The sequence below is a fragment of the Caenorhabditis remanei genome, chromosome IV (genome assembly GCF_010183535.1).
Source record: "Caenorhabditis remanei strain PX506 chromosome IV, whole genome shotgun sequence".
Lineage (NCBI taxonomy): Eukaryota > Metazoa > Nematoda > Chromadorea > Rhabditida > Rhabditidae > Caenorhabditis > Caenorhabditis remanei.
This window is the reverse complement of record NC_071331.1, coordinates 10,223,406-10,295,494: the sequence shown is the minus strand read 5'-3', so window position 1 is coordinate 10,295,494 and position 72,089 is coordinate 10,223,406. Positions and strand designations below refer to the sequence as shown.

At 36.3% G+C, this 72,089-nt stretch overlaps 5 protein-coding genes across 5 annotated transcripts in view; 2 read left to right on the top strand and 3 right to left on the bottom strand.

The window, feature by feature from the left end:
* The window catches only part of GCK72_013133 (uncharacterized protein), a gene marked incomplete at both ends in the record, with an annotated part of 3,978 nt that extends 3,079 nt beyond the window's left edge, over positions 1–899 (bottom strand). The window contains 2 exons of the mRNA XM_053729669.1: positions 567–748; positions 857–899. Coding sequence (XP_053584441.1) covers positions 567–748; positions 857–899 — 225 coding nt within the window. The remainder of the gene's footprint in view (positions 1–566; positions 749–856) is intronic.
* Positions 900–2,388: 1,489 nt separating this feature from the next.
* On the bottom strand, positions 2,389–6,588 carry GCK72_013132 (uncharacterized protein; the record flags this gene model as incomplete). The annotated part of the gene is made up of 9 exons (XM_053729668.1): positions 2,389–2,592; positions 2,919–3,119; positions 3,298–3,502; positions 4,105–4,445; positions 4,537–4,792; positions 5,018–5,121; positions 5,836–6,159; positions 6,334–6,482; positions 6,534–6,588. 9 exons carry the CDS (start codon positions 6,586–6,588, stop codon positions 2,389–2,391), a joined length of 1,839 nt encoding a protein of 612 aa, XP_053584440.1.
* Positions 6,589–21,851: 15,263 nt separating this feature from the next.
* GCK72_013131 (uncharacterized protein) lies at positions 21,852–24,677 on the top strand (the record flags this gene model as incomplete). Its single annotated transcript, XM_003090928.2, has 3 exons — positions 21,852–22,011; positions 24,380–24,537; positions 24,585–24,677. 3 exons carry the CDS (start codon positions 21,852–21,854, stop codon positions 24,675–24,677), a joined length of 411 nt encoding a protein of 136 aa, XP_003090976.2.
* Positions 24,678–26,455: 1,778 nt separating this feature from the next.
* On the top strand, positions 26,456–28,167 carry GCK72_013130 (uncharacterized protein; the record flags this gene model as incomplete). Its single annotated transcript, XM_003087519.2, has 5 exons — positions 26,456–26,605; positions 26,651–26,755; positions 26,813–26,880; positions 26,933–27,138; positions 28,073–28,167. The coding sequence occupies 5 exons, from the start codon at positions 26,456–26,458 to the stop codon at positions 28,165–28,167; spliced, it is 624 nt and encodes a 207-aa protein (XP_003087567.2).
* A 26,654-nt stretch (positions 28,168–54,821) lies between these two features.
* GCK72_013129 (uncharacterized protein) lies at positions 54,822–59,502 on the bottom strand (the record flags this gene model as incomplete). Its single annotated transcript, XM_003094128.2, has 6 exons — positions 54,822–55,000; positions 55,767–56,223; positions 56,327–56,737; positions 56,789–56,936; positions 57,083–57,623; positions 59,364–59,502. 6 exons carry the CDS (start codon positions 59,500–59,502, stop codon positions 54,822–54,824), a joined length of 1,875 nt encoding a protein of 624 aa, XP_003094176.2.
* Between the last annotated feature and the right edge of the window lie 12,587 nt (positions 59,503–72,089).

Sequence of the window (72,089 nt, the reverse complement as noted above, 5' to 3'; positions counted from 1 at the left end):
CTAAACTCCTCGTCTCAAACTAGCAACGTAACAATTTATCGGATAGTCTTCAAGAAATTGCCAAACAGTACAATTATAACTGTTTCAGCTACAAAATAAGGTTTAGTACTCTTGAGAACTTGAATAATTCTTTCATCGGATTACAACAGGTACAACTTTGCTTTCTTTAGCAAGCACTGTACTATCAAACGGAACTTTGAAAGCAGTTCGCAAGAAACTGGAAAACATCAACACTGAGTTATTGCTTCCGAAAAATACATAACTCACATCGATTCACACAACTCCAATATTTCGAAAACTAAAAAACTGTTTTACGAGTTACGTGAAACAGCAAGAAGTACAAAAACTTTCGATTGGATTGCTTCTATTAGTACGGCACGCTTCTTCCAACTTCGCTCCACCGAAATTCCCTTGAAAAATGTCTCATTTTCTCTGAGTCTCTCAATTTCGCACACAATTTTCTTCGGTTTCGGTAGAGCGCGGTTGTAAGAAGCGTGCCCTGTTAATAATAGGGGAATATATACCTCACATTATTCGAACCCTCTCCACCCAAATACGTCACTTACCGCTGGTTTCACAGTCGCTTGTGACGTCGCTTTGACCGTCTTATCCGTCGCTTCTTGTCCCGAAATATCCGCTTCGACCGAGTAGTCCAAAATCGATTTGACTCCATAATTTCTGAGTTTTCCAACCACTGGACGCACTTCTTCTCGGTATCTAATGGAAATTCGGGGAAGGACTGGTGCACCTACAGATCGGATTTTAAAAAAACTTGAAAATATGATTGGTTTTGTAAACTTTATGAAAAAGAACAATTTTGAAGTTTGAAAAATAGAAAAGTGTGTTTCAGGGGCACCATTTATATCAACTTTGATGTCAACCCGTATTACGAAGTTCATCCTCAAATGACAGAAACTGGAACAGAAGGATGAAATCAGTTATTCAGAAACCTTTCTTCTGTTTTAAGAAGATAATGGATTCGTTAAACTGGGTTTTTTGATTAGTTTAAACAAAACGTTCAACAAAAACAGGTCTTACGGTTCAAAATTGGTAAGTGAAATTCTGTGCTCGCATTTACGAACGCAGTAAAACCTTTTTTTTAATTTCGGTTTCAGTGGAATCAGAAAACTCTTTTTTCAAGAATTCTGTCAAGGAGTGAGACTTAAAAAACAGCTTCTCGAAGCTTCAGTGCATATACATAGCACTATTTGTTGACACGAGTCAGTGACGGAGTCACAACAACAAGAATATTCATGAATATCGAGAAAACGAAAATTTTCAAGAACTGGTGTACCTAAGAAGAGCACATGAATCGAACAAGAACTTGAAAATATGATTGATTTTGAAAGAAATATGAAAATGTGAAATTTTTGAAGTTTGAAAAAAGTGTGTTTGAGGTGCAGTATTTATATAAACAATGAAATTTCTAATTGTTATAGTGAGTGAAGTGTATGTAATACAGAACAGAGATATTAAATCAGTTTTTGAAGAAGGCTATAATTTCAGAGAAATCTTTTCGCAATTGTGCTTAAGTCTGTCTTTATTGTAGTCAATGTTTTGTGGCTACAATAATAGAAGTTCTATTAGATGCAAAGACTGTGCGATATTTTAGTTTAGAGGAATCGTTTCATGCTGGATTGACTTGAAAACCGAAAAGTTTCTGCTATTATCTCTGTTTCACGATGTTCTAATTTTTACACAGTCCTAACAGGCATCAAACGCATATTATCATTTTTTTCATGATCAGAAAGAAGCTTTTATGCCGTTCAGTTGAGCATACTCAACATCTATTTTTCAGTAATGTTTTCTAATAAAACTGTCAAACTTTCAGTTGAATACAAAACTGTTTTTTTTTCAAAGTTGATGATCATGAAATGCTCTCTGACAGGTGGTCAGAGAAACAGTTCTCAAAAACACCTATTATCAACGCAAGTTTTTCAGCGCAATAGAAGTTCACCATGCTTCTTGCGGTTGCCACGCCCACTCGAATTTCAGCGCGGTGTTTCGTTTTCAACACTGCCGCGGAAAATGGAGCGATTTGGTAGGAGAAAACGAAGCAGAAAGAGGAGGAAGCTAAGAAACTCAATATTCGAAATCCGTACGAGTTCATTATGATTAATGATTGAAACATTTCTTTTTTGATTGACTCATCTTCTGTTAAAAAGTTCAGTGTTTCAGGGCATTCATATAGAGTTCAGAGTTTTAAAGGCGAAGATCTTCATTGTAATTGGCTGATTTGTTGGCAGACAAAATTCGAATAAAAAGTAGAGAAGAAAAGACGCGATTTGATATGAAAACACAGAAAAAACAAACAGGGAAAAAGCAAGAAAATGAGGTCCTACGTACCGTTTGAACGAGTTTAAATCAAACTTTTAAAATGAGAATAATCTAATTATGCTTGGCCTTGAATTCGCCATTTGAGATTCGTCGTTTAAGCTCTTTCCACAAGAGATCACGCTCCTTATTTGCCTTTTTCAACACACTTCCGTTTTCGAGGGCACGTCGACTGAGATACGGTAAGACTTCTTCAACTGGTCCATATGGTAGATACTTGTATACTGAGAAACCGGCTTGTCCGAGGGAGAATGACACCTGGAATTGGAATGGTTTCTAGTGGACACAGGATTAGATATGACGGGTGAAAAGATCTTATAACAGAAATTCGGAACCGAACTTTTTTAAGCAAATGTCTGTATTTGGTCATGTGCGCTCTAATGAGAAATTGTTGCGGCTAAACACTGACCAATGCAAGTGCGCCCTGTTGAGATTCTAGTTTATCAGTAGAGCGCACTTGTCTTGGATTTTTTAAAAGGGTGTAGTCACAATTTGTGCGTCTTTCTCATTTTGGAATAGGTTTTACCAACTCATTATAAACTTTGAAAATCTTCCACTTGCAATTTTGATGTCCTCTCTCGTACCTGATCACACATTCCATACAACTGTGCCATACACATGACTCGTTCCGACGGTGCAATACATCTCTCCTTCATCAAGTTCACCGCGAATCGTACCGTATCCTCATTGTGACTCGCAACCATCACCGACACGTTCGTCCTGCCACGTCGATCCACCTCATCGGCGATACGTGTCAGACATGATTCGTACATCTTTGTGGTGGCCTGAAAATCGTTTTCTAATAGTAAGAGAGTCACTGAAAAAAGCAAAACGTAGTTGATTTATAAAAGTTGTGAAACAGTTCACTTCAATAAAAAGTGACAGTTTCATGACCTCGATCTAAAACTTCAAAACTTTCCACCATTTGTTTATTGTTACTCGAACTTGTGAATGTCAACCTACCTGGAAATCCACATTAACCGGATCGTCATAACCAATCGCTTGGGCACGTGCTCTCTCCTGCTCCATGTATGCTCCTCTGACAAGTTTCGCTCCGAAATGCCATCCCTCTCGTCGTGCCACTTGCATATCAGCTTCCATGTTTTGAAGGGTAGCCTTCAGGTATGCTTGGTAGGTGTTGAAGACGTTTCCACGATCCTTGTTGTATCTGGAAATATGAGAGGAATTGGAGGAGACTGTTTCAGTGAGATGAGAAATGTGGGGTGATGTGTAAGTATATTGATCTGCCTGTGGAAAAAACAACTGTTTAAAATTTTCTCCAGAACAGAAGTATCTTTGATTGCTCAATGCAGTCCGATTACCCAGAAATAGATTCCTTTTCAGTTTTTTATTTGTGCAAAGTTGTAAAATTTCGGGTCGAACTGAGATTTTGCTCTGCTCGGCCTGGCTTCAATAAACAAGAAAGGCACTTTTTTAACCAACTCCGGGCCCCGGGCCGGCGGGCCAAGAAAAACTCTGATTTCGACCCGGTTTGCAGGAGTGGAACTCCCATTTCCGTATAAAAAAATGTTTGTGAAAATATTTCTGCTTCAAAAAACTTTCAACTTTGGACAGTCTTTCTATTTTCAATGGAAGCAGAATCATGTAAATTGACTCGAAACTGTGAAATAAGATGGATTTGGAGCGCCAATTTACAATATCCCAGTTTCGAAACGTCTTGATCTCAAAAACTGACGGTTTCACAATGTCTCCTAATGCTATAGAGGTTCCCATAATTCAATAATCCAGCATTTTAATGTTAGAACTCACTTCTTCATCATTTCAATCGTAATCTTCGAAATCGCGGGTTGCAAGTACGTCTGCTCCGCATCGACCATAATCCTGACACCCTTCGAAATCGCGTACTCTGCCACATCCAACGTTCTCCTCACCATGTTTCGAAACTCCTGCTCCTCCTCATTCGACAGATTCTGGATAAGTGGTTCGAGTGCTCCAGTCTTGATATTCAACACTTGGAACAGTTGTCCCAGTTTGACATGATCATCGAGAATATGATTCCATCCGTGGAGATCGACGATTCCGTCAGAGTCAAAGTCAACGTCATTGAAGAACTTTTTCACGGATTCCGAATCGGTTTTCACACCTAGTTCCTGGAAACAAAAATATTTTCTGTTATAGTTAAATGTGACATTTCAGAACTTTTCCAATAGACAATACCGTTTTAGAATTTTAAAAACTCACATGCAATCTCTTCGTGAACTTCTGTGACGTCAGTCTGCCCTCCTGAAGTGTCATTCCACCGGTCAACGCCTTGAAAAAGTTCTGAGTCTGAACGATAGCCTCAGAAAGTTTCAGCAAGAGTTGAGGTCTTCCGAGTGCCGTAACCTTCACAGCGACAAATCCCTCATTCCCTGTAGCCGAGGCGACGGCGTTAATGGAGTCTTTGAAGATGTCACGATTCTTGTCACATTGCTCCTCGCCTTCGTAGAAATATGTTCTGAAATTGAAACAAGTAGGAATTCAAAAGATAAAAGAATAAGTGATGAGATCGAAACGGTAGGGATGATTTCAGGTTTGAAACTACAATTCTTGAAATGTGTGACATTGTATGGATTTTGGTGACACTGTTAGTTGCATGCATTCTTTTAAAAACAACTAAATTTGGTTAGAAGCCCGAAATAACTGAAAAAGCGAATAGAACTAATCCATACAAGTCACGAACCTTGCACTAGCCACACCCTGCCGCCGATCTCCGAACTCTTGATGTACAGTGTACCGTTCCCGTGTCGTTTCGAGCGTTTTCGCGTCGACCACTGGTGTCATCGCCTGTAAATTTTTGGAATGAGAATCGAGAGATGTTTGGAGTGAGATTTTCATAAAATAAAGAGGGTTCGGTTTCACTTAGAAACTATTAGGTGGTAATATGTATTCCATGAGTTGGGTCATGAGAATAAAGGTTTTATAACTGTTTTAAGTTATAAATCGACCTTCCAGACTATTCCCCATACTATCAGCTTTCTGTTCGGTTCCACGGACTGCCTCAGTTCCTATAACCTAGACTAGTTAGATGCACCAAGATCTCACTCTTCTGAAGTTCTCAACTTTTCTTACGCGTTTGTTTTTAGGATTGTGAAAAATCGGGTTATCCCTCCCCTTCAGATGACAACAACTGGGGGTCATACAGAAAACAGAAAGCTTTGGAAATATCACATGTCGTTTCTGGACACATATATTAATGTAAATTCAAAATAATCGGACAAAACAGAGCCTAGCGAAACAGTGTTATGTATTTGGAAATTGTAGTAACTTTAGTAATGTGCTGAGGCCACGGATTTACTTAAACATTTTAACAACTTTTTTACGAGTAACATGAAACAGCAAGAAGTGAACAACATTCAATTCTTATCTACAGGAGCTCGAATTGTAGAACTTAAATATATGTTTCAGTAGTACTATAAAACACTGTTTTCATGGAAACCACGTTCCGTACGCGGTAAAACCACATTTTCGAACCCCTTCTCCTCAAAAAACATCACGTACCGCTGGTTTCACAGTCGCTTGTGACGTCCCTTTGACCGTCTTATCCGTCGCCTCTTGTCCCGAAATATCCGCTTCGACCGAGTAGTCCAAAATCGATTTGACTCCATAATTTCTGAGTTTTCCAACCACTGGACGCACTTCTTCTTCGGTTTCTCCAGCGACGAAGTGACCGTAAAATGTGTTTTTCAGCGTTTTCTTGAAAAGATTTTTCCCGAGGACTCGTCTCATTGTGGCCAGAATCATTTGATTCTGGTTGACAAGAGTTTGGACTCCGCATAGTCGGAGGACGACAAGAGCACGGACAAGTTCCGTGTTCGATTTGCTCTGAAAGTGAAAAAGATTTTTATTCTGATTTTTATAGCTCTGAATCAGTACAGTAACCTCAACAAATTAAAAATAACTAGCTATAGAAACAGGAAATTATCCGTTTCCAACAGATTCTTCTCCTTTAAAACTTTTTTGCCGAGTACTCGAAACCGAAAAAAAACAAAAATCTACCTTAAAAGCCTCTTTCGTATTTTCAAAAGATAAATCGAGTCGATTGTAGCATTCTTCGAGCTCCTTTTTGTGTTCTGCAGACGTACATTCGTACTTTTTCACATCATTGGAATAGCATCTCGTTGCAGAGGAAGTACTGGTTAGAACGCCTGAAAAATAAAAGGGTTAAAACGGAATTCTGAGGTTTTTCTGGTGAATACCCGACAAAAACCGTCGTTGCAATGGAAAGTTGAGTCCGATAAGTGCAGATTGCATTAGAACTGAAATTGGGAAGATGAATACGTGGGAAGAAATGAGAAATGAGAAATGAGAAGAAATGATCGGGAAACGGAAAAATTGAAAAAGGTAATGTTTCAAGGGGAGGTTAGAAACGTGAAAGTGGGAAATAGTTTATTAGACTTCGGCCGGGATATCTTACAAGTGATAACGGGTTTTAAATTCGGGTACTAAAATAAGTCGATAAATGTCCCGGAAATTTTCTTTCTGTTAAAATTGGATCCCAACTTACTAAGATACAATTAAAATCAATACGAGATGAAAGGGGTGTGAAACAGCAGTTGCACAATTCGACTTAATTGTTTAGTTCTACATAAAAAGGAAATTTAATTTTTCAACTGAAAAGAATCTTATCCTACTGTTTCGAAAAGGTGTTTTCTGTTTAGTTCAGTTCATGAAATAATAATAAGACAAATAGATGATGAATTAGTGAGAAGCATGTGTTCATTTTTTACAAAAGCACTGAAACACTCCCAAATATTGAAAAAACCAGACTTGTCACGGGCCGGGCCGGGCCGGGCCGGGCCGGGCCAAAATCAGGAAAAATCTCGGCCCGGCCCGGCCCAGCCCGGCCCGGCCCGGCCCGGCCCGGCCCGCTCGGCCCGTTTTGAAACATTTTTTCAAAAAATTTCTTGTTTTTTTTTTGGAAATTTTTTGGAAATTTTTTGAACTTTTTTGAAAAAAGTATAGTTTTTGAATAAACATTTAAAATTGAATCAAAATGTGAATATGTATGATAATTAAAGCATTTTTACTCTTTTTTTTCGAAAAATTTCAAAAAAAAATTGGTAAAAATGGGTACCCATTTTTGAATCCGGGCCGACCGGGCCGGGCCGGGCCAAGAGAAATTTCGGCCCGGCCCGGCCCGGCCCGGCCCGGTCAAGAAAAATCTCGGCCCGGCCCGGCCCGATTTTTGACAAGTCTGGAAAAAACGGAAATTCTGGAAAGAACTGGGCGACTTTAAAGAATGATATTGACAAAACAAGAATTTCAAAATATGAGTGATTTTGTAAACTTTATGAAAATGAAAAAATTTCGAAACTTCAAATGTGTTTCGGGAGTCATCATTCATATAAACATTGGTATTGCTCTTTGATATCACCTCGTACTACTTGAGAAAAATAATAACTTCATCCTCAAATGACAGAAATTAGAATAAATGGATGAAATCAGTTATTCTGGAACCGTAATTAAAGACAAAGAAAAGATTCCCAAATAACAAAAATTAATACCACTTGAAAGAAGTGTGAAACAGCAGTTCCACAAATCGAACTAATAGTTCAGTTCTACAAAAAAACTAAATTCAACTTTTTCAACTGGTAAAAATCGAATGCTACTGTTTCGAGAAGTTAATGAATTTCAGTCAAATTGCTTGTTTTTATTAGTTTCTAAGGACAAATTGGTAATTGAAAACCTGTGCTCATATTTACAAACACAGTGAAACACGTGTTTTTTTTAAATCGCGGTTTTCAGCTAGTCTTATCAGAAAACTCTTTATTCAGAATTCTGTCAAGGAGTGAGACTTAAAAAACAGCTTCTCGAATCTTCAGTGCATCTAGATTTTCCTATTTGTTGACACCAATTCAGTGACGGAGTCACAACAACAAGAATATTCATGAATATTAAGAAGACAGAAATTTTCAAGAACTGGTGTACCAAAAAAGAAAGTACCAATCAAGCAAGAAAAAATATGAGTGATTTTGAAAGTAATATGAAAATGTGAAATTTTTGAAGTTTTGAGAAAAAAAGTGTGTTTCAGGTGCATTATTTATATAAACATTGGTATTTCTATTTGATCACAATTCAACATCAAGGTATATATTATAATGAAGAATACAAAACAGAGATATGAAATCAGTTTTTGAAGAAGGCTATAATTTCAGAAAAATCTTTTCGCTATTGCAATCCACCGATAGTTTTTAAAAACTCAGTATGGTGAATGTAAATCGTGAAAGCATTAGCAAAGGGAATCATGGAATACAGATCGGAGCAAGATTGGGTATACAAATAAATTTACTGTTTTTTGAATGCTGTTGAAACATTTTTTTAAAGTAGAAATAGTTTGAAGAAGAATCTACTAGACCACTTTTTGGAAAATCACTTTCTCAAAGTCGGGATAACCAAAAAAAATGTTTCCAATAGAACAAGACACAAAAGACACAAAAAATATTTTCGTCGCGAAAAGAAACAAGTGCTCCCGTCGTTCTCAAAGTAATGGCTGTAGGTAAAGGCAACACAGAAATGAGCAGTCAGTTGGTGGCCACTTTTGTGTGTGTCACACTTACGAAAAACGCACATAGACAGCAAAAAATAGAAGAGAAGAGAGGATCAGACAGAGAGGAAAAAAAGAGTCCTCTTCTCTCAAAAACGAAAGGAAACCCATTGAGTTTGGCTTGGCAGAGGGCGCAGAGAATATGGCACAATGACGCGGGGATGGGGAGAAAGAGGAGGAGGAGGAGAGAGGGCAGAGATGGATTTTTATATTGGTTTCTTCTTTTTTTTTCTTCACCCTTTTTTCTTGCAGGTTCCTGCAAAATGGACGGATGGAAATGGGAAATGAGATGAGAGGGGACACGTGGGAGATGAATGGTGTAACGTCTGTTCAGAAGCTTGGGAACAGATGTCTTTTGGATTTAGGCATGAGATTGGAATTGCGTTTTATATAGAGATGAGACTTAGATGGTTGTGATGAAACAGTTGAAAATTAGAGAAAGATAGCATTCAGCCGTTGAATATCGCTATGATAAGTTGAAGTCTTTTTGGGGGTAAGGTGAATCTAAGGTTTTTTGAAATCATGACCAAATTCAAAGTAAATCAGAGTTCACTTATCCGAAAAGCCATTTTAAGAAGCCCATTGGTTTCTACTCCAATGACTTTTGGCTCCGAGTTTTTTTGAATGGCATGTCTCATGAAGAATGAGAGAACGGCTACCGTTCTGTAGAGATTTTAATCTCCCGACTCCCGTCATTCGCTTTTTGAAAATTTTCTTTCGTGCAGAGAACCATAATTTTCTGACTTCTTATCGTTCATACTTAAACACACATTGGTTTTTAAACGCTTTGAAACTTCTCATATTTTCAAATTCGTCAGACTCCTTGCCAACTGTTCCTCCCAACAGACTGTGGAAAAGATGAAGCTAATCTACAGCAAAACGAACATCATTCAAATTTGTTGAAAGTCAACTAGATGGCGATATTGAAACAGTTTTTTTTTCAATTCAATGTCAGTTAGATTTTATACCTACTTCACTATGAACTGCAGACTCACAAAAACCCGATAGGAGTGTTTTAAGTTATGGAAAAATCTGAAACTGTCATGCTCCTGAAACTCTCCAAGGTACGGGAAAGTTGAAACAGAACTTTACTACAGTAGTAATAAGAGAGTGTATTTGAAACAGGTTTTGAAATAGGAGCAACCAGAGATGCTTACTATTAGAGTGTGAAATCAAAATTTTTCTAGCCTTTTTCAAATATAATATTTTGTTACCTCTTCAGATAATTATGCTAATGTTTCTGTCCTAGAAATTGATTGACTCGCCAGTTCATTGTTATGTAAAACAAGTGAAACAGTAACTGTTACAACCGTTACCATAATTCAGAGCTCAACACAATTTTTCTGGTTTCAGTCAGTACAAAAATGATTCAAGTTTATTTTTGTACTGGTGCGATGCCGTTGCTCTACCAAAATTCCATCCCTTTTCATGTAATTTCGACACAGAAAAAAACAACTTGAAACAGAAATAAAGCACTTTGATGAGTCAGGCATCTTTTAAACTCGAGGTAATTCACGGATACATACATAAATTATTTATTAGAAATCAATTAGCATGAGAGATCTTACATTTGAGCAAGAATTCTTCATCGGACTCACAAAAAAAACTCACTCTTTCAATAAAGTGATTAAAAAACTTTGGAAAAAACCGCTGATAAATCGGAGAATCTCGAAGTTTTACTAGAAGTTGTATAACTTATGGTAATCATGTACTTACCTATCGAAATTGAGAATGTTATTTCTAAAGACAGTCGATGTTACGGGGAGGAAGAAACAGTAACAATAATAAAATACCATTTCCCAGTAAATTTGGCCATAGTACAGTCGGAAAATAAGTTTTCAGAAGAAGACCACTGTCTAAGTATGGACTTATAAATGATTGTCTTTGATGAAAGTTGTGAGTGATTGTGTAAAATCTACTTGAATAATACAACACCTACTGACTGCACACATACTGCTCAACTATTCAGCTAAAAAAATATTTCATATTTTTGAAACAGAAAATATGTAGTCTAGTTTCTCTCCAGTTTCCCATTGGCCAAATGGTGATGAACGTGGTGCCAAATTAACTTCTTGACTTCTTGACTAGTTAAAACAGGAAAAAGTAAGCAAGTTCAGATATGGATAATTTCAGTTTTGACACTAGCATTGGCACGGTGCTGTCCCGGAAGTTTTGACAAGTGATCAGTCTCGAGACGGCAAATCTCGGGACTACGGGATCCCGGGAATTCCCGGGACTTTATCTAACCCTGTGGTTTCAGTCTCTGGGCAGCACACTGATCAAAGGTGAGGAAGAATGTGATTATATCAAGAATTTGTCTTACAATTACATTAATTTGTGGTGAATTCATTTTTTGCCGTTTCCTAGCCTACATTTTCTTTACAATTTCATACTTGAATTAGCGTTAGCCCTGTTTTAAATTAATAGCACAGCAACAATGACAATGAAAGCTTATGATAATCACCAAGAGAAATGAAGTTTTTGGCAATTCGCACTGCTCAACTATTCAGATAAAAATTATTACATACATTCAGAAACCGGAAAACATGTGCTTCTGTTCAGTCTACCACGTCTTGGCAGGATCAAATCAGGAATCTTATTGGTTATGAAATAATTTTTGAGAGTCGTTAAAACAGGAAATGATGAGCACGTTTAGGTTCTGATTTGACATGGTCGTAAGTACAAAAGAGAGAAAATTCGATGATAGGACGATTAAGTCATTTATCTTACATTAAGTTACGTTAAAAATTTTTTAGCCGTTTCCTAGCCTACATTTTTAAAAGTCACATCTCCACTGACTACTGAGAAATTTGTATAATTCGTAATACAATTTCATACTACTTAAACTAGTGTTCGTCCTCTTTTGTATTGATAGCACTGTAAAACTCCGTGAAAACTTAAGGTAGTTATCAAGAGTTCACGAATACTACTACCTATAAAACATCGAATAAAAGCAAAACCAAAAAGCAGCTATACTCGTCCACTCTTTGAAACTGAAAAAAAAAACTCAAAAAAATGGAAAAAAGTAAAAGAATGAGAAATCTAATATTGGTTTTTTTCTGTTTTTGCAAGTAGCAAAATGGAAGGAAGAAATGAAAGGCATGTTTAAATGATAGAGAAAGAGGAATCGAGATTAAAACGCGGGAAGCCTTTGAAGATTGAAGAAAATTGAATTTCTAAATGAAAAAGTTTGCACTTTAAGAAATGGATAACTGAAATTGTAGGTGAGGTGCAAAATAATGTTTCACTGATTCAAGTATTTCATCAGCATGTTTGAGAATACATCCTCAGTAGTTTCTGAATGAAATCAGGTGGAAAACTACAAGTTTAGACGAATGAAAATTTGCGTTTCATTAGGAGAGTATAATTATTTTCAACACAAAAAAACTTATTCGTCTCAGTATAGGTAGTAACATTACTAACTAAAACGTCCCTCCATGCAGACAACCCAGAAAAAAGGTCAAATGAGTCACTGGGGAGAGAAGGGAGAGTGCACCAAGTGTTGCGCTTGAAGATCAAAAAATCAAAAGTTCAGAGAGTCTAGTGTTGAGTAAGATCAATAGATTGAAGGATAGATCAGAACACAAAAGTTTGTTGCGTTATGCATTTATCATTTAACTGTAACCGCAGCTCACATATGACACCTGGCACAGATAAATTTGAATATATATTTTTTAAATTTGTGAAGAACTCTTCTAAATGTGAATCTTGGCAATAATGACTTGTTGAAACAGTTTGAGTGAAATGAAAGTCCTTGTCGAAATTTTTTTTCACGGTATGAATACAATTATTTCTGAATAAATGATTAAAGGAGGACTGAAGTCATATTTTTTTATTTCAGATTATGATACTTCAGAAAATTCTGAACACTTTTCATCATTGGAGCATATGCTAAAAATCCCTCTAAACACCCGAAATTCACGTTTTCCCGGCTCAAAAGGAGCCTAGGTGGAAGAGTTTTCACACTCGAATTTTGGCCCCCGTGTAGTCCTCTCGGACAAAATTATTTCTTTTTATTTCTCGATTTTTAGTTTTCTTGCTTTTTTCAACAAAATTTCGTGTTTTTCCAATTTATATCGTAAAAAAAGGAAGAAAAAACACTAAAATTTGTTGAAAAAAGCAAGAAAACTAAAAATCGAGAAATAAAAAGAAATAATTTTGTCCGAGAGGACTACACGGGGGCAAAAATTGGGGTGTGAAAACTCTTCCACCTAGGCTCCTTTTGAGCCGGGAAAACGTGAATTTCGGGCGTTTAGAGCGATTTTTAGCATATGCTCCAATGATGAAAGTTGTTCAGAATTTTCTGAAGTATCAGAATCTGAAATAAAAAAATATGACTTCAGTCCTCCTTTAAGCTATAAGCGGATTAGGTCAAGATTATTAATGTGAGCAAAATCAAAGAAACCTCATTTCAAAATCACAAAATTTTGAAACCGCAGATCACTTTTAAAAAGAACCATGTTAGTTGAATAACTACTGTAAAAACTGTAATAGAAGCGCCCCTTTATTAGAAGCCCCCCCTCTAATAGAGGCGCACCCAAAAAGGCGGTTTGAATAATAGTGCCGCACCCTCAATACGTTTGAAATATTTCTACTGGTTTTCAACAATTCTTTTTCAAAGTTTGTGAAAAAAACAGAATAAAACCCCATTTTCGTTTAAAATACTGTAAATTTTAGAGTTTTCGTGTAATTTTGTCAGATAAAATGATAGTTTTGTTGAAAGTTTGATGACTTAAAAGTTTAAAAAATAGCCAGACGAGCAGGTTGAAAAATAGAGGCGCACCCTCTATTAGAGGCGCCCCTGTAATAGAGGCGCACTTTCAGAAGGAGATTGAAAAATAGAGACGCATGCGCCTATATTACAGTTTTTACGGTAAACGAAAACTCATAGCTGAACGACTTTTGCTGGAATTTCTCGCCGTTGCCCACTCTCGAAAGAGTGACTTCACTATGAAATGAGCAACTTGGAACAGTAATTTTGAATTGAAAAATGTTTGGCTCAATTAACATTTTTCAATTATAATGCCAAATATTAAAATGGTACTAATGCAAAAAATGAACAAACATAAATTGGCTCTTCTTACAGAAAGTGAATCGAAAATAATCACATATCAATCAATTTTGAATACTTTTGACCAGTAATTCAAAAAATCTATGATGAATCAAAACCATATTTTCAAATTTCTCAATGATTCAGTATGTCTATTTCCAAAATCAAAACTTCGGATGATTTTCAATCGTCATAATAGGAAAGGAAGCAGTTCTCATTTTTCAAAATCTTCTGAAGCAGTAATCCTCGGCAAACATAGTTAACTTTAAGCTGAACATACAGATTTATACGTTGTGATTTAATAAGAACAAGCTGGTTACTGTTTCAACAGTTTTATTTATCAACTGAGAGTTATTTCTGTGCAATGACGAATTTGTAATTATTTTACTCAGAAAGAAATTGGCTCAATAGGCAAAGAATGGTTCCAACCGCAAAGAATGGTCCCAACCGCAAAGAATGGTCCCAAAATTTTGGGTGACACGAATTTCAGAATTGAATGGTTCCTACCGCAAAGAATAGTCCCTCAAAATTGATACGAAAAACTTTTCACCATTCTCTTAGGCTTAGGTTTCTTAGAAATTGGTGGAAGAATTGACAAAACCGGTTATTAATCGTATTTCTCAATTGTTTTCCCAATTTCTAAGAAACCTAAGCCTAAGAGAATAGTGAAAAGTTTTTCGTATCAATTTTGAAGGACCATTCTTTGCGGTAGGGACCATTCAATTCGGAAACTTGTGTCACCCAAAATTTTGGGACCATTCTTAGCGGTAGGGACCATGTAATTCTTTGGGACCGTTCTTTTATTTTTTGGGGCCGTTCTTTGCGGTTGGGACCATTCTTTGCCAATTGAGCCAAGAAATTTGGAAACAAAAAATGATTGGTGAATCTCAAAAAGGAGAAAGTTTCACCGCTTCAAGGATATTACCTAGACGTCCTTTATGAACTATTCTAATCATCGAGAAGTAATCAGAGTTTTGTGTTTAGCAAATGAATCAACTCAAAAATATGCCGTCGTTTTCTTAAGCCTCAATGTTGAAGTATATTTCAACGCTTTTCAGAATAGAGTGCAAAGAAAATCGTCCTAACCTTCGTCCTAATTGTAATTACGCTAATACGGCTGATTGGTGACTCATAAGTTTTCTGCAACAGTAATCATCTCTGACAACTGCGATCTAAGAAAGAAGAGGACACGTACATCTTTTTTTCAGATCAATTTCAGTAGAACGCGTTTAACAGCTTTTATATCGACAAACTTTTACGCACATATAAAAGCAAAGATTTCATGTGAAATTGATTCAAAACTACATTTTCTTTGCAATTGGGATTGTTACTGTTACAAGAAGTACGTTTCTAGGTTTCACGAGTTTTGTGAAATGATAAAATTTGTGAAATGATAGCGTATCCATGATTTGAAAAGACAACCGCTATGGTATTGTTGAATTCAGAGAGGAGTATTTCTTAACAATCTCGTGAAACATAAAACTATTGATATGAACACGAAATAAGCTTCGAAGTTTCTCGAGTTTCATGGAAGGATGCCAAAAAAACTGTGTTTCAATAATTTGAACCAGATGCCTATCGGAAGAGCCCATCTTATTGTTGAATTCAGAGAGGAGTATTTCTTAACAATCTCGTGAAACATAAAACTATTGATATGAACACGAAATAAGCTTCGAAGTTTCTCGAGTTTCATGGAAGGATGCCAAAAAAACTGTGTTTCAATAATTTGAACCAGATGCCTATCGGAAGAGCCCATCTTATTGTTGAATTCAGAGAGGAGTATTTCTTAACAATCTCGTGAAACATGAAACTATTGATTTGAGTTGATCTGAGGCATTTTTAATTTATGCTATAAATTCAGCATCCTCGTAATCGTAACACAATCTTCACCTCTTATTTTTCGATTTCACCTGAGAGCTTGTAAGCGTATTCTTTCTTTTCCTCAGGAGTTTGTTCGATATGTTACAAGACTTATGAAACGTTAAACTAAAGTGCATAATGTCTAACAATAAAATTTGAAATACTGAAGTTTCAAAAAGCGACTCCTATCAAAATCGGACAAAATTTGCCTAGGAAGTACAAGGAAAACGAAAATATGTAGTGATGGTTGATTGTGATTGCTAGACCACTATCACTGTTTCTGGAATCTATCAACAGACTAGCTTCAGAAAGCAAGTAGTAAAATGATAATACCTAATCAAAATTTTGCCGACGAAAAATGGGAAATTTAGCTTCCGCTCGTGAGTCCAGACTCCATCTTTAATAATGACGAAGAACTCAAAAAAGAAAGTGATCTATCAGGAAACATGATATTTGAGACTTGAACAATTGAACCTGTTACAAAATAGTTACTTATTTCAAAAATTTATCTTATTGATAGTAACCCCGAGATTGCTGTTGGACATGATAACAAATTCGACATACTACAACCAGACTTCTTCTAATAAAGTATGTTTATTATCGGAATAAAAAACCCCACATTGTTCAAAGGCCCCCGCGAAATTCTCGGCTTTTGATCTTTGACACGCCAGTTCGTCGTCTCCATGTTTCAGAACTTTGAAAAATGTTGGAACTTGTTTATTCCGATAACGGTCAGGAATGGGTCAGAAAGTTCCCGAATACTAGCTTATAAAAACACTTTCACGTATACATTTCAGAGAGGGAAAACAATTTTTGATGATCAGAAAAACTGTTTCATGGACCTAGTATAAAAGTCCATTTCCAACATGTGATTTTTAACGTACCCTTAAAGTTTCAAAACTCCAAAAGACACTTATTATGAAATTGGAGTCTCATCGATTAGTTTTAACGTAAAACAAAAACTTGGGTTCAAAAAAATTGTATCTCGGAATTAGAAGGTATCTGTTTCAAATACTCGCTTTTTACGGTATTTGATTCGACTGTAATCCATTTACGACATTTTCGAAATGTTTCACTCTGCTTTTAAACAGTAATTTAATATTGTAATTTCCCGAAAAAAGTCCAAAAATTCGGAAATTTTGTATTGGGTATTTTTAAGAAAAAGACAAAAAGTTTCGAACGTCGGAAAAATCTCGGAAATTTCCGATTTTCCTAGTTAAAACCGGGAAAATCAGATTTTCCGAAAAGGTATTATGAATTTAATGCACAGGAAATTTGAATTCATAATATGTATCTCCACAACAGGCTGAATAGGTGGTTCCTATTTATCGAAAGCAAAAAAGTTTGGAGGGGTGAAGTAAAAAAATGTGTGCTTCAGTAGGGCGTATTTGCTAGACATTCCATTGTTGAGTGAAGAAAACAGGTTGACTATGAAATTTGATTTTTGAATAAAAAAAACACATTATCTTCCAATGCACTGATACGACAGATCGTTAAAACGATTTAACACGTCTTCGAAACAGTATCATAAATGGAAAATTATGAAAAAGTTCAGTTCCATGTTTGGACTGGTACAAAAAACTCATTTATCGCAGAAACTGTCTGGTTCGAAGATTTGAATGATGTTGAGAAATCAAACAACTCAAAGAATTCGCAAGAGAAAAGAAGAGAGGAAAAGTTTCCATAAATGCAATAGTTACAACGAAAAATGAAAAACTTTCATTACATCATAGAAACAGGAATAAATTTTAAAATAACCAAAAGTTTCAAATAGAAGTGATCTCAAAACCAAGCTTGGGAATATCAGCTTAGATTTCAGAATGATACCCAGGACAACTACACTTCACTAGAGCTTCTTGACAGCTCGGAGAACATATTCGATTATACGTTTTTGTAGAACGCGTTTGCTGGAATTCTAGTTTACTCGTTTTAAAATGCGTGTGAAGTTCTTATTAAGGTCTAATGAAACGGTTGATGCGTTATTGCTTTGATAAACCATGAGTAACCTTCAATAAGTATTTGAAACAGTATGAAAAATTTTTCTGACTAGGGAATGTTGTAGGTGGGGTATGGAGTTATGGCAAGTGACCTATATCATTGGAAAGCTGAGAACACGTCATTTATTTATCTGTTTTTCGTTTTTGCTGCGGACCCTCACAGTTCGAGAAATTTAGGTCTGAAAATGTAAGGATATTTTCCCCGTGAACTCGCGGTCACAGTTGATTTTTGGAGATTTTCGGCAGATTCAGTTCACGTGAAGTTTCAAAATATAATAAAAGTGAAAACCTTAAAAAATCAGCGGTCGAATGGTTCAGTGGTAGAGTTCGGGAATAGTAATCAGAGGGTCTGGGGCACGATATCCTCTACTCGAATAATTTTTTTTATTTTTTGAAAAGCTCATAACTGGCTCCAAGAGCAATCTTGGTCACTTTTCCATGTTTTCGGGGTTCTCTGATCTTTAGAGCATCTCGTTCAGACCTTTCTCAAAAATTTTTTTTTTTGAATTTTTCAAGACTTTATATGATCATCTATAGGCAAAAATTTTTAGAATTTTTTTCTGGTCAAAAATGTGAAAGTTGCCTATGTGAGGCTGTTGCTGTGTGTGAAAAAGTGACCCAGATTGCTCTTGGAGCCAGTTATGAGCTTTACAAAAAAAAAATAATTCGAGTAGAGGATATCGTGCCCCAGACCCTCTGATTACTATTCCCGAACTCTACCACTGAACCATTCGACCGCTGATTTTTTAAGGTTCTCACTTTTATTATATTTTGAAACTTCACGTGAACTGAATCTGCCGAAAATCTCCAAAAATCAACTGTGACCGCGAGTTCACGGGGAAAATATCCTTACATTTTCAGACCTAAATTTCTCGAACTGTGAGGGTCCGCAGCAAAAACGAAAAACAGATAAATAAATGACGTGTTCTCAGCTTTCCAATGATATAGGTCACTTGCCATAACTCCATACCCCACCTACAACATTCCCTAGTGAGAGATAATTTAAAATAGAAGTTAGAAAAATGTATGCATAATGTGAAAGAGAAGGAAGACAATTACGCTCTACCGAAGTTGAAAGACTTGAAAAATCAGGGGAATAAAATAACAGACGAGTTTCAGTAGAGCATGATGGGTTGAATACTGGTCTACTGACCTGACGGAAGAATTTCGAATTTCGGTCGTAACAATATCTCACTGTTAAATCATGAAAACCCTTCACCAATTCTTCGAAACAGTATGAAAAATTTCAAATGATCAATACGTTCAATTTCTTATTTTGACTGTTTCAGACAGTTTATTTATCTCAGAAGATGCCTGGCTTAAAGATTCGAATGTTTTCTCAATAACGCTCTGCCGTAACCTAAAAATAACAACAAAAACTTCGAAGAGAAAACGAGTTTTAGTAGAGCGTGTTTGCTAGACTACTGATATACTCATAAAAATTGGATAGTGAAAAAAATTGAAAGTCATGAAAAGTCCCATATTTCGACTGTTACAAAGATTTCATTTGTTTTGGAAGCTGACTGACTTAGAAGTTTTGTGGGGCCGAACACCCTAGCGAAATTCAAAATTATTGGCATCAGACGGGGAAGCATGGATATGGCAGGTTTCTTGAGCGAGTACGCTAGAATACTGATCTACTAACAATTTTGGTTGTTTCAAATAAAGCGAAAGATGAGTCACTGTTACGCTAAATCATGAAAAAGCTTTATTATGTATTTGAAACAGTATTAATTTGAATTTCCGAATACGACCTTCCAAAATGTTCATTTATCTAATAGCTTACTTTACGATTACAGGGGATTGTCGTGAATAGTTGTATCAAGTACACTTTACCAAAATTCTAATAAATCGAAGAGAAGTCGAGTTTCATCAGAGAATGTACTCATGGACCACAGTCACAAATTTGTTATTAAAAGAGTGGATAAATCAAGAAAACCAATCGATTTACTGCTACGACAAATAATGAAAAGCCTTCATTACATATTTGAAACAGTATCGTATTTATTGGCTCATTTACGAAAAAATTAGTGTAATCACGATCTACCGGAGATTGCAAATTTGTAATCGAACGTATTAGGACGGCAAGCTTCTTCCAACCACGCTCTACCGAAACCGAAGAAAATGGTGTGCAGAATTGAGAGAGTCAGGAAAAATATACATTTTCCAAGTGCATTTCGGTGGAGCGCGATTGTAAGAAGCGTGTCGTGCTAAGCGCAGCCTTGGTTGTTCACTGTTACGAAAAATCATGAAGAGCCTTCTATTATGCCTTTGAAACAGTGTCCATTGAATTTCCAATGGTGACCGTTACAAGAAGTTTATTTGTAAGAATCAGGCTTACTTAAAATTTCCAAGGTATTGTCGCAAACAGCTGGTTTAAATACGAAAGTCAAAATTCGATGAAATCACTAGAAAATCGAAGAGACGGCAGTCAAGTTTCATTAGAGTGCGTTCAATGAAATCATGGATCACAGTCACAAATTTGTTATTAAAAGAGTGGATAAATCATGAAAACCCTTCACCAAGTCTTCGAAACAGTACGAAAACATTCAGATAACCAAAATGTTCAATTTGTTTTTGGGACTGTTTCAGACAGTTTATTTGTTCCAGAAAATGTATGGATCCAGGATTGAATTGCTGTATCGAAATCAATAACGCTCTACTGAAATACTAAGGATTCACAAGAAATTCTAAGAAAAGACGTACGTGTATATAATGTCACGATAAATCATGAAATCCCTTCATCATAAAAGAAAGAAAACAGTAAAAAAAAAGAAAATCATGAAAAGTTCAATACTTCGACTGTTACAATGATTTTATTTATCTCGGAAACTGGATGACTTACAATGCTCGCGTAAGAGATTCTATTGACAATAACGGAAACCATTTCAATCTAACGTTTTCAAATGATCGTCATCAGATGGAAGAAGCACAGACATCGCAGGTTTCAGTCTGCTAGAATAATGATCTACTGGCATGAAGAAGTCAGGTTGAATTTGAGATTTGATTGTTTCCAAAGATAAAAGAAACGATAATTCACTGTTACTATAAATCATGAAGAATCTTTACTATGTATTTGAAGCAGTCATATTCAAAGTTGAAATGTTATACGAAAATAAAAAGTTACTTGAATTCCCAGTTTTCTAAGAATCGGTTTCAGTAGGGTGCATTTTAGAATCTCATGGTTCATGGCTCGCACTCACAAAATCGTTTTCAAATGACTGGGAAAAACAGTAGAGGACTTATACAGTGGAATCCATTACTGCTACAAATATTGAAAAAACCTTCATTACATTTTTGAAACAGTATCGTTTATTGGCTCATTTACGAAAAAAATTAGTCTAATCACGCTCTACCGGAGTTTGCAAATTTGTAATCGAACGTATTAGGACGGCAGGCTTCTTACAACCCAAGAAATTTGTGGGCGAAATTAAGAGACTCGTAGATAAAGATGCATTTTTCACAAGCATTCCGGTGGAGCGCAGTTGTGAGAACTGTGCCGAGCTAATAAGAAAGCACATTGATTGCAAGTTTCACTAGAGCGCGTTTGGTAAATTACAAGTTCACGGATACAACACTGACAGTGAGTAGGGTTCATTTTAGGAATCATTAAAAAACCGAAACATACTGCTGTGAAAAATAATGAAAACCACTTACTACGTCTTCAAAACAGAAAAAAATGAATGAAATTACAAAAACTTTCCAATTCCAAACAACTATTTTATAAGTCAAGGCATAAGGAGGAGGACCTTCAACTTGAGGAACAATACCAAAACTTATTTTTATTATTGTCCTCCTCAATAAAAACTTGCTTACTTTCTCACTTTACACCATATTCCTCACCTTCTAGATCGTATCTCAATTGCCCCAAAAAAGTAACAAATAAGAAAAAAAGAAAAGGGAAAAGTCAACAGAAAGGAATGTCAGAAATCTCTATCTCTCTGGAATGCGTGGGCTCAGACCATGGGAGATAAGAACAAAAAAAAAGTGGCACTTTATCAGAAAATCCAATCAAAATTGAGGTATAAAAGGGTGCTCGATCCCTCATTTCTTTCATTTCACAATGAATTCCCTCCTCATCGTTCTCCTCGGTGCCTCTGTTTTCTACTGTGCGAATGCACAGTATGGAGGACAGGCTTACTCACCACCGGCCTACTCGCCACCAGTCTACGCCGCACCACCACAACAGTATTATCCTCCACCACCACAGCCGATGAATGATAGTGAGTTGGGAAGGGGCATGGAAGTGCGCCCTGACGGACTGTGATAATTAGTTGAGGTTAGAGCAAGGGCCTATGTTTCAAGAGGAATGTGTATATGCGCTCTATTGGACTGATCTACAAGGGGAGGAGTCACGTTAAAGTGCGATAAAGCGCGATGGTACCATTTCAAAGAATCGGTCAGAAATTTCTATATAAGATCTTCTAGACACGCTGAGACAGAAAATATTCAAATTTTTTGTAAAAAATTTTAGAGGTTGAGATTTTGCTCCTGGTAGTCTTGAGTACCAGTTCAGAAGCAAAATATCTTGAATTGTAGTAATTTTCCAGAAAAAATAAATAAGGTTTCCGGAATCAGCGCAGTCGAACCCCCCCCCGTAGACGAATATTTAGAAATTTTCAAAGAATTGCTTTTTTGAAATTTTTTGATGAAATTTCATCGCAACATTTTCAAAAATTTCACCGTATTATGAATTCTGGATATTTTGGAGGAGCTTTCATTTTTCAGTATACGACTTTTAATTCATTGATCAACTTCTGAGAAAGAATTCAAACAGAAGAAGCCTAGCAAAAACAGAAAAAAAATTGGTGGCCGAGTTTTTGCATTTTCTCGGCCACCACATTGCTTTTTTAGGTGGTTGAGATTTTGCTATTCAGAAGCGAGATAATTGAATTCTGGACATTTTCAGCAAAAAGTAAATAAGATTTTCGGAAACAGCGAAGTCGAAAACCCCTTGTAGTTTCAAAAAAATTATTTTTTGAAAGTTTTGACTAATTTAGCCCAAATTTTTCGAAAAAATTCTCCGTTTTATGAATTTTGGAAGTTTCGAAGGAGCTTTCTTTTTTTAAATTCATCATTTATCAATCCTGAGAATGAATTTAAAGAAAAAAGAAGCCTATCAAAAACAGAAAAAATTGGTGGCCGAGTTTTTGCATTTTCTAGGCCACCATGTTGCAAAGGGAGTAGGGTGACGATTTCGAGAAAATCTGATCTAAAAATTTGAAAAAATAGTTTCAAAAAGTGGAACACAAGCGAAAAAGATGTATTTATATTTCCAGAGGAATTTGTACATGCGCTCTATCAGACAGATTTTTCAACATTTAAAGTGCGATGGAGCGGTTTTGCATTGTTTTTGTTTTGCAAGAATCGGTCATAAATGTATGTAGGTTCTTCTAGACACACTGATACCGAAATGTTTTAATTTTTAGTAAAAAATTGAGGTTGAGATTTTCCTACTGAGCTTATGGAAGGAGCTTTTTTTTTCTTCGAATCTGAAGTTGCTAGGAAATCTTTATGTTTATGAAACGAAATTCATCTATGAACTCCTGAAAAAAATAAATTTTACAAAAAGAGGCCGATCAGAAACAGAAAAAATTGGTGGCCGAGTTTTTGCATTTTCTCGGCCACCACTTTGCTTTTTGGAGAGATTTTGCTCCTGAGCTAACGGTAAGCTTGAATAAATAAGATTTTCGGAATCAGGGTAGTCGATAACCCTTTGTTGACAGATTTTTAGATTTTCTTTAATTTTGAAAATTTTGAAAATTTTGACTCATTTTTGCCCAAAATTTTCAAAAAATTCCCCGTTTTATGAATTCTGGAAACTTTGAAGGAGCTTTTCTTTTTTAATGATCATTTATCATCACTCTTGAATCAAGAATCTTGATAAAGAATTAAAAAATGAAGCCCGTCAAAAACAGGAAGCAATTGGTGGCCGAGTTTTTGCATTTTCTCGGCCATCACATTGTTTTTTCGGAGGTTGAGGTTTTGCTTCTGAACTTACGGTATGCTTGCTTTTGTTTTAAGTTTTGACGAATTTTAGCGCAAAATTTTCGAAAAATTCACTGTTTTATGAATTCTGGAAATTTTGAAAGAGCTTTTATTTTTTAATTGGTCGTTCGGCTGCTCAGAATTTAAAAAGAAGAAGCTTATCAGAAACAGAAAAAAATTGCTGGCCGAGTTTTTGAATTTTCTCGGCCACCATGTGGCAAAACGAGTACGAGGACGATTTGGAGAAGATTTGAACTAAAAAGTAGAACTCCAGCGAAAAAAAAAAAGTATTTCACTGATATTTTCCTCTTTCGCCCCACATCTGATATCACTCAGTCACGTGGCTGCCTTCTCGAACTTCAAAGTTCTTCACGTCATTTTTTCAGTGGTTTTTTCTTATGTTTTTATGATGTCCCATCCCTAGCAAAAAGAAAACGACACATGACAGACGGAAGCGATTTTTCTGCTGACTCAAGTAAATAAATATCCTCATGTTTCATCCTCGTCACGTGGTGCAATTTGAGCAGGAGGAGACTAAACATTTTGGGATATTTTGGACTGAAGAAAAGGGACCAAATTTTCCAACAAAAAAATGTATTCCAGACTACGTTTGCTCCATCCAAGCCAACTACCCACTCTTCGGACAGCATGGAAAACATCATCGCCCGACGACCAACTTCTGTCAGGACGCCTACAAGAGCGACTCGTGCGACAGATGCTGTAAGATTGCTGCCAGAATTCAGGGAACTACGATTAAGGAGGTTTGTAGGAAAAACGTTTTATATTTTTCAATCAATTTCTATTTCAGGAATCCATCGTCGGCTTCAACATGATCCTTGAAAAACAGCCATTCTGCGTCTGCTGCTCGCCAACTTCCAGCTCGCCAACTTCCAACTATTGAACGAAGAGTTTTTTGGATTAATATTGTGTTTTTTTATTGCGAATTTATATATTTTAAAAACTTATTTCAAGCATAATAAATTTCAATCCCAGCTACTTGAGTTTTTGTTTTCAGAAATAGCTTTCCCAGAGCTAAAATTGGAAAAAAATCAGGCAGGAAAGAGGGATTTCCAGGAAAATAACTGACTAATTGAGCAATTCTGAAAGATTTCAGAATAGAAACTAATTACTGCATTTTTGGAACGAAATACAGTAGAAAATAATGAATGTGAAGCTATTTGACGGAAAAGTGGAATTTCTGGGGAAATTTGATTTCCTATGTGTCAGTTGGTGTACCAGACTGTTTTCAGAGATTTTGGGAATAAAAAATCAAATTGAATTGTCCCAAAATATTTTATTTGCAGACAAATATCTGTTTTTGAGGAATATTTTTGAAAAACATGGTTAATCGAACGAAAAATTAGCTTGAATAATGCTCGAAAACAGCTTTTAATTACACAAACTTGAAATTTTTATTCAGAAATACTCAGAAACTAAGTCAAAAGCTTCTGAAAAAGTTTTCAGGCCAGAAATACTCGTTTTCGACAACATTCAGCGGAAAACTTTGTTGAAAATTGATTATTTTTCATATAAATTTATTCAGGTATATGTTTTCAGCCCCTAAACCCCATTTTTTTTCTACTTTTCCAGCCGAAAATCGAATAAAATCAAGAAATTCGCCGACAGTCCTTTGCAGTCCGTAAATCGACACACTGAGACTCTCGTGTCTCTCCTCTCCGCACACTTTCTCGCTCGTTGGTCTCGGCGCGAGGAGACACAGCGCAAGCGAGTGTGACCGTACCCACCTCAATCGCTGTTCGGAAAATTCTCCATTTTTTTCCAAATCCTACAGTTTTTCTGATTTTTCTGCCGTTTTTCGTTGTGATAAAATTAAAAATGTTGATTAGAAAAATTATGGAATCTCGATGTAATCGATTTATATCGTTTTCCACCTCTCAAATATTTTTTAGGCCGCTGTAATCGTTGATTTATCGATTTTTCGTCCTAATATCCGTTTTAATTATTCATTTTTGCAGGGTTAACCGTCGTCGTCATGGCCAAGTCCAAGAACCACACCAATCACAACCAGAGTGAGTTTTATGCTTTGAAAATGTGTTTTTCCGAAAAAGGAACCTGTCTCCGTCAATTTTCACGAGTTTTTGCCAGAAATTACGGCCAATAAGCATCTTGAAAGCAAATTTGACTGATAATATCTTAATTTTTCTCAAAAACGGGTAGAAAGTGTTTATAACTTCAACGAACTTTTGATGACAGCAGCGCCAACTTCGAAAAACACATTCGATACCTTGAATATTTGAGATAGTGTAGTCTGAATTCGTTATTTATAGCTCTAGTTGGCGTAGAGCTTAAGGGGCTCATTGTTTTAGATGATATTTGTTACAAAATTTGATTATCATTCTAAATTTTATCATTTTCCAGACAAGAAGGCTCACCGCAATGGAATCAAGAAGCCAAAGAAGCACGTCTTCCTCTCCATGTCCGGAGTCGACGCCAAGTTCTTGAAGAACCTCCGTTTCGCCAGAAAGAACAACAAACGTCAGATCAACAAGCCAAAGGAGTCCAAGGCCTAAATCGTTGTTGATTCGAATAAACCTTGTTATGTTTTTCAACTGTTTTCTGTTTTTTATTGATTAAAATACACGTAAACTGGTAGGGACACAACCGGATTAGTTACTTGCTCGCGTTTCGTCGGTTTCTCTCTAGACACTAGATATTCAGATGAAAGAGGAAACATATCTCCGCAAATTGATATCAGACGGTGAAGGTGTTGGCGAAGACAGGCGAGTACAACAGGTCGCCGCATTCTTCCGAGAGAGCAGAAAAGTAGAGGAACCAAAGATTGCAGAAGTCTTGAAAATCACGAAAGCTGTAAGGGTATCGGGGAGAAGGAAGTGCCTTTATGAAGATTTTCAGCTCGAGCTAATGGAGCTGTCAATGCTAAAACAACAACAAATTGCACAAATGAATAAGAAGCAGGCGACAGAATTCGATTCGTTTGCCGGGGAAATCGATAGTGAGGTATTAATGATTATAGGCGGGAGAGATGGATTTTAATCCGAAAATTCCAATTTTCAGATCGATTTGATGTATAAAAAGATGGAGGAGGCAAAATCGGAGCTCGCCGAAGCGAAAACTGTAAAAAAGTAGCAATTTCTCTCATAAAAACGTTCAATTTCTCAAATTTTCCCTTTCCAGAAACCGTCAAGAATACCGAAAACTTGTGAACGTGATGAATGAAGTGCCGACGAGAGCGGAGACGATGCGAAAACTCGAAGAAGTGAAAGACGATTTGGAGAGACAACACGAACGACAGAAAATTCTCGAGGCGAAACTTCTCGATCGCCGGAATCATTTACAGGCGTTCAACATTATTCTCTCGAATTTTCAACGGTTTTGTGCAGGTTTGTGTGGGGGTTTTCACAGAAAACACCTGAAAAATGAGCCCGTTTTCAATATTTTAGTTATTTTCAAACCATTTTAATGTAATTTTCAGCGAAGTCAGCTGTGTTTTTTTAAATTTTAATCATTTTTCTCTAATTTTTGAGTCATTTTCATGGAATCATGTGAAAAAATGACCATAGTTTCGATATTTCGTCTCCTTTTCAGCGTTTTTTGACGATATTTCACACATTTTTTGCATTTTCGAGCGAATATTTTACCGAAAAACGAAGAGAACGCTATTTTGATTCTTTTTTTTTCGAAAAAATTTAGTTTTGCGTAAATTGTATTGGGAAATGAAAAAAAACTGCTGAAAAGTGGATTTTTCAATCCGTTTTTGGAGTTTTCGGACCATTTAATGTACATTTCAGCGAAGTTGGCTGTTTTTTTTCAAATTTTAATCATTTTTAGCTAATTTTTGAGCAATTTGCCCGGAAAAATCTCAAAAAATGATCACAACATTAAAGAAAAAACTATTAATTTCGATAATTTCGACAGCTTTTTAGCGTTTTCTGTCGGTTTTCACACAATTTTTAGTTATTGCGAGCGAATATTTTACCGAAAAACCATAACAACTCGATTTTCATTCTATTTTTATAACTTGCAGCTAAATTTTGTATGAATGGCTTGAAACTGAAAAAACACTAGAAATTATTATTGTTGTGAAAAAAAGCTTTTTCGTTCGGTTTTGACTCGATTTTTGTCCTTTTGAACTACAATTTCTCTTGAAAACGCTAATTTCCACAGTTTCCGTTTGATTTCATTCCAATTTTCTGCATGTTTCAGCGTTTTCCACCAGCATTAAAAATGAGATCTGAACTTATAAAAACCGGAATTTTTTTCAAATTTATTGTTTTTTCCCAGATATAAAATTTCCACAACATTTCTTTTTTCCAGAAGACGACGAAGACGAGGCGGGTGGTCTCGAGAATGACGGAGAGGAGGAGGACGACGCGGCGTCTGTCAGCGAGAAGCAAGAGGATGAGAAGTGAAAGAACACTCGGGGAACTCTATTTATAATGATCTTTTCTGATTGCCGTTGTATCCTTAATTAAAGTTTCACTTTTTCAAAAAATTTTCACATTTGTTCTCATTTTGCTACAAACTACAATTGTAGCCTCATAATTCTCAATTCGCTTCAGATACTTCACAGGGTTTTCACCATTTTCCGAAAATATATTCCTTTGGAGAACTGGGAGAGCAAGATGCGATGAAGATGCATTGTTTCTCGGAAAAAAGAAGAAATTCAAGATGAAACTCACAAACCGAATTTGATAGGACTTTTTGGAACTCCACGACCTTTGATCTGCTCAGAACTGTCAATCCATATGTTCGTTTCTGGATGTCTTTCCCTGTTTTTATACACCAAAAGTGATGAAATGACATGACTTTCGTGCGAAAAGCCTGGTGGCAAGGTTCTGATTTTTCGGGTCAAAAATTTACAGTTTCAGAATTGAGTATTCTATGAATATATTTTCCTCAGGCGCTAACATAACCGTTTCAAAATATACTCGAAGCTTCTTCTCAATACTCTTTTTCATAATTCCGTGTTTCAAATGCACTGGTAAATTCGTTACTATTCCATTCTACAGTATGCAGTGAGACAACCCAAATTTTCAGAATTTTTTATATATTGTTCCATCATCTAAATTATGGAGCTATACACGCTCGGAAAAAACGTATTTTTTCAGTTTGTTCGGGCAAATGAATCGAGGGAAAAAACCTCCTCCAAATGCTATAAATTCTAGAATTTGCTTACATTTTTCCACTGTTTCATAGCTATGTCAAAGTTTTTCACTGTTTGAGAGGTCTATTGGGTCGCATCCACATGCTTTAGTTTACTTATGAACTGACTGTTTCAGAAAGCCAATAATTCAAATGAGTGTGGTCGAACATGCAATCTAAACTTCGTACAAATTCAGATTTTCGTTAAAAATATGTATTTAAAAAAATGGTTCTCACGCATCTTGTGACAGATTTTCTGATAATGAGCCTACTGTATACCAGAGTTGCGCGGAATTCCGACTTCCGACTTCCGTTTTGAAAATTTTACTTACGACTTCCGACTTCCGTTTTCGGATGTTTACTTCCGACTTCCGTCATTCCATAATTGTGAAATTTCCGAAAAGTATATTTTGCAGAAATACAATGAAACATGATCTAAAAGGACAGAAAATAGGCTTTTCTTCAGCCAAAAACTAATTTTTCAATGATTTTCGCGAATTTTATGAACTTTTTCTAGGATTTTTTGAATCTTTGCAAAAAAAATCTGATTCCGACTTCCGACTTCCGACTTCCAACTCCCGACTTCCGGGCGTTTTTTCACTTCCAGCTTCCGACTTCCGTTTTCAAAATTTTACTTCCGACTTCCGACTTCCTGGTTAGAAATTTTACTTCCGACTTCCGCCTCCTGTTTTAGAAAAAATCACTTCCGCGCAACTCTGCTGTATACTTTTATCAAACGTTTTTTTTAATGGTTGTCAAATTCAACTTTCCCGTTTTGGAGCATTTGTATATTCCGGCAGAATGACTGCCAAGTTGGTGAATAATGGATTTATATATCATTTGATTATTCTGTTTCACAATAGTCAGAAATTTTCCACAACCGTTGTCTACCCAGTTTATGGTTGCATAACCGATTTTCTGTAAGACTCTAGCATGGTCACAGTTGCTTGGGGTGTACGGCCAGTATCGATTTTACAGTTAAGAAATTTTTCATATGAAAACATCACTCCGCCTGGTATGACTGTGATCTGAAGACTCTAGAACTTCAAAATAATTCGACCTTTGTTCTGGGCAGCCTTATCACTTCTGGACATCTGGAATAGTCAAACCAGGTGTCTGTGTCCGGATCAGGGCTGTGCGAAAAAAAGTTTCCGAAAAATTTTCGAAAAACTTTTTTTTCGAAATCTTGGTACCGAAAAAACCGAAAAACTTATTTTTTTCGAAAACTTCGGACCGAAAAAAATCGAAAAACATTTTTTTTCGAAAAATTTTGACCGAAAAAACCGAAAAATTCGAAAAAAAAAGTTTCCAGAAAACTGTCTAAAAAATGAGTTTTTCGGGCCAAGAATATTGAATTTGTGTGAAAACTGTAAGTATTTCAAGGAAAGACCCCCAAAAACCTGTTTTTGAGTACAGAATTTCAGGAAAAAGCGAAAAATCACTATTTTTGTAACTTAAATTTTGAAATTTCAGAAGAAATTTGCAAAATTTTTCGAACTGTTTTTTCGAAAATTTTTCGTCCGAAAAATTTTTTCGAAAAGTTTACACCGAAAAATTTTTCGCCGTAAAGTTTTTCGGAAAATTTGGGCCGAAAAATTTTTTCGAAAACCACCGAAAAAACCGAAAAAATTTTTCGTCCGAAAAATTTTTCGCACAGCCCTGGTCCGGATGTCCGTCCATATATACCAAAAATGATGAAAAGACGAGTTTTGTCTTGAAAATGTGAAAAGCCTGGTGGCAAGGTTCTGATTTTTCGGGTCAAAAATTTACAGTTTCAGAATACAGAATTCTATGAAATTATTTTCTGCAGGCGCTAATACTATCGTTTCACAATATATTCGAAGCTTCTTCTCAATACTCGTTTTCATAATTCCGTGTTTCAAATGCACTGGTAAATTCGTTACTATTCCTTTCTACAGTATGCAGTGAGACAACCCAAATTTTCAGAATTTTTTGTAATCCCTTATATTGTTCCATCATTTAAATTATGGAGCTATACACGCTCGGAAAACACTTTTTTTGTCAGTTTTTTCGGGCAAATGAGGGAAAAAACCTCCTCCTCTCTGAAACATCAGATACAAAAATGGATCTTTTTTCTTCTGTTTTTCAATTCTGACAAATCGTCAAAAATTTTTGCGGAATGGTTAGATAAATGCTATCAATTCTAGATTTTGCCAGTATTTTTCCACTGTTTCATAGCTATGTCAAAGTTTTTCTCTATTTGTTAGGTCTATTGGATTGCTGCTTCGACATGATTGAGTTTTCTTATGAACTGACTGTTTCAGAAAGCCAATAATTCAAGCGAGTGTGGTCGAACATGCAATGCAAACTTCGTGCAAGTTCGGATTTTCGTTAAAAGTGTGTATATTTTAAAAAAATGGTTCTCACGCATCTTGTGACAGAATTTCTGATAATGAGCCTACTGTATACCAGAGTTGCGCGGAATTCCGACTTCCGACTTCCGTTTTGAAAATTTTACTTACGACTTCCGACTTCCGTTTTCGGATGTTTACTTCCGACTTCCGTCATTCCATAATTGTGAAATTTCCGAAAAGTATATTTTGCAGAAATACAATGAAACATGATCTAAAAGGACAGAAAATAGGCTTTTCTTCAGCCAAAAACTAATTTTTCAATGATTTTCGCAAATTTTATAAACTTTTTCTAGGAGCTTTTGAATCTTTGCAAAAAAAAAATTCCGACTTCCGACTTCCGACTTCCGGGAGTTTTTTCACTTCCGACTTCCGTTTTGAAAATTTTAATTCCGACTTCCGACTGCTGTTTTAGAAAAAATCACTTCCGCGCAACTCTGCTGTATACTTTTATCAAACGTTTTTTGAATGGTTGTCAAATTCAATTTTCCCATTTTGGAACATATGTATATTCCGGCAGAATGACTGCCAAATAATACGGTAGTGAATAATGGATTTATATATCATTTGATTATTCTGTTTCACAATAGTCAGAAATTTTCCACAACCGTTGTCTACACAGTTTATGGTTGCATAACCGATTTTCTGCATAGTTGTCAAGGCCCGGCCCGGGCCGGGCCGGGCCTTGTCGGCGAAATCAGGGCCCGGCCCGGCCCGGCCCGGGCCGGCCCGGCCCGAAGGCCCGGGCAAATTGGCGCGAAAGTCAAATTTTCAAATTTTTTAAAAATTTTTTGAATTTTTTTGATTTTTTTCGCGAAAAAGTCAAATTTTCGACTATCAGTCAGAATTAGAAGAAATTCTGAAAAATAGTTAAAAATGGTCACATTTCCGATGAAAAATTGAAAAAATTTCGAAAAAAAAAATTGGAAAAAAAAGGGTCATTTTTTGAAGCCGGGCCTTCGGGCCGGGCCGGGCCTTGAAAATTTTCCACCGGCCCGGCCCGGCCCGGCCCGGGCCTTCGGGCCTTGCCGGGCCGGCCCGGGCCTTGACAACTATGATTTTCTGTAAGACTCTAGCATGGTCACAGTTGGTTGGGGTGTACGGCCAGTATTGATTTTACAGTTGAGAAATTTTTCATATGAAAACATCACTCCACCTGGTATGACTGTGATCTGAAGACTCTAGAACTTCAAAATAATTCGACCTTTGTACTGGGCAGATCTGCCTTATCACTTCTGGACATCTGAAACCAGGTGTCTGTGTCTAGATGTCCTTCCCAGTTCTTATACATCAAAAATGATGAAAAGACACGAGTTTTGTCTTGAAAATGTGAAAAGCCTGGTGGCAAGGTTCTGATTTTTCGGGTCAAAAATTTACAGTTTCAGAATTCAGAATTTTATGAATATATTTTCCGCAGGTGCTGATATCATCGTTTCACAATATATTCGAAGCTTCTTCTCAATACTCGTTTTCATAATTCCGTGTTTCAAATGCACTGGTAAATTCGTTACTATTTCATTCCAGTCAATTTTTAGGACATTTTTGTAAACCCTTTTATTGTTCCATCATTTAAATTATGGAGCTATTCACGCTCGGGAAACACATTTTTTCAGTTTGTTCGGGCAAATGAATCGAGGGAAAAAACCTCCTCCTCTCTGAAACAGCAGATACAAAAATGGATGTTTTTTCTTCTGTTTTTCAATTCTGACAAATCGTCGAAAATATTAGGATGGTGCATAAGTTTCTTTCTTTTTTGAAGGTGTGACTTTGGTCCTCGGTCTCTTAGCGGTGAGATCGTTTTTCAACCCAAACTTTTTTGCATTCTCATGACCTCTTCATTGGCTAACACGTAATGTTTCAAGTTGGTGCAAAGACAGTCCGCTCGTGAAAACGATGGCTTTTTGGGTCGCCAACCAAATGACTATTTTGGAAAGTTTTTTGATTCTAGTCGCATTAGTTTCAAAATGCAAAGATCTTCATGAGAAGTTAAATGCAATTTATAGAACAAGACTTTATCTTGTTATTGCATTTTAGTTTCCAATCGGAATGTTAGAAACAAAAAAGTTACGATCAGACGATTAAGAGCCCCGAGAAATCATTGTTCAGCTGGGTTCATTCAGATTACGGAAATATTTGAGAGAACATTTATACAAAACTATTCGTAAAAGTTAGAGGGTAACATGAGCAATTCAAGCCATAAAAAAAATTATGACAAAGCCATTCAATTAAGTGATAAAACTTGGGTGATGTATTTGCTATGGTTTTTGCGAAACTTAGAAATTTTGTGTGGCGGACATGGCATTAGTCTAGGTCTCTTCTCAACGATCTTAATCAACTCTGAATTATTTTGTTACAAGTAATCAACAGTAGATACATTGTTCTAAAATTGTGCGAAAGATCTAGTGGATTGATTCAGAAGTATGAGCTGTAGGCTTCATCAAACTTGAAAATCACATGATTTTGAAGGTGTTGGCTTCGCGCATCCTGCGAGAAAAGGCACAGCGCTTAAACATTTCAAACAAAATAAATTTGAATACATCAATGTCTACTCTACTCAGTGATAAACATTTCCACCAACTTTCTTATCTAGCGTTAAAGAAAAATCGAAAACACTCAGGAATCCCTAAATTGCTGATCCTTGCCATTCTTCAGGGACCGGCACTGAACTAGCGTTGCTTTGCTGAAATGTTTTTATTAGCTTTTAATAAATTACTTTTTTTGCTTGTTTCAATTTTAAATATATCACGCATTCTCGTCAATATTTCCTGGGGAAAAAATGAAGACGTAGAATGGTACCAAAAAAGGGTTTCTCAAGTGTTTTGACTTGTCTACAGCTGAGATTAAGCAGATGACGGACGTCAATCCACAAATATAATACCAATGAGTTATAGGTACTAACCAACAATATATCTCATTGTGTGAGCAATTAGCCTTCAAGAAATTTCATGCCAAAAACTGCCCAAAAAAAGAAAGAAACTTATGCACCAGCCTGATAGTTGCGATGACCATTCTGATTGAGGAGGAGTCTCTATTTTCCGTATTATCTCAAAAAAAAACTCATTACTTTCTCATTTGATGAGCCACTGAAATCAGCTTAATATTGATCTCTCATTTTCAGCATTGGCTTTTTGTTATGTGGTACACATTATATGTCTCAGAATGGTTAGATGAATATTATCAATTCTTTTGCTTACATTTTTCCACTGTTTCGTAGTTATGTCAAAGTTTTTCACTGTTTGAGAGGTCGATGGGGTCATCGTCTTGTAATTTTAAACATGGTTTCCACGTTAAATAAAGTTTTCATGCACCTTGTGACAGAATTTCTGATATCTAGCCTACTGTATACTCTTATCAAACGCTTTTTGAAGGTTCACGGTCGGTGGACCGAAGGCCCTCTCTATGCACTGCGCACAGTACTTTGAGAGGGTCTCTGCTTGAAAGGCTTGTCAAATTAAACTTTACCATTTCAGAACATATGTATATTCCGACAGGATAACTGCCAAATAATCTAATGCAGTGATGACACTTGTGCAACGAATGGACTACCTTCATCGGTGTTTAGTTTTTCATTCTAATCGACATTTAAATTTGTTAACACTCCCAAGTCCATTTATATATCATTAGACGATTTAAGAAGAGGGGCCGATTATTCTGTTTCAGAATAGTCGGAAATTTACCACAAACAGTAGATTCTAGTCAGAAACAGCTGTACATATGTAATTGAACTCCTCTCATAATGTATTCAGCTTGGGATAGCCTACACACATGAGCTTTTTGAAACCTTATAAACTGGCTGTTTCAGAAACGAAATAATTCAAGTGAGTGTAACCACACAGGACTCAATTCGAATTTTTGTTTAAAAAATCTTTTTAGAAAAGGGTTACTCGTGACATGTGGAAGTTTTCATGCACTTTGCAGCATAATTTCTGAGCCTTCTTGCTAGTAACTACTCATTACTCTGTTTCACAATAGTCAGTAGTTTTCCACAACCGTTGTCTACCCAGTTATGGTTGCATAACCGATTTTCTGTAAGACTCTAGCATGGTCACAGTTGGTTGGGGTGTACGGCCAGTATTGATTTTACAGTTGAGAAATTTTTCATATGAAAACATCACTCCACCTGGTATGACTGTGATCTGAAGACTCTAGAACTTCAAAATAATTCGACCTTTGTACTGGGCAGATCTGCCTTATCACTTCTGGACATCTGAAACCAGGTGTCTGTGTCTAGATGTCCTTCCCAGTTCTTATACATCAAAAATGATGAAAAGACACGAGTTTTGTCTTGAAAATGTGAAAAGCCTGGTGGCAAGGTTCTGATTTTTCGGGTCAAAAATTTACAGTTTCAGAATTCAGAATTTTATGAATATATTTTCCGCAGGTGCTGATATCATCGTTTCACAATATATTCGAAGCTTCTTCTCAATACTCGTTTTCATAATTCCGTGTTTCAAATGCACTGGTAAATTCGTTACTATTTCATTCCAGTCAATTTTTAGGACATTTTTGTAAACCCTTTTATTGTTCCATCATTTAAATTATGGAGCTATTCACGCTCGGGAAACACATTTTTTCAGTTTGTTCGGGCAAATGAATCGAGGGAAAAAACCTCCTCCTCTCTGAAACAGCAGATACAAAAATGGATGTTTTTTCTTCTGTTTTTCAATTCTGACAAATCGTCGAAAATATTAGGATGGTGCATAAGTTTCTTTCTTTTTTGAAGGTGTGACTTTGGTCCTCGGTCTCTTAGCGGTGAGATCGTTTTTCAACCCAAACTTTTTTGCATTCTCATGACCTCTTCATTGGCTAACACGTAATGTTTCAAGTTGGTGCAAAGACAGTCCGCTCGTGAAAACGATGGCTTTTTGGGTCGCCAACCAAATGACTATTTTGGAAAGTTTTTTGATTCTAGTCGCATTAGTTTCAAAATGCAAAGATCTTCATGAGAAGTTAAATGCAATTTATAGAACAAGACTTTATCTTGTTATTGCATTTTAGTTTCCAATCGGAATGTTAGAAACAAAAAAGTTACGATCAGACGATTAAGAGCCCCGAGAAATCATTGTTCAGCTGGGTTCATTCAGATTACGGAAATATTTGAGAGAACATTTATACAAAACTATTCGTAAAAGTTAGAGGGTAACATGAGCAATTCAAGCCATAAAAAAAATTATGACAAAGCCATTCAATTAAGTGATAAAACTTGGGTGATGTATTTGCTATGGTTTTTGCGAAACTTAGAAATTTTGTGTGGCGGACATGGCATTAGTCTAGGTCTCTTCTCAACGATCTTAATCAACTCTGAATTATTTTGTTACAAGTAATCAACAGTAGATACATTGTTCTAAAATTGTGCGAAAGATCTAGTGGATTGATTCAGAAGTATGAGCTGTAGGCTTCATCAAACTTGAAAATCACATGATTTTGAAGGTGTTGGCTTCGCGCATCCTGCGAGAAAAGGCACAGCGCTTAAACATTTCAAACAAAATAAATTTGAATACATCAATGTCTACTCTACTCAGTGATAAACATTTCCACCAACTTTCTTATCTAGCGTTAAAGAAAAATCGAAAACACTCAGGAATCCCTAAATTGCTGATCCTTGCCATTCTTCAGGGACCGGCACTGAACTAGCGTTGCTTTGCTGAAATGTTTTTATTAGCTTTTAATAAATTACTTTTTTTGCTTGTTTCAATTTTAAATATATCACGCATTCTCGTCAATATTTCCTGGGGAAAAAATGAAGACGTAGAATGGTACCAAAAAAGGGTTTCTCAAGTGTTTTGACTTGTCTACAGCTGAGATTAAGCAGATGACGGACGTCAATCCACAAATATAATACCAATGAGTTATAGGTACTAACCAACAATATATCTCATTGTGTGAGCAATTAGCCTTCAAGAAATTTCATGCCAAAAACTGCCCAAAAAAAGAAAGAAACTTATGCACCAGCCTGATAGTTGCGATGACCATTCTGATTGAGGAGGAGTCTCTATTTTCCGTATTATCTCAAAAAAAAACTCATTACTTTCTCATTTGATGAGCCACTGAAATCAGCTTAATATTGATCTCTCATTTTCAGCATTGGCTTTTTGTTATGTGGTACACATTATATGTCTCAGAATGGTTAGATGAATATTATCAATTCTTTTGCTTACATTTTTCCACTGTTTCGTAGTTATGTCAAAGTTTTTCACTGTTTGAGAGGTCGATGGGGTCATCGTCTTGTAATTTTAAACATGGTTTCCACGTTAAATAAAGTTTTCATGCACCTTGTGACAGAATTTCTGATATCTAGCCTACTGTATACTCTTATCAAACGCTTTTTGAAGGTTCACGGTCGGTGGACCGAAGGCCCTCTCTATGCACTGCGCACAGTACTTTGAGAGGGTCTCTGCTTGAAAGGCTTGTCAAATTAAACTTTACCATTTCAGAACATATGTATATTCCGACAGGATAACTGCCAAATAATCTAATGCAGTGATGACACTTGTGCAACGAATGGACTACCTTCATCGGTGTTTAGTTTTTCATTCTAATCGACATTTAAATTTGTTAACACTCCCAAGTCCATTTATATATCATTAGACGATTTAAGAAGAGGGGCCGATTATTCTGTTTCAGAATAGTCGGAAATTTACCACAAACAGTAGATTCTAGTCAGAAACAGCTGTACATATGTAATTGAACTCCTCTCATAATGTATTCAGCTTGGGATAGCCTACACACATGAGCTTTTTGAAACCTTATAAACTGGCTGTTTCAGAAACGAAATAATTCAAGTGAGTGTAACCACACAGGACTCAATTCGAATTTTTGTTTAAAAAATCTTTTTAGAAAAGGGTTACTCGTGACATGTGGAAGTTTTCATGCACTTTGCAGCATAATTTCTGAGCCTTCTTGCTAGTAACTACTCATTACTCTGTTTCACAATAGTCAGTAGTTTTCCACAACCGTTGTCTACCCAGTTATGGTTGCATAACCGATTTTCTGTAAGACTCTAGCATGGTCACAGTAGGTTGGGGTGTACGGCCAGTAACGATTTTACAGTTGAGAAATTTTTCATATGAAAACATCACTCCACCTGGTATGACTGTGATCTGAAGACTCTAGAACTTCAAAATAATTCGACCTTTGTTCTGGGCAGATCTGCCTTATCACTTCTGGAATAGTCGAACCATGTGTCTGTGCCCGGATGTCCTTCCCTGTCCTTATACACCAAAAATGATGAAATGACATGAGTTTTGTGTGAAAAGCCTGATGGCAACGTTCTGATTTTTCAGGTTCAAAATATTACAGTTTCAGAATTCAGAATTCTATGAAATTATTTTCCGCAGGTGCTAATACCAGTTTTACCATTCGTTTCAAAATATACTCGAAGCTTCTTCTCAATACTCTTTTTCATAATTCCGTGTTTCAAATACACTGGAAAATTCGTTACTATTCCATTCTACAGTCCAGTCAATTTTTGGAATTGTTTGTGAACCTTTTTCTTGTTTCACCATCTAAATTATGGGGCTATTCACGCCCGGAAAACACTTTTTTTCAGGTTTTTGGGCAAATGAATCGAGGGAAAACTCTCCTCCTCTCTGATAGTGAAACAGCAGATGCAAAAATGGATATTTTTTCTTCTGTTTTTCAATTCTGATTAATCGTCAAAAATAGTTGCAATGGTCATTCTGATTGATGAGTAGTCTCTATTTTCCGTATTATCTCAAAAAAACTCCTTACTTTCTCATTTCATGAACCACTGAAGTCAGCTTAATATTGATCTCTCATTTTCAGCATTGGCTTTTTGTTATGTGGTATACATTATATGTCTCAGGATGATTAGATGAATGCTATCAATTCTTTTGCTTTCATTTTTCCACTGTTTCATAGTTATCTCAAAGTTTTTCACTGTTTGAGAGGTCTATTGGGTCATCGTATTTTAATTTTAAACATGGTTTCCACGTTAAATTAAGTTTTCATGCACCTTGGGCCAGAAATTCTGATATCTAGCCTACTGTATACTCTTATCAAACGCTTTTTGAAGGCTCACGGCCTCCAGCGAAGGCCCTATCTATGCACTGCGCACAGTACTTTGAGAGGGTCTCTGCTTGAAAGGCTTGTCAAATTAAACTTTACCATTTCAGAACATATGTATATTCCGACAGGATAACTGCCAAATAATCTGATGCAGTGATGAGATTTGTGCAACAAATGGACTACCTTCATCGGTGTTTAGTTTTTCATTCTAATCGACATTTAAATTTGTTTACACTCCCAAGTCCATTTATATATCATTTAATTGTTCTGTTTCAGAATAGTCGGAAATTTACCACAAACCGTCGGTTTCAGTACGTGAAATAGATATCGTTTAAGACAATTTCTTGTTCTGATACTGGTTTTTAGTTATTCATGTAACTCAACATTCCATACTATGTCTCCCAACTGGATTCATTTACAATTTAACAGTTAATTTTAATCGAATAAACAGTCCAAAAAAGCACAAATTTTGTTGTTTTTTGTTTTTTGAATTCAGATGATTCAGGGATCACAGTTCAATCGTTGTGGTCACTTCAACAGTTCTTGGGAGCTGAGTTGAGAAACGACTGGAAATGGAGATGTCAGAATATGAAAAGGCAGCAATCAGTGAGGAATTCACGGTTTCATCACTACAAGATAATTGAGGGAAAATGTGTATTTGGATGACTGCACAATCTCTAAACCTAATCCAAAACAATCCAAGTTGAATAACCAAGTGCAGAAAATGAATTGTGGATCATCACAGCCCACGTTTAGCCCGTTCCCAACTCGATAAGTTCCCTTACTGAAACTAAACTCATATGTATTAGCTCAGCATATGATTTCCCACTTCACTTTGATACAAGGGGTACGATTTTACTTAATCACAACTATTTTGGCTTTTTAAAATCATAAACATGTTAGTTGACTGAAACCGTAATCATTTTGTGAGAGTTCAAATGAACATTCATTACGATAATGATGAAACTGATCTATTGAACACAATCGGAAAAAAAAAATCTGGCAGTTTCAACCATAGCATTAAGATTCCCCAATTCACAAAAATTTAAGAGAAAATCTCTGACTAGCTCGAACATATGTGTACAGACCATTTTACACATGCACCAAGTTGATCCGTTTCGGCTGATTTTTTGATATGTTAGTACCCTGGGAATTCTGTTTCATATTAGTCTGAAATGTTCCACAAACTGCCGGTTCTACTCCGTCTGGTCCATCCCGATTTAATTGAACTGCTTCATAATGTACTAAACTTTCTGCATACTTGAAATTATTAATGTGACACGCAGATCGTTTGGAAACATTCTTTTTCCCATACAAGAAATCAAGGATAGAATGGATTCTAAAGAAATTGGAAAGATATTAATACTGTCTTAGTAAATGAAACATTTTATTTAAACCGAATAAAACAGCAGTTTCCAACTGATATAATTACGGTTTTAGATTAACCTAAAATTTTATTCCAAAGTCATGTGGAGGGTTAGTCTATACCAGCCTGTTTGGTGTTACCAACGCTAATATTACATGCTAACTTTCATTAGGATTATCCTGTAATCATCTGTTTCAGGAGTTCCCTTTAATCTGAATCTAAACTCTCTAGTGCTAACGTGCCTGTAAAAGCTAGCTGCAGATTAAATTCCATAGTTTTTATTCAAATCATAATGAAGATTTCTCAAAAATTGCGGAGAGAAAAATATTCCCTCCAACTACGTATAACGGTTTTTAGTAAAACTATTTTTCTTGTCTCACATAATCATCGCTAAAGAGAGCATCCATTAAAACTCAATAGTGGACACTCTCACAAAATTGAACTAGCGTGTATGATCAAAAATAAAGATTCCAGTTTCTGAAGTATTCCTTTTATAATTCAATTAGCTCAAACAATGTTAAAAACATCAACATTGTATGGTAATATTTTCGAAAGGTTTTGGTTTTTTAAACTTCAGATCCAAGCAGATATTAGAAAAAAACACATATATTTTTCTGCTGTTTTCTAAATATTTGAAGTGTGATTACTGATGAAGACATGCTAATCGCAAGTCCGGTTTAAGTCGTTTACTGTTGCAATTTCAAGATCAGAAATCCATAAGAACAGCGATCAATAGTTATTGGTACTCTACGACGACTAGAGTTCAGATTTTCAAACTGTTACAGTTTCAGAAGTTCTTTGAAACTATCAAAGTTTGATACGTGCGATATGAAAAGATGGAAAGTTTTTTTTGATTCCAGATAAGGATAGTGAGCAAATAATGTTTTGATATGACATAACATCAGGCTGTTTTGAAACAGTTCTTCTATAAGGAAGATCTCAAAGAATTCATTACAATAAGATTTTCGAGAAATGAATTGATTCTGAAGCCGAGATGAGCATTAAGAAATATTGAACTGTTTTCTCTTTTCGAAATTCGAAATAAAGTTGCAAAAAACAAAGAAACGTTACTAAAGTCTAATTGCAAGAACATATACATGATTTCTCCGAAACCGATGAAAATGTTAAACAAATATTTAATTCAAGCAAAAATTCGAATACTAAAACAAAACTCCCTGTTTCACCAGGTTGTGTTTAACTTGGTTTCTGAAATTGACTCCGTTCCTTCTTACTTTTTTGACCCAACTCATGGTGATTTTCAGACATCTTGAGACTGTCTTTATTCCTTTCAATATATTGAGTTCTCTCTAATTCCTCTATCTATGTAAAACAACTTCACCTATTAGACTTCGAAATTGAAGTAAAATATTCACGAATAATACATTTCTATTTTTCAGAAAAAATTCAGGAGTTCTTGAAGCTGTAGTTTTTGATGAACATCAGCTAATCGACTACTAAACTATGCATCTTTACATTTTCTTTGAATACCTAAAGAATATTTTATGGATCATTCGTTCCCCATTACTACTGCTTCGAATTGTTTTTAATAACCCCAGAATGTATAATTTCAGGTTCTGTTTGAGTCGACGTGAATTTATGAATGAGGTTAGAGGCATTTAAAAAACCAACAGTCTTATTTCGAAAGTATATACTCTGGCTTTGATTTTCTTTCCTCTGTTTCAGTTGCTTTTTATTGGAGACGAGTATCATTAGTTTCATTTCTTTCTTTTTATTTTGTTCATTTTAACGTTTCCAGTTTCGCTCTGTCTTCATACAATACGAGAATCCCATTTCATCTGATGACAAAAAAGCCAAAACTACAAAATCAGTAAGAATTTTCGTTGAAGTATATATTAATCGCAAATCACGGTCATTCCATCGTTCATAAATTGGTATCTGATTGTGAAGGTTTCGTGATTATTTCGGAACGTTTCCAGTGAGGAGGATTTCGAATAGTGCAGTGAATAGTTTGTTGTCGTTCAAAGAACAGTATATCAAACACGTCAAACATTCAAAGTTATGACAAATGGTACCTTTTAATAGGTGCGAAAACCAGTCGCTTCAATCGAGAATACCGGTTCTGACAGCCTTTATTTGAATTATTTTTAACATGTAATGGTAGTGTTTTCATTCTGTTCCATATGGTTTATGTTAGAAACAGTACATCAATCTTTATATTGTAGCCGTATTTGCATTGAACCAAATTAAAACAATTCATACGACATTTTTGCTCTCAAAGTTATTGTTATCACAACGTAATTATAATACAAGTATACGTTATGTACCAACAGAAACTCCGTTCCCATAAAAATCAATCATGTCTGAAACCGTTGTTTGAGAAAAGTTGAAAACTTTTATTTAAATGGAAACATTGATACTTATTGATTAGACGCTTTTTATGCAATAAGGGTAACTGTTGTTTTATTTTTGATTGATAGTGAGTTCGAAATATTCATCTAATAATTTTCGGAAAAGTAGTTAGCTTGAAATCTAAAAGGGTAATTACTCATTGCTTTCAAATGAAATGTAGAGCATGATTTGTTCCACTAAGTTTATTTTACTTTTGTATTCAATTTCGCTTTTAAAATTCAAACTTTTTAACGGTTTCTTCATGGGAAGATTTTGAAGTTGGTAACGGGGATGGTAGTAATCACTTGGATACACAATAATATTTTTGAATTATGAAGTGATTCTGAAGCCGGGATGAGCATTAAGAAATATTGAACTGTTTTCTCTTTCAGAAATAAATAAAAAAGTTTGTAAAAAACAATGAAACGATAGTAAAACCTAATTTCAAGAGCAGATACGGTGCACTAACGCTTTGGAACTGCTGCGCTTTGGAACTGTAACGTTTTGGAACTCCTTTAGCCTTAGAGCGCGCTTGCATTTTCCACTCAAATTGGAGATTTTAAGCCATATTTTGAATATTTTTTCTCAATTTCTATTTAAAAAAAGTAAAAATACCAACTCTTTTGATAGAAATTGAGAAAAAAAGTTTAAAATATGGCTTAAAATCTCCAATTTGAGTGGAAAATGCAAGCGCGCTCTAAGGCTAAAGGATTTCCAAAGCGTAGCAGTTCCAAAACGCAACAGTTCCAAAGCGTTAGTGCACCGTAGATACATGATTTCTCCGAAACCGATGAAAATGTTTAACAAATATTTAATTCAATCGAAAGTTCAAATACTATAACAAAACTTCCTGTTTCTGCAGGTTGCCTTTTACTTGGTTTCTTTGTTACTGACATTCTCTCAGTGTTTTAGACTTGTTACTTTTTCGACACAACTGACTAACGTTGATAAAGCACTCATGGAAATTTACAGACAGTTTGAGACTCTTTAAATATTTTCTGTTCGGTCAAGATCGCATTCATGATAAAACAGGGAAGCTGAATACGACTCTTCTCGTAAAAGACAATCTATTCGTTTGCCCATACATAACTACAAACATGCGCTAGTTAACTACAAACATGCGCTAGTTCGAAATTGATATAAGATATTCTTCAGAAATACATTTTAATTATTTGCAAAACAGTTTCAGAAGCTCAAGAAGTTTGAGCTTATCAACAGGAGCATGTATCGTTTTTTGAACTTGATAATAAAGAGTGTTTGAACAGTGATGTTTCCAATTCAAATAATTGGATATCTGAAAACTTTTCTTGTTGCATTAATTTGTTAATAAATTGTGAATGTTGTTTTTTTTCGTTCTGTTTTCCGAATAAATAAGCACGAAAATACTTATGGATTGTCTTTTTTAAACTGTCGGGTTTATCAAGAGAACCGAAAGCAGTAGAATTTTTTCATCAATGAATCTTGTCGGTTCCTAAGAGCGTTTCCGTTTCACTCAGTTTTCTATAAACACGAACATTAATTATTCCGTTTGGTCATTTCAATACAGATGTAGTTTCGTATTTAATTTGAAAACAATAAAGATAAGATACTGAAAGCACCTTTCCATTGTGATTTATTGAAAAGGCAACAGTTCTGATAACTTCAAATGCCATCAAAATTCATTGTAACCTCTCAAAAATTGATTTTAAAAAACCAATTAATATTAATTCTATCACAACTTTTTAAGTAGCGCTTCTACCAAACTTGCAAAATTCCGGGTAGGGCCGTCGGTCCGTTTTTGAAAGTTTTGAACTTCGCCCGTTTTCAGATGAAATTGTCCAACTTTGAGGGTCCCATCAAATAGATTTTTAATGAATCATACAGTTCAAAAAAAGAGATTCATTTTTGTAGTTGACAGCTTTTTTGTACGAGCCCTCCCTAGTGACTTATGGTCATTTTAAGGGGACAGCTTGAAAGCCGCATTATTTTGCACTGAAATTGGTCGATTTGAGGGTGAAATTACAATCGCAACATTTTTACAAAATACAAATAGTTGGATATATCGAAAGTTAATGGACTCACGGTCGATGTTGAGTGGGAAAGTAGACAAGAAGATCGAAACAATTTTTTCTCTTCATCATATTTAAAAGTTATGAAAAAAAAATTATCACTAATTGCCTTTCAAAACTTGTTACTCATAGTGTTTACGTAGACTTTAAAAAGGCGTTTGACACGGTGTCCATTCCGAAACTCCAAACCAAACTCAGAAGCTATGGAATACGTGGTGATATCTTGAATTGGTTATGCGCTTTTCTAACAAACAGGACTCAAAAAGTTTGTGTTGATGATGTTTTGTCTTTCGAAAAACCTGTACTGTCTGGCGTCCCCCAAGGATCAGTTCTTGGACCTCTCCTGTTTCTATTGTTTATTAATGATATCGGAGACAACTTTCAATCTAATTTCCTTCTATATGCCGATGATTTGAAGCTTTTCTCCACAGATGCTAGCCAGATTCAGAGTGATCTGAACTGTCTATCTTTGTGGTGCAAAGAGTGGCAACTGTCTGTTGCACCCAACAAATGTGAAGTAATAACTTTTGTCCACTCCAGAAAAACAACTAACCGCCAAGTTGATTTCACCATCAATGATCAATTACTCCCAAGCACAGACAAAATTCGAGATTTAGGCTTACTTTTCTCTTCTGATAGTACTTTTTCATCTCATCTAGAAAATTCCATCCGAATAGCTAACCAAAGGGTAAATATTCTTTTTAATGTCCTTAAAAATGCTTGTTTCGAAATTTTCATCAAATGCTTGACAATCTATATTAGGCCTCTTTTAGAATACGGCACAATTATTTCCTCCCCTATCACAAAAGAACAAATTAGAAAATTAGAATCGTTTCAAAAATCTTTCGTTTTTCGTGTTTTCAAAAAATTTCATATCAACTACTCCTCTTATTTTGACTCACTTTTACATTGTCACTTAGAGTCGCTAGAGCGGCGCAGACTATTATTAGATCTTTCTTTCATGTATAAACTCCTTGTCTCCAAAGAAATAATTATTCCCAACATTTCTTTTGTAAAATTTTCTAATGTGTCTAATTTACGTCGGCATAATTTCCATATACGCTCTCTCCTGTCAAATTCCTCTAAAATAGGTTCCCAATTTCTCATTAACAGAACTTTGCGTTGTTGGAATTCCCTCCCTTCTCACTTTTTCCCCCAACGTCCCTCATCTATTGTTTTCAAATCCCATATTGCATCATATAACTTTGACAATTTTCTGATTCTCAACAATTTTAACTTTTAATGTTTCGTATTTTTACTTCGTATATATATTTTTACCTTGATATGTATAAGCGGCCTTTGGTCCTTCAATCAATAAATATTACAAATCATAACTCTGATAAAGATGGCTTCGTCTGTTTCTATTCACTTCTTTAATCATCCCTTTCGTTTCAATTGGTCAAAATCAATTGATTGCCCAACAAATAGTCACCAAAATTTTTTCCGTTTTGCTCAATTTTGATTATTTATGAGTATTCCATTAATCCAATGTCACCGCGCTTTATTCTTGTGCTGTAAACATGTTTCAAAATATTAACAAAGTATAATTCTAGCAACTCACAGTCATTCTATCACTTCTACATGTTCTTAAGTCATATGTAGACTAAAATCAATGTTTCTCAACTTTCATAAATTGGTATCTGAGTCTTCTGTGATAGTTTAGGATTATTACCAGTGAGAAGAATTATGAAAAGTGCAGATAATAATTATTTCTTCGTCGTTCAAAGCACAGTGTATCAAAAACGTCAAACGTTCAAAATTATTTTCAAGCTGACTGATTTTGCGGTGTTCTTCTTGCGATGTTCCAATTTCATTCCGTTTCAGATCGTTTATGTAAGAAATAGTTATGTACCAACAGAAACTCCAGCCCGGATAAGACGTTGATCGTAATCTGATTTACATAAGCCAGAACACATTTTCTAAGAGTTTTTTTTTGTAAGAACGACTATCCCAGTACATACGTCAAATCTTTCAAAACATCTGATAATCTTGAAACATTGAAAATTTTGTTGATCGAGAACTGTCAGCAAGCCACATTATTTCAGTTTCATTCCGTTTGTATCATGACTACTCTCAATTGCATTTTAGTTATGTGTTCAATAGATCAATCTAAAATTATCGTGATGATTGTTAATTTGAACTCTCACAAAATGATTACGGTTTTAGTCAACTAACATGTAGATTATAAAAAAGAAAACAGTATGAAAAGCAAGTTCATTTCCAAAACTTGCTTCCATCGCCGGTTTTCATTTTCAAACTGGCGTCAAACGCCGTTCTTTTTAGTAGAAAATATTCTGGAAATGAATGAAAATGATAAAAACCGGCGAAGTTTCTTGATCAATAATTCATTAGAACAGCGACAAATAGTGCGAGATGCTCTGAGATGGCTACTGTTGAGATTTCCAAACTGTTACAGCTTCAGAAGTTGTATGGCTGAGTTGTGCGATAAATGTAGATGGAACCTTTTTTCAATTCAAGAAAATATGTCAAAATCATCTTTAAATTATGTTCTGATTTGACATAACATCAGGCTGTTTTGAAAAAGATTTTTCTAAAGGGAAGATCTTAAAGAATTCAATGCAATGATATTTTTGAGAAATGAATTAATACAGAATATGAGATGAGCTTTAAATAGTTATCGAAATGTTTTCCCTTGTCGAAATTCGAATAAATGTATGATTCTACAGTTTTATAAGATCTACAAGGCGTTGTGAATTGAGTCTTGTCAATATCTAGTCTAGTTCAACTTTGGAGAAATTGCATTGATGAAACAGCCAAGCTGAATACGACTCTTCTCGTAAAAGACAACCGACTCGTTTGTCAGCGTATTGTTTGGCAATTAATAATTACACATCTAGTTTTCAATTCAGATGCAATTTCAAAAACAGAAAATACATATTTGGGAGCAACTTAATTAATTAGACTTCGTCATTGAAATAAGATATTCTTGAGAAATACATTTTAATTATTAACAAAACGGTTTCAAGAAGTTCTAGCTTTTCAACAGGAGCATGAATCGTTTTTTGATCACAATAAAAAAGTGTTAGAACAGTGGAAAATAGATAAGATGATCTTGAAGAATAAAAAAGTTTTTTTCATATTAGTTGTGAACTCTGATAAAAATGGCTTCGTCTGATTCTATTCTCCTCTTTAGTATCCTTTTTGTTTCTGCGACTACATATGTACCCAGCTTGTTCAAAATCAGTTGGTAGTCCAACAAAAAACAACCAAAACTTTTCCCCGATTAGCTCAATATGCATTCAATATGAGTACCCTATTCCATCTAATAGGACCTCTGTCATAGTTGTCACCTGGCCGGCCCGGTCCTTGAGCGGGCCTTGAGATAACTCGCTTTAACATCAAAATTATTAGTCGATCAACCTGAACTCACATTGAAAATGAAAATAGAATTGAGTAGAGCTCGCCGAGATCTACAATCTGACAGGTTGATAGACTCCTAATTTTAATTTTGAAGCGAGTTATCTGAAGGCCCGCTCAAGGCCCGGGCCGGCCCGGTGACAGCTATGACCTCTGTAAATTTGTTTGCTAAAAACTTGTTTCAAAATATCAAAAAATTAAATTCTAGCAACTCACAGTCATTCCATCACTTGTACATGATTCTAAAGTGATAGACTAAAATCAATGTTTCTCAACTTCCATAAATTGGTATCTGAGTGTTCAGTGATAATCCAGGAGGACTCCATCGAAGACGATTGCGAAAATTGCAGTTAATAGTTTTTGTCGTTCAAAATGCAGTGTATCAAAAACGTCAAACGTTCAATATCATTTTCAAACCGACTGTTTTTGCGGACTGCGATGAAGTTACGCATGACACCTTCCCGTAGGTGCGAAAACCGGGTGTTTCAATCGAGAAGGACGTTCTGATTTTGACAAGACGTTAGTGAATCATTTTTCACATGCATGAGCTATCATAAATTGTCGTATTCCAATTTTATTCGGTTTTAGATGATTTAACAGATTCGTACAACTTCTTTTGCTATCAAAGTGGTGAATACAACGTTATCACAACGTAAATGTGCATGTTAGGTGACAAGAGTTGTCTGCACATGACACCTTTCCGTATGTGCGAAAATTGGGTGTTTCAACCGAGAAGACCGTCCCGATTTTGACAAGCAGTTAGTGAACTATTTTTTTAAATGCATGAGCCATCAGAGAGTAAAATATTAGAATTTCAGTGTAAGTATCCCAATTTAATTCCGTTTCAGAAGGTTTATGTTAGAAATTGTGTATCAATGTTTTAATCGTACCCTCATCGTATGAATTGACTAAATAAAACCTTTTGGGCACGACGTTTTTGCTCTCAAAGTGATTATCACAACGTAATTACAGGTGTGCTGAAGGTGAATAAACATGCCGCACCAGAAAGAAAGCTTGAAAGATCAGTCATGCCTGAAATCGTTGTCCGAGGAAAGTTTTTTTTACAAGAATGCTTTTTTTGAATGGAACGTTGATACTTGTTGATTAGACACTTTTTATGCAATAAAGGTAACGGTTGATTCATTTTTAAATTGATAGTGAGTTTGACATGTCCATCTAATATTTTTCCGAAAATTCGTTGATTCGAAATCTCAAAAAGGGTAATTACACATTGCATTCAGATGAAATGTAGCGCATGTTTTGTTTCACTAATTTCATCTTACTTTTGTATTCAATTTCGCTTTTAAATTTGAAACTTTTTCACTGTTTCTTCAAAGGAACACGTTAATTCAAAGTGAATCTATGCAAACGCGCTTTGTTGAGACTACATTTTTGGTCATATAATTTTAGGCCTAAATTTCAATTTTTAATATTTTTTGTTCTTTCAAAAATTTGGCCTTTCTCGATTATATTTCTCCTTAAAACTATTTCTTGTCAAAGTTCTTCAGTTTGAACAAAAAAATATAGGTAAGCGATTTTTCTCAAAAGAGCGCGTTTGCATAGGTTCACTTTGAATTATCGTGCAGGAACGTTTTGAAGTTGTTATCCGGAATAGTAGTATTTTGTTGATAATTTGAATTGTTTGAGGTTAATTCAACAGTTTTTGAAACACCGATAGAGTGATTTGCTGATTAAGAATAACGTGTATGTATAGAGTTGGTAGACCTAATAGAGGTTAACCAAAATATTTTCTAAGCTTGGTTTCTTCTATAATACCGTTCACAGTACAGATGTCGGGTCTTTCAAAACATCTGATAATCTTGAAACATTAAAAATTTTGCTGATCGAGAACAGTCAGCAAGACATATTATTTCAGTTTCACTCCGCTTGTATCATGACTACTCTCAATTGCGTTTTAGTTATGACAAGCTTAAAATAACTATCTATAGAAACAGTAATTTGTATTTACTCTGAAACATATTTCTCTCCTTTATAACTTTGGTACTTTATGGTTTAACGGGTGTTTATTTAATTAACGGGTGTTTATATAATAGACGGGTGTTTTATAAATTACCAGTCGGTTCACGTCGCCTAACGGCGACTAAACCTCCTTCTTAACACCACCCTTCTAGGTGTTACAGTAAATCGTAATTAATCCGAAAACGGACGACATGTTCGGAATCCGGAAACGGAGGACACGTTTGGAATCTTTTTTTTTCTATATCAGAATATAAGAAAAAATATTTCACGTCCCAACATGGGCTTGATCCAACTAACTACAGTCAACATTGCCGAATTTGACAGATCGGGTTCTTGAACGCACCGGCCTTCCCCATTTGAAAGTCGAACATAGCTTTGAAGTATAGCCCCTCGCAATATGAACAAATTTGATCCATCCTTCTGGTGTAGTAAAGATCTGGTTGTACATCAGTAGCAGCTACTCCGAAAAGAGCACCTTTCTTCTCGCCGTCACAACATCGGGCGATCGTCTGGTAGCTTCCCGGAAAGCTACTGAAGCCCTTCTATATCATCTTCGGACTCTTGTTCACTGCTGTTTCCAATTTTTACTGTTGGTTCTGTTGCTGTTCGACTTCTCAGTGTCAGACTGTAGAGATAGTCGGACTGCTGTATCAGTTGCCATGATTTTCAACCTCAATTTTGTGTCATCCTGACTATCAGCTTTTCGTTTGGCTACCATGCGATTTGAATCAGCAGCTTTATTTTTCTGAAGTCAGTAAAAGTTGATCTGTTTTTCTCTCTAAAGCGAGTTTATGCGTTTTTTTAATCTCGTTTCCACACTGACTCCTGTGTCATCATCTCGTCCTCAATCTCATCCATTCCGCCAAGCTTTACGCTCATATCTGAATCCGAGCCAAGCCTGCCAAAAAGGCCGTTGGGCGATTTTATATCTCTGTTCTCAGTCATGGAAAATTTTCGCTTCTTCAGGCGGCCTTGTAGAGGACCAAAAGATTAGTTGATATGCAAAAATTCAGCCCGAAGTCTTCTTTTCGTCGTTTTTCTTCACCGACTATTGTGCCATGCGTTGAATGTCCGGTATCCCATCAACTCCTCCGAGCTTCAATTTCCCATCTCATTCTGAGCGATGGAGCACACTTTCACCGGAAACTTGAGAAACAGCACCATAATCATTCACTAAATTGTCGGCAGGAACAGTAGAGGCAATGACGCCATGAAGGGAATAGGAAAATGATAGTTATCAGCAGTTCAGAAGAATGGGATTTACGTGGCCCCATGTCTGGACTTCACGAAACTTCCGCTTTTCACTGTATTTTACACGAAAAAGTAGGCTGATCTAAAACCGTGGTAAGAAGAAGAAGACGGTAAATGCTAGTTAGATTGGCTATTAATACTTTAAAAAATGTGGACCCATATCCACAATCCCCTTTTAGCTGTCTCCAGAAAACTGCCCGTATTTGTATGATTTTGATCAGCCTGGAAGAAAAACGACACGGTTGGAATCATCTATTTTTCTGAATCCTATGATACCAAAACATCATTCACGTCATCTCTTTTTAGAACGCGGCCCGTATTTTTTTCTCATTGGAAACAGACGACATGTTCGGAAACCTCTTTTTTCCGAATGTAAATGTCAACAAAAAAATTTAAAAAATCTTGCTTCGCTCCAGGGATCGAACTAAAGACTAACTGTAGTCAACGCCGCATAACTTGCCAGATCGGACGCGCCGACACGTCAACACTAACCATGCGGCGACGGAAAATGCAAGCCGAAGAAAGGAAAGAAATGACGACGCTTAGGCCGACAGTTTCACGCCACTTTTTCCGTTTTTCATTCCCCTATGCTTTATCAGTGTTTTTGGCTCAGAAGGCGTCATTTTGAGAATTTTGAAAAAAGAAAAAGACGGGCATCGAGTGGTGGAAATTTCTGATCTTTTGGTCCAAATTTGAAGAAAATCGGTTCAGTAGGAAGGGCGGTAGGATCGGCGAACCACAGACAAACATACAGAATCTGGTGTTTGTTAATAGTAAAGATTACGTAAGCCCGCATTCATAGTTTCTTTTATATCCTGACACCCCTTATTCCGCCTCCGTTGAGCGGTGGCTGATTCGACGCGAAGCAACGAGACTGGTATTGAATTATTGTGAAATGGAAAATGTTAATGATATGGTTGAAACTGTCAGTTTTTTTCCAATTGAGTTCAATAGGCCAACTTTAACATTTTCGGAATGACTGTTAATTTATGCTCTCACAAAATGATTACGGTTTTAGTCAACTAACATGTAGATGATAAAAAAGGCCAAAACAGTGCCTTTCTTGTACTGCTTGGATCAAAGTGAACTGGGAAATCATATACTGACCTAATATGGGTACAGTTTCAGTAAGGGTACAAATCGCGTTGAGAACCCGGGTAGTGGCTGAATTCTGCACTGATATAATGTTTATACCGTCGTACCCGGTCGGCCCGGATTCAAAAAAGGGTACCCATTTTTTACTATATTTTTTGAAATTTTTCGAAAAAATAGAGTGAAAATGCTAAAATTATCATAAATATTCACATTTTGATTCAATTTTAAAGTTTTGGTCAAAAACTATACTTTTTCCAAAAAAAGTTATGTCAAAAAATATTTCAAAAATTCAAATTTTTGTCTGATTTCGGCCCGGCCCGGCCCGTGACAAGTCTGGAATTAACAGCCATTATAATAATTTTCAGATTGATCTATTGTACAAAAGCTAAAAATACTAACCGTTTCAACCATAGCATTAGGATTTTCCATTTCTAATTGGAAAAAAAATGAATCAGGTTATGATAACTCGCAGCTGTAACTACTGATTGAGGGACTATTCATATCGTAAGCCATATTGTCTTACAAGCTTCTCCTCTCCACTCTCTCACACTCTCTCACTCTCACACACTCTCTCACAGGACACGTCGATCGATCGTTCGGGATGATGATGACGATTCTCGGGAGGCCTCGAGAATACTGTAAGTCCTGAATCATCTGAATTCCAAAAACAATAATAAACAACAAAATTTGTGCTTTTTTGGACTATTTATTCGATTAAAATTAACGTTTTTTTGTTTCAAAAGTGATCATCACAACGTATAAACGAGTGAGGGGAGGGGGCTGACTAAATATGTAGCTGCAGTGTTAGGAGAAAAGACACTTCGTTTTCAAATTACCAAAAGTTTTCAGAGGGAGCGTGAGACACAACATGTAAGAAGAAGGGGTTGAAAAGGCATTTGTGTGTTTGTGAAAGTAAGAACAAAAAATGAAAAGAAAAATGAAGAGAAATAGAAACGTATTGCATTCGGGAAGTTGGTTGGTTGGGGGGGATACAATCGAGAAACGGTAGAGGGGATTCAGCAAAAAAGGGGTAATAGCCTCGATGAGAGAACAGATCATTGAGAATTGACGCGTAGTGGTTGTTTCAGGAGACGGAAAGACATATGAGAAGGTGTTGGAAGGTAGACGACACTTTTTGACTAATTTTCAGTTTTTTTGAGATTTTTTTTGAATTCAGATGGATGGGAGAGTTGGAGGGATTCTAGTGGGGGGTTTACACGTAACGGGGGTAGCGACAGAAATGGGAGTGAAGAGTGGTTTGAATCGAGAGAAATTGGGAAAGAGAGTGAGAAATACCTGAATGAATGCACCAAAAATCACTGTAAAGAGGAATTGAGTAAGCTCGCTCTAGCGAACATGAGAGAGGTTGAGAAAAAAAGAAATAATAACACAATAAAACGGAGGGATCCCAGAGTTGGAGGTTTGTGGAGTTGCACTTTTAACACAGCATTTTGAGAGGGGGAGAGATTTGACTAGGATGAGTGGGCGTGGCTAAATCTACTAAATTATTATTTTAGGGCTATCACAGAATGGAGAGTGACGAGATGATTATTAGGGGTTTGTTTCAGCAAAAAAAAAGTGAAATCACAAAGAAAAGATTAAAAAGGCAAGTGTAAGTGACTAAATAAGTGAAGAAGGCATCTGGCAGAAAACACTAGAATATTAAAAATCACCAGAGAATTTTGACAATTTGATACCCGGAGATATTATCTTTTTTGAAAAGTGGGAACTACGCGACTTGTTTCCAAACGGTGGAGGTTTAAGCACACGGAAGGCGGTGGGGCGGGATTCGTATTTTGGTTGATAAGTATCAGTATTATAGCACAAGCGTCTTAGACTAACCCGTTCGGCTATAAAGGTACATGTTTGAGAAGAGAGAGAGAAGTGTGGATTGATTGGGGACTAACAAATTATTAAAACTGGGGAGAAAGGGACTTAGACTCATTGGGAAAAACGGTGAGGGAAAAAAGAAAAATGGGATATATCATGAGGAAGAAATGAGACAAAAAAAATGGACAAAAAAGATTAAATATATACAATTTGAGTTGGCACTCTTAGTTACCAATACGGAGTGAGTTCAAACGAGTTCCATTCAACAAATCAGCGGTTCCGAATGGATCATAATAGCGTTGTTGAGCAGCGGCTCCTTCTCCTCCGGCTTGTTGTGCCGGATCGACGATATCGACACCGAGAGAGGCGGCGGTGAGAGTACGGTCACCGATCGAACCGGCGTCTGGAAAAGTATCAAAGTTCAGATTGTTTTGTTTGCGAACGTGTCGGGTGGGGGTAAGGAGAGAGAAGAAGGGGGAATGAGTCAATGTGTACCCTGGTACGTATGGTTTCGGTGCACGAGAGTGGTACTGTATACGAAAATTTCCAGAAATGCGGTTTCAAAAGTTTCAGAAACGAGGATAGTTTCGAGGAAAATGATAACATTCTGAGAGGGTTTTTGGCCTATTTGAAAAAACGGTAGCAATCAATACCTCAGTGGTTCTAACAATCTGGATAACCGATATTTAAAACATGTTGAATGATTGAATTACGACTTAATGATTAAAAGTTGTATTCTGTTTCCTACGAGTCGCTACTCAGCGAATTCGCCTCAACGAGAGAAGCCTCTAACTGGCGGTACGAAAGATACGTAATCCTTTGACTATGTTTTTTTTTTTCGGATTCAGCTACTTTACTTGCTTAGAATCAGTTTCATATGTTGATTGGAAGAGTCGATTTGGTTCTTAAAACTGTTTTAAGACTTTGATGTAATGCGTCTGAATTTGGTTAGTCTAATTTCCAAAACAAATCACAGAATCTACTTTTAGAACTTTTTATTTCTAAATCTGGAATGAAATTGTTGCCGATTCAAATATGCTTCAATTTCGAACTAGATTGTGAATTCGATTAGTTATTTGCTTGACTACCCTGATTCTCCCTACACCGCAATAGACTCAGAAAGTATTATCACTTGCTGAAACTGCTGTACGCATGAACCGACAACTCACGATTAGATGGCGAGAGACGATCAATCTGACTAGCCCCATCAACACTCGGCGGGGTAGCCGATCCTCCAGAAGCTCTCGATGACGATCCACGAGTGGTTCCAATGACCGCCGCACCACCACGTCCACACTGACATTGACACGTACATCCCGAACGACCGATAGGGTTAACCATCATACGATCCAAAAGATCATCAGCCTGAACTCCGATGCTTCTCTCGTTTTTCGCGCTTGGTGGCATCGCGAGAAGCGCATTGTAATTGACACCGGAGAGCAATGTCTCGTTCATCGAGCCAATCCCGCCGAGAGATGAGAGACGTGGGTTGGCGGATGGGGTGTTGGACCAGGTGCTTGGGGAGAAGAGTGGACTCCATTGGTCGCCACTGTTTCCGCTTTGAGACAACGATGATTGAGAGTCCCAGAGGGAGCCCGGGCGGTTTGTGGCTGGAGTCATTGGGTGCTGGAAAAAAATATATAAATATACAGTTGCACAATGTTCAGAAAAATTGGAACAGGATAACGGAATTTAATCTTGACCATATAAGTGCTCGAACATGTCTTACCTGATGTTGCTGCATGAGCAAACTCTGCTGTGGTCCTCTTCCAGAAGCGAACGAACCGCCCATCTGAGCCGACATGGTTCTTTGAATTCCGCGTGGTGGCTGACCGTAACCCATCTGACGTCTTCCGCTATCCAACTCTGGGAAGTGTTGCTTGATGAATCCAACGTAGTCGTAGCTTGGAAGATTACGACGGACAGAGACATAAGTGCGATTAGGGAAAAGAGCGAAGACCCAGTTATGAGCGGTCAAGAGGTTGAGGAAGTCTTGGCGTCCATCTCCATTGTGGTCACGGACTTCTTGTGGAATATCTCCACTCATGTAGTAATCGAAAAGCGATTGGATCGAGGTGGCACCTCCATGGCGGAGCAAGAACGAGGCGAGCTGGTAGACGGCTTGGTAGACAGCTGGGTACTGAAAATTTGATGGATATTAGAACTACACTGTGGTTAGATGAATGGTTACCTGAAGAATGATGGAGTCATCATTCTGAAGACGGAACAGATGAGTGCGACGCTCGACGAATTGGCGACGTTTGAGCGAGGATGTTCCAACGTAGCGGAACAACTCGTCGTCGCCACAGTTGGACATTTGTGAGTGAAGGCTGAAACTCCTGAAGGGTGTCATGAAGATGCTGTCAACAAATAGGGTGGAGGGGGGAAAGTTATGGAAATCAAGTAATTGAAATGAAAAAAAGAAGAAGTTGGAATCTATTAACTAGAAAGGGGGTGTTAAATACATCTTGAAGCTCTCTCTTACCTGCTGAGCTGGATTTGTTGGAGACCGTGACGTTGGAAGATGGCCAGAAGAGCTGGGATAGCCTTCTGCTCAAGAGCTGGTGAATAGGCGTCCTTGGAATTTGGTGGAGTTGGGTTAGCTGCCTCCAAGTCGACTTCAGCTGCATTCAAGAAGAGAACATCAGCATCTGGACCGTAGATTGGGTTGACAATGGTAGCGGTGTACTCGCTGGTCTCGTTGAGAGCGGCGTGGAAGCTCAAAGTGAATCCGACACGGAGAACTGAGGTCAAGTCATTGAGCATCTGATCGCAAAAGTCCTTCAACTGGAATGAGATAACCATCTTATCCTTGCATGTGATCAATCCAGCCTTCGCGGAGAGCCAGGTGAGAGTACCAAAGCCCTGGATACTATCCGCTCGTTGAGGATCTGGCATTGGCTGATGTAGCTGGGAGGGAGGGATCAGTGGTTGAGGTGGAGGCATCGAAAGATGTGGAGCGTTCTGGTATTGGTTCATCATTCCAAGTTGTGGCATGAATGGAGCGTTGTGGAAGTTGTCCGGTCCTGGAAATCAAGATAATTTGGATCACGGATGAAGATACATATTGAAGAAGTAAGAAGTAATTCCCCAGTTACAAAATTTTTGAAACAGTTCCAGAGAATCGTTTCAAAATGTTCGAAAAAATTTTACTATTTCACAATGATAAGATAAAGAGTGGTGTTTTATTGAAATAGTTTCAGCTGGATAATAAGTCTAATAATTTTTTGGAATAACATACATTTGTTAGTTCCTCGAAACCGATTTCTACGGTCTAAACTTAGAAAAAATACTTTACTTCTCTTTTCCTGTTGATGTTAAAACCGCGAGACGTGCAATATCTTTAGTGTTTCAATAGTACCTTTTAGATTATGGTAAATACAATTTCAGTAAAATTATAGCATCAAAACTGCCAAATTTATTTCTCGGGTTGTATTATGAATTAAACGGTTCAACCTATTCGATAGGCACTAAAATGATAAAACAGAAATTCAGTTACATAACAACAGTAGAGTTTTGCTAATTTTAGTTCATGAGGGTAAAATCCTACCAAATCGATCTTATTATTAGTTTTTCTCGGAAACTATAATTTTATGATTTCTTTGAAGCAGAAGTTCAAAAGATGAATCATTTTTGTTAAATAAGTATCTCAAGTCCAAATAATACATGTTTCAGTTACTGTTTCAATAAAGAGGTAAATGAATGGTATAGTTCTGCATTTTGATAAAATTTGAGCACCGAAAAACTAAACTTTCACTAGAGAACTAATGTTACCATCGCTTGCCTAGCAATGATTCTCTCAAATCGTGGATATTCATGAATTCTTCGAAACCGTATTTTTTGAATCAAGAGTTCAAAAGATCAACACTACTTAGAATATTGACATAATACATCTCATGAGGTTCGAATGACAGGATGGAAGAGTTCAAAAAAGTTAGGTAACTCATTATTGAGAATTGCGATATCATAGGATGTTCGTCGGTTTGTGATAAACATGTACATATCAAATCAAACGATTTCATAACTGTTAGATTCCTGTACTTATCAAAATTTTCCCGGTAAGTTGAAAAGATCAATCTTGTCTGAAACCGCAAGAAAATATGAAACAGGTCATTGTCGAAACGATCTAATTACAGAATTTCTATGAAAAACCAGTGGTTACAGTTCCGAGTTATCATAGCCTGATCCGCTTTTTTTGTTACAGTATCTTTTACTGGTCAATTAAATTACTGTGAAATGGAAAATTTCTATGTTATGGTTGAAACGGTCAGTATTTTTCAGATTGTGTCTATTAGATCAATCTGAAAAATTATCGTGTTAATTTGAACTCTCATAAAATGATTACGGTTTCAGTAAACTAACGCGTTGATGATAAAAAATACCGATTTAATAACTTGTTATTCCGAAATCGTACCCTTGTTCCAAAATGAAGTGAGAAATCGGGAAATCATATGCTGATCTAATATGGGTACAGTTTCAGTAAGGGTACATATCGGGTTGGGAGCCCGGATAGTGGCTAACAGCTTAGCTCATTTTGAATGTTAAAAAACATGTAGTCTTTACATGGTATGAACACAAAGTTCGGTTATCTCAAAAGATCTGTCAACCATGAAACACTGAACATTTTGCTGATCGAGAACAGTCAGCAAGATATTATTTCAGTTTCACTCAGCTTGTATCGTGGATACTCTCAATTGCGTTCTAGTATCTTAGTCATCTTTTTTCACTATCATGATACCCCATTTCCAGTTCATCTCTCAACTAACCTCCCATCTGCGAGAACTGTTGAAGTGACCACAACGATTGAGGCCCCTGTTGTTGTTGTGGAGGTCCACCGGGTCCGCCGCCGCCTCCGTTGAGCGGTGGCTGATTCGACGAGAAGAGACTATTCATATCGTAAGCCATATTGTCTTACAAGCTTCTCCTCTCCACTCTCTCACACTCTCTCACTCTCACACACTCTCTCACAGGACACGTCGATCGATCGTTCGGGATGATGATGACGTGATGATCCTCGGGGTGCCTCGAGAATACTGTAATTGGGTTATTTTTCAGTTTTTTGTAAACAATAGGAATAAAAAAAGTTCTCAAGAATATGGGTACGGTAAAACGGAAATAAAGTTGGGTGCAGACATAAAAGTTGTGAAAAAGAAAAAGACAAGAAGAACAAAAATAAAAATATGAAGAAAAGGGAATAAGAAGAAGAAGAAGGCGAAAAAGTATGTGAAAAGAAACAACACGGGCCACGGCGATGGGTGAAAAGAGACATCAGAGAAGAGGCCCCGCAATGGAGGCGAATCGAGTGAGAGAGATAGTGAGACAGTGATGAGAGACATCAGACAAAGGCAACGACAACACGGGATGTGCGGTGTCCCGAAGAACTGAGAGAGAGCGCTCCCCTCTCCTCTACATACATACATACACTCATATAAAACACTGGGCCTCTATACCGACTCGCTGTCTGACTTCTCTGACTTCTCTCCTCTCCTCCGAAAGCAATCCTCACCACTCACAGAAAACACTCACAGGCGTGTGAGCGCGCTCACGAAGTGTCTCTGTATGTATACGAAGCCGTCTGCGTGTGAGTGAGAGTGCCCCCGGGACACTTCTCTCGGTCTCCAACATGTCTCTCCGTCTCTCTATCTCTATATAACTTTGGTTGGCCGCCCCGGTTCGAGCAGCACTGCAACGCAACAGTGAGAGATGGAGAGACAACCCACTCAGGGGGCCTCTCTCACTCTTGGAAAAAGAGATAGAGAGAAGAGAGAAAAGAAAATGAGAAAATCGATAAGAAGGGGACGCGGGCGCGGGTATAGATGTGAAATATATGGGAGTAAGGGGGAGAGAAGCATAATTGTCATCAATGGATTATCCTCTTTCTCGGAGACATATGTACCCTTCTGAATTGGGGAGGGGAAAGTGCGCTCTATTGGATTATGGGAGAACAAGGAGGTTCATTGGTGGTAGAATTGAGTTCACTGAGAATGCTGAAATTGTTTTTTCGAGTTTTGATTATAAATAGTGGCTATAACTGATCCTGATTTCAGATTCCCAAAAATATCATAATTTTGAAACAGAAATTTTTGATGACTGACTATACCATAATCAACAAATCAATAGATTAGATGAAATTCGGCACTCATGAATCACCAAGAAAACTGATTTTGATGTCCCGAAAAATTTAAATTTTGATTTGAAGATATTTTATTAGAAAGCTGATAACAATACAATAGCAATTGTGCTCTGACAAATACCGGATGAAACAATGATTAATTTTTAGCTACTAATTGTAACGGAATACGTCATACCAATCAACTGTCCTCGATGTCCCAAAATAGTGAAGTTTTGAAACAGAGGATTCTTGATAAATAATTTATAAAAGTAACAAAATAAAAACAACACAATAGTTAATGAGCGCAAATGAAGAGTACTTATTGAAACGGTAAGGAAAAATATAAGAATTTTATTTTTTGTGTGTTGGCAGAGTATCAGGCGGTTTGAGATGTGAATTGTGTTTCGAATTTTACTAAAATTGTAAGTAACCACGCTCTAGAATGAAACTGACCTCGAAGATTTTGAAAATAACTCTTTCATAAACTTGGTAATAAAAAAACAATGTAATAGAAAAATGAGTTCTGATAAATACTGATTGAAACGGTGAATACTGAATCGGAGGATCAGGAATCTTTAAAAGTTATTACTGTGAGCGATCTAACAGGAGCCTTTAGATATATTCATAACATATTTTTTGTAGTTTTGATGTTTAGTAAAATATCACCAAGAAATATCCAAATGTATGCACAATAAAATCTTTCAGAAATTCTGGGCAACAATATCCCAGCAGAAAAAAAAACGTTGAAACATAAAACTTTTGGTGATTAATTAAAACAAATCAACAAAACTGGATGATAACAAGTAGTCTTGAGGCAGGTAGAAATATTTTGTTTTTAATTTTAATTATTGAAATTGACGGTTTGCCAATATCGGAGCACTCGATTCCCGAAAATATCATAATTTTGAAACAGTAAACTTTTGATGACTGCCTACACCGAAGTGAACGAAACAATAGATTAGATGAAATTCGGCGCTTGTAAAACACCAAGCAACCTAATGTTGATGTCCCGTAATATTTAAATTTTGATTAGGAGGCTTTTTGTTGGAAAGTTGGCAGAAAAATTAAAACAATACGATAGCTAGCAATTGTGCCCCGATATATAGCGTTTGAAATAATGGCTATTTTTCTAGAACATCAAAGGGAACACATCCTACCGACCAACTGTCCTTGATGCCTCAAAATACAAAAGTTTAGAAACAGAGAACTCTTGATAAGTAATTTTGTTAACGATAAGAATAGAATAGCTAATGAGCGTTAATGAAGATAATTTTTTGAAACGGCAAGGAAAAATTTGAAAATATTATTTGTTTTCTGTTGGCAGAGTAGATTTTTGAAGATTTTCTTTAGCTTTTTGAATTGTGAACGGAAAGTGCGCTCTATTGGATTATGGGAGAACAAGGAGGTTCATCCATTTTGGTAGATAGAAAGAATGTATGAACTCCTTATGCTGAAACTTTTTATTTCGAATTTTGATTATTCAAGCTTAAATATCCCTTACATCGGAGCACTGATCCCAATTCCCGAAAATATCATAATTTTGAAACAGAAAAATTTTGATGACTGGTTATATCAAAGTCACCAAAACAATAGTTTTGAAACAGAGGATTCTTGATAAATAATTTTAAGAACTAAAAAATAAACCAATACGACAGCTAATGAGCGCTAATGAAACGTACTTGTTGAAACGGTGAGGAAAAAACTTGAAAACAAATTACTGTTGGCAGAGTATTGGTTTTATTGTTCAAGATGTGAATTGTGTTTCGAATTTTACTAAAATTGTAGGTTCGAGATTAAATCAGACCTCTAACCTCGAATACGAACATTTTGAAAAAGAGGATTTCAAATTATTCATTATTAAAAATTGTCAACAAAAACAATACAACAGAAACATGCGTTCTAATAAGCACTGGTTGAAACGGTGAGTGCGGAATTGATGGATCGAGAATATTCGAAAGTTATCACTGCTGGTGACGTTACAGATGCCTTATGATACATACGTTCAAAACATCATTTTTGTAGTTTCGATTAAAAAAAATTTTTTACACAGAATTCTCCAAGCTCATAATAAAAACTTCCAGAATATTCCAGGATACAAAAACTTTGAAGCATAAGATTTTTGATGATCAATTAAAACAAATCAATCAATAAAGCAGTATGATAATAGGCACGCTCTATTGATCTGTAACACAAATTTTGAGATGACTTTCCGATTTAAAAATTTTATGAAATGCCTTTGCAGTTGTAGTACGTTTAAAACAATAATATCGAACTCCTAGAATGTATAATAATATCGATGACCTAGAATGTTGCCAAGGAATATAGCAAATGTAATGTTGTAGAAAATGAGATCTGATACAAATGTACTGGTTGGAACGGTAGGTATAGGATTGGGAAATCAATCGAAAACATTTTTACGAAAGTAGTTGCTGCTGGTAATCTAGCAGGTTTTTTAAAAAACACCTGAATGAATTATTGATGAAAATTAGATTTTCAATATATATTTTTCGAAACAGTGGATTTTCTTTTAACTAACTAGAGAATACGATAACAAGTCTATTCAAGATTATTGGCTGAAAAAGTCGGTAAAAAACTGGAAAATTGACAGTTTGATTCATAAAGTTAGAAACGTTTAGAACGTTAATAATACTAAAGAGCTAAACAGAAAATATTCGCGTAAAGGAGAGGACCGAGCTTCTGACAAGTTTTGCTTAAAATATTCCTCTTGGGAGAATATGTTCCCAAAGTATTAGAGCTCACTATCAGACACAATTAGAAGAATACAACTAACCTCGTAGGCCCAGTATACAGAAGTTTTGAAATATGATATTTTTTAGCAGCGCAGCAATTAATTACAATAACAACAGCTAAAGAAAAGTCCTGTCTGAAACAGTAAATAAAAAAGGCACAGAAGAGTTTTTTGATTCCTAAATTAAAAGGGAAAAATACTGTTAAAAAGTGATATTTATTAAAGCATGCTCGAGTTTTGTTTTTGCAAAAATTATTCTTTCATTGAAAATTATTGTGGAGTACATTGTTTTTCCAATACTATTGTCAAACGTCTGATTGTTAGGATAAGTAGGAATGAGGGATCGGTAACTGTTTTATGACGCAATGTTAATATTCATCTTTACTATTAACAAACGCAAACGGCTGTATGTTTGTGTGTCTGTCGCCGATCCTACCGGCCTTCCTACTGGACCGATTTTCTTCGAATTTGGACCAAAAGATCAGAAATTTTCTCTTAATGATGCCCGTCTTTTTCTTTTTTTCAAAATTCTCAAAACAACGTTTTCTGGATCAAAAAAACTGAAATTCAAGCCAAATTCGAAGAGAGAAAAGGGGGAGGCGGTCGGCAAAACCCGTGAAACGTCGGCTGCTCGCTTGCCTCTCCACAGAGCAGCGCCTCTTCAGTGGCGCGTGGATAAAGGGGAACGCGCCGACCGTCCGATCTGGCAAGTTAAGCAACGTTGACTACAGTTAGTTGGTTCGACTTCAGACTCCAAAGAAAAGCGGTTAAATGTAACTTTAACTTTTTTCTCTTTGTGGCCAGTGCCGTCCGTTTTCGGATTGATCCACGTCATAAAAAGTTACGGGCCGTTTTCTAAAAAATGACGACGTGAAGGATTTTTTGATATCATCGGATTCAGAAAAACTAGAGGAATCTAAACGTGTCGTCCGTTTTCGGATTGGTCCACGTCTTAAAAAGTTACGGGCCGTTTTCTAAAAAGTGACGACGTGAAGGATTTTTTGATATCATCGGATTCAGAAAAACTAGAGGAATCTAAACGTGTCGTCTGTTTTCGGATTGATCCACGTCTTAAAAAGTTACGGGCCGTTTTCTAAAAAGTGACGACGTGAAGGATTTTTTGATATCATCGGATTCAGAAAAACTAGAGGAATCTAAACGTGTCGTCTGTTTTCGGATTGATCCACGTCTTAAAAAGTTACGGGCCGTTTTCTAAAAAGTGACGACGTGAAGGATTTTTTGATATCATCGGATTCAGAAAAACTAGAGGAATCTAAACGTGTCGTCTGTTTTCGGATTGATCCACGTCATAAAAAGTTACGGGCCGTTTTTTAAAAAGTGACGACGTGAAGGGTTTTTTGATATCATCGGATTCAGAAAAACTAGAGGAATCTAAACGTGTCGTCTGTTTTCGGATTGATCCACGTCATAAAAAGTTACGGGCCGTTTTCTAAAAAGTGACGACGTGAAGGGTTTTTTGATATCATCGGATTCAGAAAAACTAGAGGAATCTAAACGTGTCGTCCGTTTTCGGATTGATCCACGTCATAAAAAGTTACGGGCCGTTTTCTAAAAAGTGACGACGTGAAGGGTTTTTTGATATCATCGGATTCAGAAAAACTAGAGGAATCTAAACGTGTCGTCCGTTTTCGGATTGGTCCACGTCATAAAAAGTTACGGGCCGTTTTTTAAAAAGTGACGACGTGAAGGGTTTTTTGATATCATCGGATTCAGAAAAACTAGAGGAATCTAAACGTGTCGTCTGTTTTCGGATTGATCCACGTCATAAAAAGTTACGGGCCGTTTTCTAAAAAGTGACGACGTGAAGGGTTTTTTGATATCATCGGATTCAGAAAAACTAGAGGAATCTAAACGTGTCGTCCGTTTTCGGATTGGTCCACGTCTGAAAAAGTTACGGGCCGTTTTCTAAAAAGTGACGACGTGAAAGGTTTTTTGATATCATCGGATTCAGAAAAACTAGAGGAATCTAAACGTGTCGTCTGTTTTCGAATTGGTCCACGTCATAAAAAGGTATGCGCCGTTTTCTAAAAAGTGACGACGTGAAGGATTTTTTGATAGCATCGGATTCAGAAAAACTAGAGGAATCTAAACGTGTCGTCTGTTTTCGGATTGATCCACGTCTTAAAAAGTTACGGGCCGTTTTCTAAAAAGTGACGACGTGAAGGATTTTTTGATATCATCGGATTCAGAAAAACTAGAGGAATCTAAACGTGTCGTCTGTTTTCGGATTGATCCACGTCATAAAAAGTTACGGGCCGTTTTTTAAAAAGTGACGACGTGAAGGGTTTTTTGATATCATCGGATTCAGAAAAACTAGAGGAATCTAAACGTGTCGTCTGTTTTCGGATTGATCCACGTCATAAAAAGTTACGGGCCGTTTTCTAAAAAGTGACGACGTGAAGGGTTTTTTGATATCATCGGATTCAGAAAAACTAGAGGAATCTAAACGTGTCGTCCGTTTTCGGATTGATCCACGTCATAAAAAGTTACGGGCCGTTTTCTAAAAAGTGACGACGTGAAGGGTTTTTTGATATCATCGGATTCAGAAAAACTAGAGGAATCTAAACGTGTCGTCCGTTTTCGGATTGGTCCACGTCATAAAAAGTTACGGGCCGTTTTTTAAAAAGTGACGACGTGAAGGGTTTTTTGATATCATCGGATTCAGAAAAACTAGAGGAATCTAAACGTGTCGTCTGTTTTCGGATTGATCCACGTCATAAAAAGTTACGGGCCGTTTTCTAAAAAGTGACGACGTGAAGGGTTTTTTGATATCATCGGATTCAGAAAAACTAGAGGAATCTAAACGTGTCGTCCGTTTTCGGATTGGTCCACGTCTGAAAAAGTTACGGGCCGTTTTTTAAAAAGTGACGACGTGAAGGGTTTTTTGATATCATCGGATTCAGAAAAACTAGAGGAATCTAAACGTGTCGTCTGTTTTCGGATTGATCCACGTCATAAAAAGTTACGGGCCGTTTTTTAAAAAGTGACGACGTGAAGGGTTTTTTGATATCATCGGATTCAGAAAAACTAGAGGAATCTAAACGTGTCGTCTGTTTTTGGATTGATCCACGTCATAAAAAGTTACGGGCCGTTTTTTAAAAAGTGACGACGTGAAGGGTTTTTTGATATCATCGGATTCAGAAAAACTAGAGGAATCTAAACGTGTCGTCTGTTTTCGGATTGATCCACGTCATAAAAAGTTACGGGCCGTTTTTTAAAAAGTGACGACGTGAAGGGTTTTTTGATATCATCGGATTCAGAAAAACTAGAGGAATCTAAACGTGTCGTCTGTTTTCGGATTGATCCACGTCATAAAAAGTTACGGGCCGTTTTTTAAAAAGTGACGACGTGAAGGGTTTTTTGATATCATCGGATTCAGAAAAACTAGAGGAATCTAAACGTGTCGTCTGTTTTCGGATTGATCCACGTCATAAAAAGTTACGGGCCGTTTTTTAAAAAGTGACGACGTGAAGGGTTTTTTGATATCATCGGATTCAGAAAAACTAGAGGAATCTAAACGTGTCGTCCGTTTTCGGATTGGTCCACGTCTTAAAAAGTTACGGGCCGTTTTCTAAAAAGTGACGACGTGAAGGGTTTTTTGATATCATCGGATTCAGAAAAACTAGAGGAATCTAAACGTGTCGTCCGTTTTCGGATTGATCCACGTCATAAAAAGGTATGCGCCGTTTTCTAAAAAGTGACGACGTGAATGATTTTTTGATATCATCGGATTCAGAAAAACTAGAGGAATCTAAACGTGTCGTCCGTTTTCGGATTGATCCACGTCATAAAAAGGTATGCGCCGTTTTCTAAAAAGTGACGACGTGAATGATTTTTTGATATCATCGGATTCAGAAAAACTAGAGGAATCTAAACGTGTCGTCCGTTTTCGGATTGGTCCACGTCTTAAAAAGTTACGGGCCGTTTTCTAAAAAGTGACGACGTGAAGGGTTTTTTGATATCATCGGATTCAGAAAAACTAGAGGAATCTAAACGTGTCGTCCGTTTTCGGATTGATCCACGTCATAAAAAGGTATGCGCCGTTTTTTAAAAAGTGACGACGTGAAGGGTTTTTTGATATCATCGGATTCAGAAAAACTAGAGGAATCTAAACGTGTCGTCTGTTTTCGGATTGATCCACGTCTTAAAAAGTTACGGGCCGTTTTCTAAAAAGTGACGACGTGAAGGGTTTTTTGATATCATCGGATTCAGAAAAACTAGAGGAATCTAAACGTGTCGTCTGTTTTCGGATTGATCCACGTCATAAAAAGGTATGCGCCGTTTTCTAAAAAGTGACGACGTGAAGGGTTTTTTGATATCATCGGATTCAGAAAAACTAGAGGAATCTAAACGTGTCGTCCGTTTTCGGATTGATCCACGTCATAAAAAGGTATGCGCCGTTTTCTAAAAAGTGACGACGTGAAGGGTTTTTTGATATCATCGGATTCAGAAAAACTAGAGGAATCTAAACGTGTCGTCCGTTTTCGGATTGATCCACGTCATAAAAAGGTATGCGCCGTTTTCTAAAAAGTGACGACGTGAATGATTTTTTGATATCATCGGATTCAGAAAAACTAGAGGAATCTAAACGTGTCGTCCGTTTTCGGATTGATCCACGTCATAAAAAGGTATGCGCCGTTTTCTAAAAAGTGACGACGTGAATGATTTTTTGATATCATCGGATTCAGAAAAACTAGAGGAATCTAAACGTGTCGTCCGTTTTCGGATTGGTCCACGTCTTAAAAAGTTACGGGCCGTTTTCTAAAAAGTGACGACGTGAAGGATTTTTTGATATCATCGGATTCAGAAAAACTAGAGGAATCTAAACGTGTCGTCCGTTTTCGGATTGATCCACGTCATAAAAAGGTATGCGCCGTTTTCTAAAAAGTGACGACGTGAATGATTTTTTGATATCATCGGATTCAGAAAAACTAGAGGAATCCAAACGTGTCGTCCGTTTTCGGGTAATTCACTGTAACACCCAGAAGGGTGATGTTGAGAAGGAGGTTTAGTCGCCGTTAGGCGACGTGAACCGACTGGTTATTTATTATTCAGAATTCATTCACCTGACTCTGAAACGTTTTCATTTTTCAAAATATCGCTCCAAACTTGATGGTGGTTTGTTTTAGGATACTATTGGTGTTAATGCAATAAAGCCAATGATGACTCTTCTTAAAACGTTGTTTTGGAAACAGAAAACTCGTCAAGAAACTTTCGGAATCTTCTTCCTACTAATGGAATAGTTCTGTCTGTGTGTCCAACGCTTTTCCCTGAAAAACTTCTTTCTCTCTGAACCGGTTCAAAAGATGTTTGGGGTAAACCCATGAACCTCCGAGCGCTTCAATTTTTTGTACCCCGGGCACCAGATTACTGTAGGATTACTGTAGCTGCCGTAACCCAAAAAATGAAAAAGAATTTTGGCGGGAATTCAAAATTTTTCATTTTGGCGGGAATTCAATTTTATTCTTTTAAACTTTCGGAACGTTCCTCATTTTTGAGTTTCCGGGAGTGTCGCTGCGATTAATCTCAAATGTGAAGTTTTCATTGGAATTGATGCAAAATTTGCCAGAATTAATTTTTTTCCCGTCCTAACTTTTTTTCCAAAAATAATTCAGTCTTAGTCCAATAACGTTTTTGAGTTAAAACTTTCAAAAAATTCAAAGATTTATTGTCGAACTGAGGGCGCGACACCGACTTGACAGTGGGTAAAGAATTTGTGTGGGAGAGCCGCGATCAAGAAAATCTACAAGAAGAAGGTCAGAAATGTTTTGTACCGTACTTTATGCTGACCGAAAAGGGGGGCAATTAACAAAAAATCATGTAAAGATGAAAGGAAAAATTATCGTTTCGAGGAAACGTCCTGAAATCCTTTTTTGAGAAGTTGGAGTTTTAGCGTTACTGTTGGATAAAGTTAAAACGGAGTGAAAAGTTATATACATGAGGAAGTGTTTGATTTTGTGAAAACGTTTCACCATTTTTCGATCTATTCTCAAAGTTCAGGGAAAAATGTTTCGAGGAATTCAAGCGGTAACATTCTCAAGAAAAATAAAAGAAAAAAAGAGATTCATAAAAAACATTATCATTATCATCGTCTCAAAAGCTTATTTGAATTCAGAAAAAGGATTCCTCCAGTTCCTGCTCAGAAACTTCACAAGTCAACTAAATTCAGCGAAAATCGCGGCGTAGCCGCGAATTTCCTGCTGGTTTCAACTAACTATAAAAGTAAAAATATTACCAGAAAAATTCAAAAAGTCAGAAAACATTTTTAAAAAACCTTTCTAGAGAAAATATGTGAAATCAGGACCATGAATAGAGGAGTAGGATTATTAAAACACAGAATTTCTTTGAAATTTTGTGATAAATCTGAATCAGTATTTTTAAAATTCTGGTTTTGAATATTGTAAGCCCACTGTCATACACCAGATGAGAATAGCTCATGGATAAGAAAATCTGATACAAGCAGTGTATGATTTCTATCAAAACACTGATGGCAACGAACCCATTTAGTGTGTTTTGAAAATGTTAATCAATGCCTTCCATACTACCAAAGAAAAATAAATAATGTCTGATAAATAAGGCAAAAGGTTTAATCCTTCTATCAAAAAATGAAAGTAACCTACAAGTAAGCAAACTGATTGAATCAGAAATTTTCATCTAACAAATAAAAAAGTTGAATGAAACAATACAGAAAAATAAAAAATATTTTAAGGTTTAGTGTCGGAATGCCGCAGTTTCAAAATGAGCACTGATTATGAAATTGAACTAAACCAGTTGTTGTTACACTTTTAAAATTTTTATGCAGAGAGAACAATATTTTTCGTTTTTTTCATGGTACAAATCATTTCTAAACTGTACCGAAAATTTCTACATCTACCGGCTGAAAGTATTAGATGCTTACGGAAATCACAGAAAGAAACGCTGGAAAAACACAAAAACATAACATAGTCAATGTAACTGGTTGTGCGCAGATTAAAACAAGCAATCAATAGAAAGTTGATGTTACTTTGGAGCTTGTCATTAAATGCCTACACCACTCATGTTAGCCCATCTAGAGCAAAATATGAATATTTTAAAACAGAAAATTATTCAGAAGGATTCGTACATGGCAATTTCCAATGCTCAGAAACATAGTTTTACGCTTGATTGGAAACATAAAATTTTGCAAAACAGGAAGCTATATCAAACTGATACATTCAATTTCAAAAAAGGGTTCTATAATGAGAATATTGAAGTGCGGAAGTTTATTTTCAATTGTGAGAATTTCGAAACAGTGACTTTTGAAAACAAAGATCAACTAACTGTAGTCAAGTTGTCTAGTCATGTTTGAGAACACAACTCTTTCGAAACAGTTGTGTTGGTTCGGTGATAAGAGTTGACCCTGCAAATGTTCTGGCAAAATGACATGCAACTGATAACAATGATGTGTGTTCATTGATGACTTATTGATGACGAAGAATCACCCTAATTACATTAAAAAAACTCAATTAATGTAGGGAACATGAAACAGTGACTGTTTCAAGTAACGGCAAAGAACTCAAATTTACGTTTAGTGCGAGTTGGTATAAAATTTACTGCTTCATCCTCGGCATAATTGTTTTAAATTTACTGGAACAGTCATTCACGTCAAAATCTCAATTTGTAATTGCAATGGTCAAATTATGCTTTACAGTTTCATTTACCCAACAAAAATCATTAAAAAATATATGAAATAATTGTTTGCCATTGCGTCTAGTGGAACAATGATACAATCAAAACGGAGAACAACAACACAAGGTTATTACCCATCAGAAATAATGTTCAACAGTGAAACGTATTAGGAAAACAGGAAATGGAGATGTAGAATTATGGCCAGAAAGTATCTTATGTATGAATGGAAAATCCCGCCAATTGAAAATACTCAAAGTTACAACAATTATGAACCATAAGAACTTTATTAAACCTGACTTTCGTGTAAATTTCACATGAATGTTTGAAATTGTGTTCAGTATAACAATAGGGTCCCAGTGAGAAACTAACTTTGCCAGTTTAGTTTTTTTTGCGTTCAACTGAACTATTGTCATAAGCTCATCACTATCAAGCTTAATCATAGTTGAAAAGGTATACCATTTCCAATTATTCAACTTATTATATAATCACGACCTAAAAATGAACTCGAGTTCTAGTCAAACGTTGTATTGTGTTTTTTTGAGTACACCTTGATTTGATTCAGTATTCATCGCTACCACGGCTTGATTTAATGCTAATTGATTTTTTAATTTCAATAAAATCACAACGTGAAACATGAACATTTTAGAAAGTTTTTTTGTGCAATAGCTTGTGACCAGAATTCCGCATTATCATTCCGAATAACATTATCAAAATTTTGAAAAATTCTATTTGAAAGAATTTGGACTCTATGGCAGATTTCTATATCTAGTGATGTCTGAAAGTACATATTAGTTGAATTAGCAATTGAACGTGAATACGTATCAGAAACATATCAGAAATTGTGAGTAGTCGAGAATAGGATTAATCAAAACGAAAACAAACGGGCAGTCAGAAGCAACTTGACAGTCAGAAGCAACTTGATGTTTTCATACGGATATTTGTGATGAATCGGAATCAGTGAAA